Raw genomic sequence first — 60,948 nt, forward strand, 5'->3', positions numbered from 1 at the left:
AGTATTCAGTTTCTACAAACGGTACATTGATTAAAGTTTAATTCAATTAATCTAATATATTCAACTTTACCAAATCAAGATTTTCGAAATGCCTCAAAATTGACCCTTTTACCAACACTACCTAAAACCTGAAACTTCCACCCGTGGATAACTAACTAAAAATATTATTTTTCTCCAACAAATCATAAACATAAACAAGTAACTAAAAAAATATAAACTTGCACACAAATTTAAAAATAAAAAAGAGTAAAAAAATATTTACGGGAAATGCAATCAAGTCATAACAATTAAATTGAAATTTAGATAAAATTAAGATGTACACATTTAAACAATTATGTACACATTTAAACAATTAAATTGAAATTGAGATAAAATTAAGATGTAATTTGTAATGAGAGCTATGAGTTGTGCAATTTTACGTACCATTCCGATGTTGAGACAGTGAGATTGGCAAAGCAGTGGCGAAACTAGACGATGGAGAAATGTGGAACCCTGTAGCTTATACCATTGAAACAGACCACCAATCTCCGAAAGCATCTACAAAATAAACCTATAAAAAAAATACACAAAAACCCTAATTGTAAGACTCAATTTGGAAAAATACCCAAATTGAGAAACCCAATTGCAGAAGAAGAAACGATTATAAAACAAAAAGACCCGATATTAGTGAAGCTCTAAACCAATTATGTTGCGAAACAAGAAGACCCGGTTGAATCCTTCTGCAGTGAAGCCCCAAATCCTAGCTAATCTATAATTCAATTCAATTGAAAACTAAGAGATACCGAGAGAGAGATATGTTTAAACTGATAGAAACCCTAGCTCGAGTCCAATTAGCATCTGGGAGAGAGAGACAATGAGAGGGAATAAGAGGGAGATAAAAATATGTTTGAATTTTTACGGCTTCTCCAAAAATTTTGAGCCCGCCTGATTGAAAGCCCAGCTAATTTCATTTCTTTTTTTAATAAATTTTAAGTTTTAATAGTGTTTAAATTTTTTATAGATAAAAAATTATCAATTATTAATTAATACAATTTATAAATTAAAAAAAAAATTATATTATCAATCTTAACAAATATTATTATTTTTGCTTAATTATATTATAAAAATTGATTAATTTTCATGTCAAATAATTATATATATAATTTTTTATAAAATGTACTACTTTTTTTATCCATTAACACCCTATTATAACATAAATTGCTACATGTTACTCGTATGTAACACATTGAATCTATAGTAACATGTTATAAAGACTATGATAACATTAAAAATACTATGTTGCTGTAGGCTAAGATGAGCATACGTAAGGTAACATAATTTTATAACATGCATGATTAAACCATTGACATAGGCCATATATGGTGTAGTGTATCTAAATGAGGTGTCTGGGTGGTGAGCAAGGTTTCTTGAACCAGGTTACTTGAATGGGGTTGTTCTTGAGAATTAGATTCAGGTACATTGTGAGAAGAAGAAATTTGAGAGATAAGTAGAGTTTGATCATGAGTGAGTGTTGGCAGCTCCCCGGAATAAATGAGGGAGCTTCAATAGATATGCTCTTAGTGTGTGTGCCATCCTTATTTCTTCTTTCATACACTAGAATTTGATCTAGTGCAGGTGCATACTAATTATAAGATGCATTGGGGAGAATGCTTTTTTCAATAGAAACATCCTTCTGAGAGGATGTCTCCAGAATCTGTTTTGACCCCATTTGTATAACTCCATCCTTTTGGAAGGATACCGAGGTAGTTTGAGTGATCAGCTCAGTTTTCTTAGCCTTCTTTATTTTTCTGACCAAGGGTGACTCAGGTTGTATTTGATCCTCACCACTCTCATTCATTACAGTAAGGGTTATCTCCTATCTCTTCTTTTTACTCACTTCACCCTTTTAAGAGGATGAAGTGGTTGGTTTCCTGGCTAATGGTTTTAAAGAAGTAGGCTTAACATGGGTAGGTTCTTGTGGGTGTGCCTGTGTTTGTGCTTCTACAGGCTCAGAAACCATTGTTGCACTAGTTTGATTTACATTGGTTCTCATGTCAGGCATAGGGTAATGATAGGTCTTAAATCTTTCAATCATGAAAGGTGTTAACTTAAGACCAACCTGTACCTTATTTTTAGAAATAAGTGATCCAAATAGAATTTTGGACACTTGCTTACAGTTGCCTATTAGTGACCTATCTACACCTTCAAGCATATGTATGTCATTCACTTTATGATTTGAATTAGACATATTGAATCTACGAAGGAAAATTTCTTTACCTCTTGAAGTGAATGGCATGATGAGCCTGATGCTCAGTTCTTCTAGAATGTAGTGTCCAACATTAATCTGTTTGTTGTGAGCCATTGAGTAGACCAGCTTCTGGACAACACTAGAAATATTGCCAAATCCTAATTTCTTGCATGTGAAAGCTTTTATCACAGAATCAAACTAAAAAGACCACTCCCTTCTCAGATTTTTCTTGTTCAAGCTGGCCAAGTGAATCTTCTCAGAGTAGTTAATAAAGTCCAGAAATTTATAGAGCTCATCCTGATTTTGGGATCCCTACTACCTTGTCAGTTGGAATGTTCAAGGCCAGGTTCATATCAGCTTTAGTTATCTCAACCTGTTGTCCTTTGATTTAACAGTAAACAACCAGGCTTGAAGATTGGTCTTCATGCATAAGTGTCCTAGCTACAGCTGTGTTCCAAAAATCACTTAGTACATCCAGATAAAGAACTGGAATAGGAGTAAGAGCTCCAACAAAGTAAGTCTCAGATAAGAACTTTACAAAGCTCTTGAAAGTTTCAGGAGCTTGATTAGCATATAAGAATGCAAGGAAGTTGGTCTGCTTTGGGATGAAGGGCACAATAATGTTTGCTGCCATTGTTATGAGCGTGAAGATTAATGGATTAAAGAAATTAGAGAGAAATGATTCAAAAAGAGAGAAAAATTGGTTTGGAATTGAAAAATCTAGGTCACTTAGAGTTCTCGAAGGTGTAAGTATATGTGTATCGAGATGTCTGGGTATTTATTTTAAAAGCAGATGACTGACTGAGGACTCAAAAATAGGCGTTTGGAGTATACTTATCGAGAAGTCATTTTGAAAGTGAAAAACATATCGATAATTCATTTTGTTTTATTAAAATGATACCATTTGTAGCATGTTCTCTATTAAAATGGTACCTTACATCAATGTGCTTTGTCCTAGAGTGATTAACTGGATTAGCCACAATAGATATAGCACTAGTATTGTCACACATAATTGAATTTTGTGTAACACTAGGCCATAGTCCATTAGCTGATTTCTAATCCAAAACACTTGAGCACAACAACTTCCAGCATCTATGTATTCAGCTTAAGCTGTGGAAGTTGACAAAGATTGTTGTTTCTTGCTATACCAGGATACAAGTCTTTGTCCAAGAAACTGACAGCTTCCACTAGTACTCATTCTGTCAACCCTGCATCCAGCAAAATCTGTATCTGTATATCCAATAGCTTCAAAACCAGTTCCCTTAGGGTACCATAATCCCAAGTTTGGAGTCCCCTTCAAGTACCTGAAAATCCTTTTGACAGCCATCAGATGTGATTCTTTTGGATTGGCTTGAAATCTTGCACATAGACATGTTGCAAACATGAAATCCGGTCTACTTACAGGTAAGTAAAGCAATGATCCAATCATTCCTCTATAACTTGAAATATCCACACTCTTGCCCTTTTTATCTTCATCCAACTTTGTTGTTGTAGACATATGTGTAGAAGCAGGTGAGTAATCAACTATACCAAATTTTTTCAATAAATCTTTAATATACTTAGTTTGGCAGATGATGATCCCATCACTTCTTTGACTGACTTGAAGTCTAAGAAAGTAACTTAATTCCCCCATCATACTCATTTCATATTCACTCTGCATAAGCTTAGAGAATCTTTGGAAAAGTTTTTAATTTGTAGAACCAAAGATAATATCATCCACATAGATTTGAACAAGGATCATATCATCACCATACTTCTTATAGAAGAGAGTCTTATCTATGGTACCTCTAGTAAAACCATGTTTAAGTAGGATAACTGATAATGTATCATACCAAGATCTAGGTGCCTTCTTTAGTTCATATATCCTTGAGTAGCTTGTACACAAAATATGGAAATCTGGGTCTTCAAAGCCAGGTGGCTGTTGCATATAAACTTCTTATTCTAACTCACCATTTAGGAAGGCACTCTTGACATCCATTTGATACACTTTGAAATTTGAATGTGCAACAAATGCTAGAAAATCCTTATTGCTTGAAGTCTTGCAACTGGAGCAAAAGTTTCATCATAATTAATTTCTTCTTCCCTAGAATCGCCTTTTACAACCAACCTTGCCTTATTTCTGGTAACTATACCATTTTCATCCATCTTGTTCCTGAACACCCATTTTGTTCCAATTATACTTTTGTTCTTTGGTGCAGGAACTAACTCCCAAAATTTGTTTCTTTTAAAATGATTAAGTTCTTCTTACATGGAAGATATCCAATCAGGATCCATTAGAGCTTTTTCAGTTTTTTTAGACTCTACTTGGGACAAAAAGCACACATGTAGGCACACATTAGCAGTTGCACTTCTAGTCCTTACACTAGAATTAGGATCACCAATTATTGTATTTGGATTGTGACTTCTATCCCATTTTCTAGTGTGAGTTTGTTGACTGGTGCCTTCTTCTCTTTGTCATCATTTTCTTCATTATTGGTATGACTAGTAGATCCTTCTTTTCTTTCTCCCCCTGACTTTGTGCTATCAAATTCAGGTTTATGAGATGAGCTTCTATTTTCATGATTTTCCTGTTCAGTAGTCTCTTCATTCATCATCTGTTGTGCATTGACTTTAGCCTCTTCATCAGAATCACTATCAATATTGAGATTTTCCAATGCAAGAGCTTCAACTTCATTATCATCAAGGCATTTCAAGCCTGGACATTTGTCATCATCAAAAGTCATATATGTGCTCTTTATAATTTTCTTTTGATCAATTACATAGACCTTGTAGGCAGTTCTCTCCAATGAATATCCTAGAAAAATTGCTTCAAAAACCTTTGAGTCAAATTTTCCCACATATTCAGAATTGTCTTTTAAAATGTAACACTTGCTCCTAAACACATGAAGATGCTTTAAAGTAGGCTTTCTTTTAGATATGATTGAGTAAGGTGATTTGCCATAAATCTTGTTAATGAGATATCTGTTTTGAGTATAACATGCAGTATTAACAGCTTCTTCCCAAAACCTAGTTGGCAGTTTGGCATCTTGCAGCATTGTCCTTGCAACTTCTACTAATTTTCTGTTCTTTCTCCCAACTGCCCCATTTTTTGAGGTATTCTAGCAGCATAGAATTCTGGAACAATGCCTTTGTTTTTACAAAAGTCACTCAATGTTGCATTTCTGAATTATGTCCCATTATCACTTATCAATCTCTTTACGCAATTTTGATCTTCAGCCTATTTCTCTATCTTCTTTATTTGCTTAATTATGATGTGTGGAGTCTCATCTTTAGAGTGCATAAATTCTACCCCAGTATATCTTGAGAAATCATCCACCATCACAAGTGCATATTTGTTTCTTGAAATTGATAAGACATTTACTGGCCCAAACAAGTCAATGTGAATAAGTTGCAATGGAGAACTTATGGAATTCACATATTTTAACTTGTGACTTGATCTTTTCATTTTTCCTTTCTGACAGGCTTCACTTCAATTTGACCGAGCTCTAATTTTAGCATATCTCTCACCAACTCTTTCTTAACCAGAGTGTTGATTGCCTTGTAATTTAGATGTGAGAGTTTCTTATGCCACAACTTGCTTTGCTCTATGGATGCCTTGGTGTAGAAGCAACAAATTCCATCCTCATTTGTTGAGTCCAATTATGAAACAAACAAGCTTCCTTTCCTTGCTCCTTTCAGAGCAACTTCATTTGTTTTCTTGTTGATGAAGATACATTCTTCCTTGTAAAATAGAACTTTAAAACCTTTGTCTGCAAACTAGCTGACACTAAGAAGATTTACTTCAAGACTAGCTACCAATGCTACATCATTAACGACAACATTTCAAGAAACAATCTTTCCATATCCTATTATGAATCCTTTGTTGTTGTCTCCAAAGTGCCAGCCTTCTCCTTAAATTATGATAGTAGGGCCTTATCACCTGTCATATGCCTGGAGCATCCACTATCTATGATCCACATGACTTTCTTCATTTTACCCTACATACAATGAGTTTAAGTGTGTTTACAAACCCAAGCAGTGTTGGGTACTTTCTTCTTGTTAAGTGATTTAGCAGAAGTAGAGTTAGAAGTCTCAGAAAGAATAGCATCCATAGATTTTTATGCATTTTCCCTTGCAGCTGTAGATCCAATACTGACTTCTTTGAGATCTACTCTCAGCTTGTGGAAACTTTTCATTACTTTTAAGTTACAGGGAATGCAGTCAAACTTATCACAAAATGAATAGGGATCATTTGCCTCGGCTTCATTATACTTACAGGCTCCTTCAACTGGCCTGCTAACAACCTTTTTACAAAGGTAAGTTTGGTGATTCACAGAGCCACACTTTTCATATTTCTTCCTTGGAGCATCTGCAACATAAGCAAAATTGTTGCTCCTGTTTATCCTAATTTTTCCATTTCTATTCTTCTTCTTTCTTGCATCTTCAGTTTTCACTTCCTTGACAGGTGTCTTGGAATCTTGGTTGACCATGGGCTTCTTTTCATCTTTGAAAGTTGGTGTTGTTTTTACATTCTTCTTCTCATTATCTTCATCAACAATTTCTTGCTTTACGATCAATTCTTCTTCACTGAAATCCACTTCACATGCTTTGAACATAGGTGAACCAACCTTTTTAAGCATAGTTGGAACATTTTCATTTGCTTTTCCTTTTTCATCTACAACTTTCTTCTTATTGTTCAAGGGATCATAATCAAGACCAATAGCAATATTAGCACATGGCTTGTTCTTCTCATGGTATTATCCACCCAACTCAGATACATTCCTGAAAGATTTCAACATGACTTCATTCTTTTCTAGCTTCTCCCTTAACACTACTTTAATCTCATTTGCACACTTGAGCTTGTTCTTCAGATATGTATTTTCTTGTTTCACAGCTTCAAGCTCTACCAGCAACAACTCAGTTTCTTATTTCTCATTTTCAAGTTTCTCATTTATCTTTCTCAGTCGGCTAACCTCTTCATTAGTAGCAACCATACTTGTATGAATGTGAAACATTTATGTGCTCATTTTTTCAACAGTTTCCTTATATTAACTCACATTTAAATTAATGGTGGTGAGAGTTGGTACCTGTGTTTTTGATGAGGATGACTCTCCTTGCTCCAAGGCCATAAATGCATAATTTCCAACTTTCTCATCTTCATTATTATTAGAATCATTCCAACTCTCCCTATGCAATATAGGCTTTGCTTTGCTATTTCTTTAGAAGAGCTTCATACTTTGCTTTCAGTTCAAGATAAGCTTTGTCTTTCTTTGCTTTCTTGGGTTTCCTACATTCTGTAGCAAAATGGCCTAGCTCATCATAGTTATAGCATCTTATCTTTGATATATCAACATATCCGGTTTTTTAGCCATTTTTGCTATCAGGTATGTACTTCCCTTTTCCTTTCCAGCTACTGTCTTTATTGAAAGATTGTCCTTTTCCCTTGAAGAATCTTGGATTCTTTACTCTAATGTTAGAGAACTTTCTTGCCAAATAGGCCATTGACTGATCTAGCTCATCAAGTTCATTCAGGGTATAGAACTCATCTTCTTTTAATTCCAGTATGACTTGTTCTTGTGAATCATTGTTTCTTTGCTCACTAGTTGAGACACTTGGAGTCTGGTTTTTTGGCTCATCATTAAAGATCTGGCTTTCATTAACAATAAGAGTACTTGAACCATGTACAACATGCCCTTGACCAGCTCTTAATGATTTTCTTTGAATTATTTCCAATTTATATGTTTTTAAAATTCCATATAGAACTTCCAAAGTCAATCTTCTCAAGTCTCTCCCTTCTTTGATTGCTAAAATTTTCTATTCCAAATGGTCAAGGAGTGTGAGCAAAAATTTCAGGTTCACTTCTTCAACTTCATAATATTTATCATGTAGCTACAAGTCATTGATCAGCTTGTGAAAACTTTCAAACAAATCAGTAATGCTTTCCTTTGGCTTAGCCATGAAACCTTCATACTGTGAAATCAATATCCTTCTTTGATTTAACCTAACTTCCTCTAATCCTTCACAAAGTATCTCTATCTTCTCCCGGATCTGTTTAGCAGTGTCACAGTTGACAATGTTATTGTACATTATATTGTTAAGTGACTCTATCAAGATCAACTGCAAGCCACTATCCAGAGAGACTTTTTCTTTCCCAGGCTCAGTGTATTCTAAAGGATCTTCAGGAGCATAATGAGCTGGAATGACCATGTCTCCATCGGTAGATTCCTAAACTCTTACCATAGGAGTGAAAAGCCCATTCTCAAGAATCTTAATGTATAATGGATTGGTCATCCTGACAAACAACAACATTTCTTCTTCCATAGAGTGTAGTTAGTCTTATTAAAAGTAGGGATCTTGATGCTATTAATTTTCTGTGTATTTATTCTTCCAAGATCTTGAATCTGTTTACTTTTAGATTTTGCTTTGACACCACTTGTTAGGTAATAAATCACACGGGGGGGGGGGGTGAATGGGTTTTTGTTTTTTCTGCTTTTTTTGAAGTGTTTATGGTGATGAAAAAAGTAAGTTAAAACCTTGTAGTGAAATGTTTTAGTACTGAATTTAAACAGATAAAAATTGTAAACACAGATTTTTCAAAACTCACATAATTTTAAATTGAAATTTAGAATGTTTTGCTATAAAATTTCAAGTCTCTTTGTTGATTGTTAGAAAATGAATTACATACAGGGGGGTGAATGTGTTTTACTGTTTTTAAGCTTTTCTTGAATATTTTATGGTTGAACAAAGTAAATTAAATTTTTTAGTGAAAGTGTGTTCATGCAGAAATTAAACTTGCAAGAATAAAGAACACATATCTTTAGCACTCACTCAATTTTATACTAAAATTAAGAATGTTTTACTACAAAATTTCTAGGCTTTTTGTTGATAAAGAGCTTAGCTTCTTCTTTAGAGTGTTACAAGATTTTCTATCTTAATCGTTACGACTAACAAAAGACCGGTGTTAACTTTATAACTCAGTTAACTGCTGGTATACACAATATACAATAAGATAGGCTATTAGCTTTTGTAAACAGTCACTTGTCATTTCCATTTATAGAAAAGTATATCTTCTATTTCTGGCTTAGCAAATCTTTAGCATACTGTGATTATCTTGCTCTTCTTTATCAGTTAATCTTCACCATTGATCTTGCACATCCTTCAACCTGCTTTTTGTAGACTTGTCAATCCAGCTGTTTGGATTGTTTGTTGATCGTATATCTTGGATATTGAATTGATCTGCAATTTTGTACTTTGAGATTTTACCTCGAGATCTCCAGTTTGATCTATAGAGAACTTGACATCTCGATAAGTATATTGGCTTATCGAGATCTCTAGTACTCTATAGTTAATTTGGCTTTTAGAGATCTCCTAGTTCTCTATAAGAGAATTTGCCTTGTCGAGATCTCTAGTCTTCATATCTTCACTTTGACTTATCGATATCCCTGAGTTCTCTAGTGGCTTATTGACTTATCGATAACTCAGAGTTCTCTAGTCAAATTTGACTTGTCGATAACTCAGAGTTCTCTAGTGAATTATGGCTTATCGACATCTCTGAGTTCTAAAGTGGAATTTGACTTATCGATAACTCAGAGTTCTCTAGTGAATGTTGACTTGTCGATAACTCTGAGTTCTCTAGTGAAGAAATGACTTGTCGATATTTCCAATCTTCATGTCCTCAATTTCGCTTGTTAATATCTCTGAGTTCTCTATAAGCTTTCCCGAGTTCTCTATAAGTCATTCCGGAGTTCTCGAATGACTTGTCTATAACACTAAATCTGTGACTTGTAGAGATCTTGACTTAGAAATTTTTTCCTAAAACAGATTTATTCAACTCCAAGTTCTTCATAATTCTTCTGAGGCATGATCTTCTTCATCTTCTTCCAGATAAAATTCTTAGGCTTGACACTGCTTATAGAATAAGACTACAGTCCGCTCCTTTGATATTTTTACGGACTTTAAGTGTTACAAGTACAAAATACAAATTAAGATAATAATACAACTTACTTAGGGTTGATGAATTGTCTTAGTCTTGTTAAAGTACAGGCATGTCTTGCATAACAATCTCCCCCAATTTGTGAGAAGATTGCTTAACACAAATTCATGCCTATTAACAATACTAACCCCAAGTTTAAAATAATGGAAAATAAAATTAATACAAAAAGCTTGATAGAATTACAAATTTTGTACAACATAAGATTTACAAAGTTCAGTGGTTACAAGTATCAGGTAAAGACAGTTTTTGTATCTGCTTCTTCCCTAAGAACATCCTTCAAGTGATCAAAAATTTCCAGTTCTTCTATAATAGGTGTTCCGTTTAGAGCTTCTACAAGTTTTTGCCTTGCTACCTTGGGATAACCACCGTCTAGCAAATTTATTCTAAATCTTGAGAATCTACCAGTTTTGATGTTTAGAAATTTCCCATTCTTAGAGATTCTGCTCATTCCTTTTGCCTTAAGCTCTTCTGATCTTTTTATGAATATCTCAATTTCTTCATCATACCTCCTCCTTCTTTCTTTAGCTTCAACTTTATTCCTTTTTCTCGTTTCTTCCCTTTCAATGAATCACTCAACTAAAACTGATCTCCATGCCCTCACTACACCATATATGGCCTGTTGTAACAGTTTTTTCCAGTGTAACCAGCTAAAGTGTGACCATATATGCCTTAAAATTATTTTTGGCTACTTATGGTTACACTTTTTTTATTGTAACCGTTGATGTCATTTAGTATAACCATAAAGAGAATAGGGCATCTACGGTTACATCAAAATTGATGTTACCGTTGGTCTTAAAAAATGTGTCACCAAACATCGAAAATTTAGGCGATTGAAAGAAAACATTGGTGGGATTGAATTTTAATTAAAAATAGATGCGGGGGAAGATAGATGCCTTATCTTAAAAATAAAAACTAAATTAAAATCATTTATCTTACAACCTCATCTCAACAAAGTAAAACTCTCTCTGTTGCCTCTCTCTATCTCTCACTTATCTCGCACATCATTCACTCATCACTCTCAGTCAGAACTCTCAGTCGGACTATAATTAGGAAAGTCTCAATCAGAATTTAATGCAATCTGAGAGAAAGAGTTTCAATTAGGGTTGGATAAAAAGGGGGGTTCAATTAAGTTTGGGATCCAAGATTAGGGATTCGATTTAAGGGTGATGTATTATTCTCTGTATCTATTTTGTGTTATGTATGTATATCAATATCCCTATTTCTATCTCTTTGTTTATGTTCAACTCTCGTGGCCTCTCTCTTGCCCTTGTATTTACTCTTTCTTTAGTCCCTCTCTTTTTTTCTTTGATGCTATGTATACAAATAATTTTATGTACTGGTTTTGGCTGACTGTGTGCGTGGTTTTGTGTTGGCAGCAAACAAATATGGAGGGTCAAGGCGAGGTGACAAAAAATGGTGATAATATATATGAGTCTGTATCTATTTTATGTAAACACATACTGAGTGTGTATCTATTTTGTGTTATGTATGTGTATAAATTTCTCTTATCTATGTGTCTTTCTATGTTTAAAGTCATAATATAGTCTCTCAAACTCAAACTCTTTTTATCACTGTTAACTATAATACCAAGAATACTTAATCTCGTAACTCTAATTATTTATCCAGGTTCTCTCTAAAGATGAAATGGAATAGAGCACCACTGTGCCAATCATATTTCCTGCAAAACCCAAGCTGGTATTTCATTTTTACTATTTATGCCAGAACACTATTTATCTTGTATTCAATTCAAAGATCCCCTAAAGTCGTGAAGATTAATATATTAGAATTTTAGTGAAACTGTTACATACTCGGTAGTGAATATAAAATGTTTATTTTTCTAAGATGTTAATAACTCTTTTTTACTTCTTCTTTTTTACCTTACGTAAAGGACTTGTTCTTGAGACAGGATGTTCTCTACCAACATAGATTTTGGGATAAATTTTAAATTAGTATTTTTATTTAGCATATTTTTAAGTAAATTGATTAATATGCTCAAAGGATTACTAGATTTAACTCCACTATTTTGTGGTAGGTCTATCGTGCTTGTAATTTTGTATATTCGATTTATTACTTTTCAGTATACTGATGAGCCTTTAGCATGACAACGGAGAACGTTTCTAATTTGGATGATGTTGTTGCCTCAGAGGAAGGTTAAAGTAACCTAACATAATTGTTGTTCACTGGGGTTATTCCTCGTGCTCTTGGTAAGCTCTCAAACCTCTACTAGTTAGACCTGTTAGATAATCAGTTAAGTGGATCTATCCCTACATCAACAATTGCTTCCAAAGGCTTAAACTCTCTCAAAAAGGCAAAGAATTTGTAAGTCTATTCTACACACTCTCCTACTAAGTGTAAACCATATATTTTGTTATCATGAACAACATGTCATTATTTCTAAAATTTGTGTTGTCCAATGTACAAAATTCTTATAGCCATTTCAACAAAAATCAGCTTACAGGTTGATTACCTTAAGAACTTTTCATCGCAGACATGGTACTTATACACGTGTAAGTTAAGACACAATTGAGGATCACTATTTTTGTTACTTTGTTAATTATTACACTAGTGCTTCTTGTGTAACAATGCAGGCTATTTGATGAAAACTGGTTAAGTGGTAACATTCATAATTCAATTACAGAAATTCAGACACTGGAAGTTCTGTATGTTATCTTCGCTACAAAAAATCACCTAATTTTGTTAAAGATACACATCCACTTTTCTCTAGATACAATCCTTAATTCCTTAGCATGACACATAATTTCATCTGAAACAGTCAGCTTGATAAGAATGGGTTTGAAGGCAAGTTCCTAGCAAACCTCCACAATCTTATGAATGTGGTTAAACTATGAGTAATTTTTTCAAGAAATTTAGAGGTAAATTTTCTTCGTAGTTCATGTTCGAATCAAAAGTGTTATCTCACTCTCTGACATGTTAATTTTGACTTAGGCCAGCATGGAAAGTGGAAGACGTGAAAAAATCTCACATTGCATCAGATGTAAGATGCTACATCATTCGAATAATACTCCCTGTGATGTGAAATATCCTTTTAATATAACTAAATAGGATCTTTCACATCACCAGGGTCTATAAGTTTTATTCGAATGAAGTAGCATTTTACATTTGATATATTATTAGATTTTTTCACCTAATACTGTTGGAAGATCAACCAAGGCATTTCGACAAAAGGAGGTGTTGCTCTGACAACCGTCATGGGCTCCAGAAAACTCTGTAAACTGATGGTGTTGACACTGCCAATGAGTTAGTTCACGGCGCCAAGGAACACCACCCATGTTACCTAATTGGATGAGTCTGAGTAAAAGTTGTCATGATTACCCTTTAAATTTTATGAACTAGTACGTTGTTAAGTTGGAAATGGTACTTAAATTTGGTCAGGGTACTTAGCTATATATTATCGGTATTAGATGGTATTAAGTTATTTTGCTTGCCTTGGATTATTGGTAGTAGTTTATTTGGATTGCCTTGGATATATTGTTGGTAGTAGTTATATTTTGGCTTCTTATTTATTGGATTGTCATTGTGGATTTTGGATTGAAATGATTGTTGGTTATGTAATGGGAAGTGGTATTTTCAAACACTATATTGTCCTTTTCTTTAATAAAGTGTTAGCATAGCCTTTTAATGTGTAGTCACTGTGATGTAAATGGTCACAATTTGATGTTAGTAATACTTTAAAAGTATAGGTAAAGCCAACAAAAACTGTTAGTAAAGCTAAATAATATATATTAAAAACACGTTACCATATATAAAAAGTGTTACCAATGAAAATAGAGTTTTTCAAAAAAGACGTTTTGGTAACAACAATTTGATGTAACAAAAAAAAATACTGGTGTGACTATAAGTCTATGGTTGCAGTACTCAAAATTTTACTATAAATGTGAAAGTATAGGCGTATACCATCTATGGGCACAATTTTGTCAATGTAACCTAAACTGAAAAGTGTAACCATAGACCCCTAAGGTAGGGGCCACATTGGTTACAAACTATTTTTTCACAAAAGTGTAACCATAGCCCTTTTTTAACTTACAGCCACACTTTTTTGCCTTCAACAACACTTTTTTTACTGTTACAATAGGCCACTTATGGTGTAGTGCCTTGTGGCAATATCCTTGTCCTTTAACAAACTTATTATTCTCTTAATTTATGCGGGAGAGAGAGAATCCATTAGATCACTGCCAAGAAATGTGAAAGAACCATATTCACAGAAAATTCTGACTTCCCTTAGAGATACGGCCCAGACCCTGACTATTTCCGCAGCAAGTTGTTAAAAATGATCTTCATTTGAGATACACCAATTTGAAGGTAGGAAGTCATATTGCTTGAAATAGTTCAAGATGGCCCTTTGAGTGCTTCAACTTTTTCAGAAGACTTGACTTTCTTAGTTTTTCTTCCAATAGATTTAAGATTGACTTCTGGTGAAGGCTAGGCTAAAGGTAGGGTTGAGATTTTCTTAAGACTTGTTTGGCTTGTGGTGATTTGAATTTTTAGGAAAGAATTGGCTGTTTGTTTGTACAAAATTTTTGGCTTTGAGGTTTGAGATGGTTTGATGTTTGAGATAGTTGATATTATAGGTTGAGCAGAGGTTTGAGCTAGTTGTGTTAAATTTTTAGGGTTTGGTGTGGTTCTGAACTATCATGATTCTTTTTGCTCCTCCTCTCACTTCTTCTCTTCTTCTTTTTATCTCTCTTATCATCCTCCTTCCTTTTCTCTCCACCCTTGTTGCCAGATGGCTTACTGGATTGACTTGGATTTGAGCCAGAAGGATTTTGATCATCTTTCTTCTGCTCATCATCATCCAAGTTATCCTTGTTGATTTGAGTTTTGGGCAAGTTGGCTTCTGTATTATTCAAAAATCTCCCCAACAGCTTTATCATTTCCATGTCATAAAAGTTCTCGTTCTTCTTGGTTTTGAAGCTAGTTTCTAGGATCATGATAAGATTCTTGTTGCTCAGACACACTGCTTAGGGATCTGAAAATGCTTGAAGTTTTTGATATTTGGACAGATGTATGCAATACCCTTGCTTGGCTGTAGATATGCTTCAGGAAAAGCAGCCACTTGAGCATTTCTCAATTCAGTTAATAGCAAGGTATCTTCATGAGTTATAACTTTAACTTTGTTGATGAAGATATCCAACTCAGATGCCCTCCTTGAGACAAGGTAATTGAGGGACACCTGCATACATCTGTCTGTCCCTAAGTCATTTGCATTGATCACTATCTTCTTTTATAAAAGGTTGTCCTGATGGACCATGATCACTTTTATGAAATTAATTATCTTGTCCAGGGCCTTTATGTATGTGAAGTGATTATTATTGAGAGACTCTTTTAGGGCTTTGAGTAGTTTACCAAATTCTCTGCTCAGACTAGGTCCTTCAGCAACCCTAATAAGTCTCTCCATGTCCAGATCTACTTCTTTATTTAATTTCTTTTCAGCACCCTGGACCTGTTGAGATGATCTTGATTGTGCCGACCTAACCTCTATCTCCCCCTTAGTCTTGTTGGTAGACATGAGGAAGGGAGTAGGGATTTCAGGCCTAACCTGTTCAGGTAGAGAAGGTAGTGGTATGTTGAGTTTTCCAATGATGGCTCCCAAAGATATAGAATTATGCATTTGAAGATGCTTATGAGAGTCCACAAGGGTTGGGATGTCTATTTGTTGGCTCTTGACAAGAGATGTGAAGGCTTGAACTTGTGCAGTGAGAGAAGAGTTGGAGTCTTACAGTGCTGAGACTTGGCCTTGTAGAGATTGAATTTGTTGGTTTGTGGAGATGGAGCCAGGCTGAAAAGAGCTAGTAGATGTGACAAATGTTTCATCTATAGCCTGTTTGATACCTTCCATAAGTAAAGCCGAGGGCTCATATCTGCTCTGGTAAAGTGGGTCCAGCTTGACCTTAGTGTCATTTGAGTGAGTGATTTGTTGCTGGATAAGTGTATGGAGATTGATGAAAGATTGTTTGAGATTTTTGACTTCTTTCTCAATAGATGCAAGATCCATCCTTGACATTTGCTCAGCAAAGTGCTTGAATTTGGTAGTGATCTGTTCTTGAGAGGGTATAATCTTATCCATCTTCTGATTTACCAATTTTCTGATTTTATCTTAATAACCAGTTAGCTTGACTTCCAGATAAATTTACCAAAAAGATGAAATGCTTTGAGCTGAGCTTTGTATACATCTGTAATGGCATCATATACAGCCTGTGGAGTCAAGTCCTTTACATTGCTGCCCAGAATAGTGATGTATTATTCCCTAAATCTGGCCAATACTTGATCAATTTCCAAGACATAGTCATCAAAGAGCCATGCATCCACATTTCCATCTTGCTCTTCATCATTGATAATTTTCTCTTTTGGATTCTCAACTTTTTCATTGTGTGTAAGCATGATAGCTTGATAATCTTGATTGCTCATGTTGGAAGTCAAAAGATGCTGTGAGATATTTGCTAGTCCAGAAATCTGCTCTACTAGTAGATCATCTGCAGAAGTTGGTTGAGAGCTAGATTCTTGCAGCCACTAAGAGAGAATGTGAGGTTGTTGAGGTTGTGAGGTAGATGGTTCAGAAACACCTGGGACTGAAGTCACAGTTTAACTCACATATTGCTCTGTGGTTATGGCTAGTTGTTGTTCCTCAAAAGGTGTGGGAACCTCCAGTTGAATTGGAGGGGATTTGACTGGGTTACTACCATGTGCACTAGTCTCAAACCCTTGTGTGTCTTACAACACACTGACACTTGAATGTGCTATACTTGCCTCCCCTATGATAGGATCATTGGCAATTATATTCCTAGAATCAACTTCCAAGGAAATTTCTGCTAGGGTTTTGAGGGGAGTTGTTCCCACATGAGGAACCTTCAATTGAATTGGAGAGGATTTAGATAACACCCCCTCAGGAGTACTACCCTCAAACTTTTCAGTCCATGAAGACTATTTTGCATATGAAGGTGCATTAGAGATATCCATGGGGTCTTTAGTAGAAACTAATGAATCCCCTATGGTTTTGATGGTATCATCAAGGTCTACCCCATTATATAGCCTCTCAGCATCTAAATCGAGTGTCTGGGTGGTGAGCAAAACTTTTTGAGCTGAGTCACTTGAGTGAGCTTGCACTTGAGAATTGAATTCAAGTGGAGTTGGTGAGGATGAAATTTGAGATTTGAGAGAGTGTTGCTCAGAAAAGAGTGTTGGCAGCTCCCCCTGAATAGATGAGGGACCTTCAAGAGATGTGCTCTCACAGTGTGTGCCATCCTTATTTCGCCTAACATACACTTGAATTGCTTCAGGTGCAGGCTGTGCAGACTCAATACTAGGTGCTTTTACAACTGCATCCTGTTGGGAGGATACAGAGGTGACTTGAGTGGTTAGCTCAGGTTTCTTACTCCTTTTAGATCTCTTAACCAAGGGTGACTCGGCTTCAGCTATATCCTCACCACTCTCAGGTATAACTGGTAAGGTTACCCCCTTTCTTTTCTTTTTACTCACCTCATCCTTTTGAGAAGATGAGATGGTTGGTTTCCTAGCTTCTAGAGGTTTTGAAAGAATGGTTGCAGCTTGGGAAGATCTATGTGGGTGTTCCTGTGTTTGTGCTTCCACAGGTTCAGGGATCATAGCTGTGCTAGATTGTATATTTGATCTCATGTCAGGCATAGGGTAATGGTAAGTCCTAAACCTCTCTAACATGAATGGAGTGATTTTTAGACTTACATTTACCTTATTCTTTGTAATAAGTGAACCAAATATTATCTTGGATACTTGCTTATAATTACCTATTTTTGTACTATCTATACCATTCAATAAGTGTATGTCTGCTACTTTATTATTTAAAGTGGGCATAATAAATCTAGGAAAGAAAATTTCCTTACCTCTAGCTATCAGGGGCATTGTTAGCCTAGTTGTAAGTTCTTCCAGGATCAACAAACCAACATTCAAGTGTCTGTTGTGGGCAATTGAATACACCAACTTTTGTACCACACTTGAAATGTTGTCATATCCTGTCTTCCTGCCTGTGAAGGCTCTCACCACAGAATCAAAGATGAATGACCACTCATTCCTTAGATTTGTTCTATTCAGGCTTGATAAGTTGGTTCTTCCACCATAATTGATGAAGTCCAGAAACTCAGTCAGCTCATCAGGAGTTGGCATCTCCACCAGATTTACAGTGGGTAAACCCAAAGCTAGGTACACATCTTGCTCATTAAACACAATTTATCGTCCTCCAACTGAGCAAGTCACCACCATAGATATAGACTTGTCATTCATCACAGTCCTTACCACAACTTTAGTCCAAAACTCATGCAACACATCCATGTACAACACTGAATTAGTAGTCAAGGCTCTTGCAATGTAAGATTCAGAGAGAAATTTCACAAACCCCTTGAAACTACCAGGAGCTTGGTTAGTAAAGCCAAATAGTTTGTTCCTTTCTCTGGGATAGTTGCTCTAACATTGTTTTGTTCCATTATAGTTTAGTGAGTGAGATTGGGTAAGAAGAATTTTTGAGAAAGGAGTAAAAATGTGAGAGAAATCGGTTTTTTTTTGCTTGAAAGGCTAGGTCACTTGAGATCTTGAAAATTGTAAGTATGTATATGTATCGAGAAGTCTGGGTATTTATAGTAAAAGTAAATGACTTGTCGAGAACTCAAAAATAGACGTTTGGAATTTGTCTATTGAGAAGTCATTTTAGGAAATGAGAGACATATCGAGAAGTCATTTTAAATTACTCTTATAGAGAACCAAAAATTAACTTATCGAGATGTCAAATAAATACCCAGTTTGTCCAAAAATGGACTGAATTAATTCCTACTTTTATTTGAATAAATATAAAATAAAATTAGAATAAATTTTCCAAAAGTATTTTACCAAAATAATTTATTAAATTAAATTATTTCAGTTCTGAGTTATTGATAAGTAAAAATTGTACTTGTAGAGAACTCTGTGAATGAACACTACTAGAGAACTCTACAAGGACTTATCGATAAGTCATATTTAAGTCTGTCGAGAAGTCACTCGAGAAGTCAGTAAATTCACTTGTCGAGAACTCACTCGAGAAGTCCTAAAATGACTTGTCGAAGAGTCAATTAGACTTATCGAGAACTCAGTTCTCTATATACTTTTGACCATTTTAATTCTGCCTTGTGTTAATTTTATATATTAAGGATGTAAATTAATAGTTGAGCAGTTTACTTAGAATTTGAAAAATTCCAAGTTGAATTTTGAATTTTGAAAAATAAATATGTAGAGATTTCTGAAATATTTATAATTCATATTTCAGTTAATTTCCAATTTAAATCAAATAAAGATTGATTTATTAGAAATTAATCTACTGCAAAACATTAGCTGAGTTCTTGCCTTAGGATGAAGAATTAACCATTCCAATTTCACCTACAAGTCTAGTGAAAGTTGCTTCATCCAAAGGTTTAGTAAAAATGTCAGCTAATTGTTTTTCTGTTGGAACAAAAATGAGCCCAATGGTACCATTTATAGCATGTTCTCTAATAAAATGGTACCTAACATCAATGTGCTTTATTTTAGAATGATTAACTGGATTAGCTACTATTGATATAACACTAGTATGTCACACATGATAGGAATTTTGTGTAACACTAGGCCATAATCCATTAGCTGATTTGTAATCCAAAGAACTTGAGCACAATAACTTCCTGCAACTATGTATTCAGCCTCAGCTGTAGAAGTTGATACAAATTGTTGTTTCTTGCTATACCAGGATACAAGTCTTTGTCCAATAAATTAACAATTTCCACTAGTACTCTTCCTGTCAACCCTGCATCCAGCAAAATCTGCATCTGTGTAACCAACAGCTTCAAAACCAATTCCATTAGGATACCATAATCCCAAGTTTGGAGTTCCCTTCAAATATATGAAAATCCTCTTTATAGCCAAGAAATGTGATTCTTTTGGATTGGCTTGAAAACTTGCACATAGACATGTAGCAAACATGATGTCTGGTCTGCTTGCAGTTAAGTAAAGCAATGATCCAACCATCCCTCCATAGCTTGAAATATCTACACTCTTTCCCTTTTATCTTTATCCAACTTTGTTGCAGTAGACATAAGTGTAGATGCAGGTGAACAATCAACCATACCAAACTTTTCAACAAATCTTTGACATATTTAGTTTGGCTGATGAAGATCCCATCACTTCTTTGACTAACTTGAAGTTCAAGAAAGTAACTTAGTTCCCTCATCATACTCATTTCATATTCACTTTGCATAAGCTTAGAGAATCTTTGGCAAAGCTTCTCATTTGTAGAACCAAAGATGATATCATTCACATAGATCTGAACTAGGATCATATCCTCACCATGTTTCTTATAGAAGAGAGTCTTGTCTATGGTACCTCTAGTAAAACCATCCTTCAGTAGGAATTCTGACAGCGTGTCATACCAAGCTCTAGGTGCCTGTTTTAGTCCATATAGAGCCTTGAGTAACTTGTACACAAAATTTGGAAATTCTAGATCTTTAAAGCTAGGTGGTTATTGCACATAAACTTCTTCTTCTAGCTTACCATTCATGAAGACACTCTTGACATCCATTTGATACACTTTAAAATTTGAGTGTGCAGCAAATGCTAGAAAAATCCTTATTGCTTCAAGTCTTGCAACTGAAGCAAAAGTTTCATCATAATCAATTCCTTCATCTTGTGAGTAGCCTTTTTCAACCAACTTTGCTTTGTTTCTTGTAACTATACCATTTTCATCCATCTTGTTCTTGAACACCCATTTTGTTCCAATAATGCTTCTATTCTTTGGTGCAGGAACCAATTCCCAAACTTTGTTTCTTTTAAACTGATTCAGCTCTTCCTACATGGAAGATATCTAATCAGGATCTAGTAGAGCTTCATCAATTTTCTTAGGCTCTACTTGAGACAGAAAACATGCATATAGGCACTCATTAGCAGTTGAACTTCTAGTCCTCACACCAACAGTAAGATCACCAATTATTACTTCTCTAGTGTGACTTCTATCCCACTTTCTTGTATGAGTTTGTTGACTTGCGCCTTCATCACTTTCTTCATTATTGGTATGACTGATAGATCCTTCTTCTCTTTCTCCCCCTAAGTTTATGCTATCAAATTCAGGTATTTGAGATGAGCTTCCATTTCCATGATTTTCTTTTTCAGTAGACTCTTCATTTCTCTTCTATTGTGCATCAACTTCATCTTTCCCATCAGAATCACTATCAAATTTGAGGTTTTCAAATATAAGGGCTTCAGCTTCATTATCATCAAGGCATTCCAAGCCTGGATACTTATCATCATCAAAAGTCACATCTATGCTTTCTATAATCTTCTTTTGGTCAATCACATAAACTTTGTAGGCTGTTCTTTCCAATGAATATCCCAAAAAAATTGCTTCAAAGACTTTTGAGTCAAATTTTCCTACATATTCAGAGTTGTCTTTCAAAATGTAACACTTGCTTCCAAACACATGAAGATGCTTTACAGTAGGCTTTCTTTTAGACATGATTGAGTAAGGTGATTTTCCATGTGCTTTGTTAATAATATATCTGTTCTGAGTGTAACATGCAGTGTTAACAGCCTCTTCCCAGAAACTTATTGGTAACTTGGCATCTTATAGCATTGTTTTAGCAGCTTCAACTAATGTTCTGTTCTTTCTTTCAACTACTCCATTTTGTTGCGGTGTTCTAGAAGCTGAGAATTCCTGAATAATGCCTTTACTTTTGCAGAATTCACTCAATGTTGCATTTCTGAATTCTGTTCCATTATCATTTCTCAATCTTTTTACACAATTATGATCTTCATCCTTTTTTTCTATCTTTTTGATGTGTTCAATTATGATGTGTGTAGTTTCATCCTTAGAGTGCATTAACTCTACCCAAGTGTATCTTGAGAAATCATCCACCATCACAAGTGCATATTTTTTCCTTGAAATTGATAAGACATTTACTGGGCCAAAGAAGTCCATATGAATAAGCTGCAATGGTGCACTTTTAGAGTTCACAGTTTTTGACTTGTGACTTGATCTTTTCATTTTCCCTTTCTGACAAGCTTCACAGACTTCAACTTGATCCAATCCCAGTTTAGGCAGGTCTCTTACTAACTCCTTTTTGATCAATGTGTTAATTTCCTTGAAATTCAAGTGAGACAGATTCTTATGCCATAGCTTGCTTTGTTCTTCTTATGCCTTGGTGTAGAAGGAAAACATTCTATCCTTATTTGTTGAGTCTAAGTCTGCAACAAATAAGCTTCCTTTCCTTGCTCCTTTCAGAGCAACTTCACCAGTTTTCTTGCTGATAAAAGTGCATTCTTCTTTATTGAATAAAACTTCAAAGCCTTTGTCAGCAAATTGGCTAACACTGAGAAGATTCACTTCAAGACTAGCTACCAAGTGCTACATTATCAATGACAACATTTCAGAAACAATTTTTCCATATCCCACTATTTCAGAAAAATAGTAGGGCTTTATCACCTGTCATATGCCTAGAACATCCACTATCTATGATCCAGATGACTTTCTTCACTTTTCCCTGCACACAATGAGTTTTAAATGTGTTTAGCAAGCCAAGCAGTGTTGGGTACTTTCTTCTTGTTAACTGATTTATAAGAAGTAGAATGAGTAGTTTCAGATAAAATAGAGTTTATTGAGTATTGAGCATTTTCCCTTTCTGCTGTAGACCCAATTTTTGTTTCTTTGAGGTCTACTCTCAGTTTGTGAGAACTTTTCATCACTTTCAAGTTGTAAGGAATGCAATCAAAATTGTCACATAAGGAGTAGGGATCATTTTGCATTTGCTTCATTGTATTTACAAGCTCCTTCAATTGGCTTGCTAACTGCCTTTTTACATAGGTGAGTTAGCTGATTCACAGAGCCACATTTTTCAGATTTCTTTCCTGGAGCATTTGCAACATAAGCAAAATTATTACTTTTGTTTATCCCTAATTTCCCATTTCTATTTTTCTTTTTCTTTCATGCATCTTCAGTTTTGGTTTCTTTAACAGGTGTCTTAGGACTTTGTTTGTCCATGAGCTTCTCCTCAGTATTGGAAGACTGAGTAGATTCTGCAGTTTTCTTCTATTTGTCCTCATCAGTAATTTCTTGCTTGTTAATCAATTCTTCTTCACTGAATTTGACTTCACATGCCTTGAACGTAGGTGATATAACCTTTTTTAGCATAGCTGGAACATTTTCATAAACTATTACTTTTCCTTTGTCACCTATCTCTCTCTCTTCTTGTTGTTCAAGGCATCATAGTCAAGACCAATAGCAATATTTGCACATGGTTTATTTTTCTCATGGTATTATCCAACTAACTCAAATGCATTTCTGAATGAATTCAACTTCACCTCATTCTTTTCCAGCTTCTCCCATAGCATTGCTTTAATTTCATTTCACACTTGAGCTTGTTCTTGAGATAAGCATTCTCTTGTTTTACAGTTTCAAGCTTCACCAACAATAATTCAGTTTCGTGCTTCTCACTCTCAAGCTTCTCATTTATCTTTGTCAGTCTGCTCACTTCTTCATTAGCAACAACCATACATGTATGTATGTGAAACATTTCTGTGCTCATCTTCTCTACAGTTTCCTTATATTGACTCACATTTAAATCCATGGTGGTAAGAGTTGGTACCTGTAATTTAGATGAGGATGATTCTCCTTGCTCCAAGGCCATGAGTGCATAATTTCCAAATTCTTCATCTTCATCATTTTCAGAGTCATCCCAACTTTTTCCCTTTGCAATATAAGCTTTGCTTTGTTTTTTCTTCAGAAGAGCCTCATACTTTGCTTCTAATTCAAGATAAGCTTTATCTTTCTTTGCTTTCTTGGGTTTCCTGCATTCTGTAGCAAAATGGCCTAGTTCATTACAGTTGAAGCACCTTATCTTAGATCTGTCAACAGATACAGTTTTGTAACCATTCTTGCTGTCAGAAGTGTACTTCCCTTTTCCTTTCCAGCTAGTGTCTTTGTTGAAAAAATGTCCTTTACCCTTGAAGTATCTTGGTTTCTTTACTCTAATATTGGAGAATTTTCTAGCCAAATGGGCCATTGACTGATCTAGCTCATCCAGTTCATCAAGAGTGTAGAACTCATCTTCTTCCAATTCCAGAATGACTTGTTCCTGTGAATCATTTGTTCTTTGCTCACTTGTTGAGGCAACTGGAGTTTGAGATCTTGGCTCATCATTTGATGTTTGTCTTTCATTGACAAATAAAGCACTTGAGCCATCTACAACATGTCCTTGACTAGATCTCAATGATTTCCTTTGAATCATTTCTAATTCATATGTTTTAAGAATTCTTTATATAACTTCCAGTGTTATTCTACTCAAGTCTCTCCCTTCCCTGATTGCTGAGATTTTTTGTTCTAAATGATCAGGGAGAGTAAGAAAGAACCTCTAGTTGACCTCTTGAGCTTCATAGTATTTGTCATGGTGCTGCAAGTCATTTATCAGCTTGTTAAACCTTTCAAACACATCTGTTATACTTTCTTTTGGCTTGGCCATGAAACCCTCATACTGTGAAATCAGTATCCTTCTTTGATTTGATCTAACTTCCTCAGTTCCCTCACATAGTATTTTAATCTTTTTCCATATTTTCTTGGCAGTGTCATAGTTGACAATGTTGTTGTATATCACATTGTCAAGTGACTCAATCAATATTCAATTCCAAGCCACTATCCAGCGAAACTTTCTCCTTTTCAGGCTCAGAATACTCAGAAGGATCTTTTGGAGCATAATGAGCTGGAATGACCATATCACCATATGTTGATTCTTCAACTCTAACCATAGAAGTAGAGGGCCCATTTTTGAGAGTCTGAATATAGAGTGGATTGGCCATCCAGATAAACAACAACATTTTCTTTTTCTAAAGAGTGTAGTTAGCTTTGTCACAGGCAGGAATTTTAATGCTACTGATTTTCCGTGTATTCATTCTTCCAAGGTCTTGAATCTGTTTACTTTTATATTTTGCTCTAATACCACTTATTAGGAAATGAATAAAAAACAGGGGGGGTGAATGTGTTTTACTATTTTTAAGCTTTTCATAAATATTTTATGGTTGAACAAAGTAAATTAAATCTTGTAGTGAAAGTGTGTTCGTGCAGAAATTAAATTTGCAAGAATAAAGAACACAGATCTTCAAAACTAATTTAATTTTATATTAAACTTAAGAATTTTTTCTACAAAATTTCTAGGCTCTTTGTTGATAAAAGCTTAGCTTCTTCTATAGAGTTTTACAATATTTTTTATCTTAATCGTTACGACTAACACAAGACCAGTGTTAACTTTATAACTCAGTTAACTGCTAGTTTACACAGTGTACAATAAGACATGCTATTAGCTTTTGTAAACAGTCACTTGTCATTTCTATTTATAGAAAAGTATATCTTCTATTTCTGGCTTAGCATATCTCCAGCAGCCTGTGATTATCTTGATCTTCCTTTGTCAGTTTATCTTCACCATTGATCTTGCACATCCTTCAAGCTGCTTTTTGTAGACTTGTCAATCAAGATGGTTGGATTATTTGTTGATTGTATATCTTGGATATTAAACTGATCTTTAATTTTGTACTTTGAGATTTTACCTCGAGATCTCCAGTTTGATCTATAGAGAACTTGACATCTCGATAAGTATATTGGCTTATCGAGATCTCTAGTACTCTATAGTTAATTTGGCTTGTAGAGATCTCCCAGTTCTCTACAAGAGAATTTGACTTGTCGAGATCTCTAGTCTTCATATCTTCACTTTGACTTATCGATATCTCTCAGTTCTCTAGTGGCTTATTGACTTATCGATAACTCAGAGTTCTCTAGTCAAATTTGACTTGTCGATAACTAAGAGTTCTCTAGTGAATTTTGGCTTATCGATATCTCTGAATTCTCTAGTGGAATTTGACTTATCGATAACTTAGAGTTCTCTAGTGAATGTTGACTTGTCGATAACTCTGAGTTCTCTAGTGAAGAAATGACTTGTCGATATCTCCAATATTCATGTCCTCAATTTGGCTTGTCGATATCTCTGAGTTCTCTATAAGCTTTCCCGAGTTCTCTATAAGTCATTCTTGAGTTCTCGAATGACTTCTCTATAACACTAAATCTTTGACTTGTAGAGATCTTGACTAAGAATATATTTCCTAAAACAGATATATTCAACTCCAAGCTTCTTCATAATTATTCTGAGGCATGATCTTCTTGATCTTCTTCCAGATAGAATTCTTAGGCCTGATACTGTTTATAGAAAAGGACTCCAGTATACTCCTTTGACATTTTTACAGACTTTAAGTGTTACAAGTACAAAATATAAATTAAGATGAAAGTACAACTTACTTAGGGTTGACAAATTGTCTTAGTCTTGTTAAAGTACAGGCATGTCTTGCACAATATTGATAAAGATTTTAGCTTCTTTCTTGAGAGAATACAAGATTTTTTATCTGATTTGTTACATCTAAAACAAGCATCTAATGTTTACTTTATAGAACAGTATACACTGGTTATTACACAGTATGCAGTAGCATGTACTAAACCCTATTTTTGGATAACCAAATCTTTCTATTTCTGGATTAGTGTATCTTTTCTAATCTTGCACGCCTGTGACTTTACTTTTCTAGTTAATCTTGGCACTTGATCTTGTACTCTTCAAGCTGCTTTTGTAGACTTGTCAATCTAACTGATTGGATTGTTTGTTAAATGATAATCTTGGATATGTAACTGGTCTGCACTTTGTACTTTGAGTTTTACCTCGAGATCTCTAGTTTGGTATACAGAGAACTTGACATCTCGATAAGTATATTGTCTTATCAAGATCTCTCATCACTCTATAGTTGTTTTGACTTACGAAGTCTCCGAGTTCTCCATAAGAGAATTTTTGGCTTGTCGAGATCTCTTATCTTCATGTCTTCACTTTGGCTTATCGATATCTCTAAGTTCTCTAGTGACAAATAGACATATCGATATCTCAGAGATCTCTAGTGATATTTTGACTTATCGATATCTCAGAGATCTCACGATATTTTGACTTATCGATATCTATAGAGTTCTCTAGTGAAGAAAATGACTTGTCGATATCTCCAATCTTCATGTCTTCAATTTGGCTTGTCTATATCTCTGAGTTCTCTAGTAGCTTTTCTTGACTTCTCGATAAGTCATTATGGAGTTCTCGAATGACTTCTCTATAACACAAAATCTGTGACTTGTAGACTTCTTGACTTAGAATGCTTTTCACAAAACAGGTTTATTCAACTCCAAGCTTCTTCATACTTTCTCTGAGGCATGATCTTCACGATCTTCTTCAGAGTTTATTCTTAGGCTTGAGACCGTTTACTTAAAAAATACTCCAGTCTAGTATATTTACAGTTTTACAGACTTAAGTGTTACAATACACAATGCAAACATAGATTACCATACAACTGACACAGGGTTGTCAATCTCACTTAGTCTTGGTATAGTACAGGCATGTCTTGCACAACACTCAACAAGTTGTGCTTCAGTCCATCAACCAGAGCTACATTTGAGATGATGACATTTCCAATGATTTAACCGCCATATCCCAGTATTTTTCCTACATTTCCATCACCATAGGAAACCATTGGGCCAACTTTCTCCTCATATTATGATAACATGGATTTAGTTCCAGTCATATGTGCTGAACAATCATTATTAAAGATAAGCACATTCTTCTTATTTACCTGTAATCAGGAAATATTGAACTCAGTCAGAATATTTAAGAACCCACACTTGTTGGGTCCTTTTAAATATCTTATGTGTTTTTGCATTAGTAGACTTCTTGTCAGGATTTGATCCATTAGGAACTACTCCATCAAGATTTATCTTCAAATTTTTGACTCTATAAGATGTATGCACATTCAGTTTAGCACTTCTATTTAAAACATTAATTTTATTAAATTTTGGTAAATGATCATAGTTATTGTGATACAAACTATTATAATCTTTAGAAGTGTAAATAGAATGCCAACCGCTACCACAATGAGAACAAGGATTTTGTGGTTTGTATAGTACTGATCTACCACTAATATCAGAATCAGAAATCTTGGACACTTTCTTTTTAGGCTTCCTGCAATCAATAGCAATATGATTAGTATTATCACAGTTAAAACAAGCTTTCCTAGGAGCATCAGGAATGTACTTATAGTAGCTTGCCTTATTTATCCCTTGTTTTCCATTTCTACCTCTCTTAGTCCTAGATTTGGAAGTCCTATTAGTTAACTCATAAATTTTCTTGTCTGACTAACTTTTAGAAAGAAGTTCTATATTTTTACTTTTATTTTCTTGTGTTTAAGGCTCTTCTTTCCATTTATTAGATACTCTAGGTTCATCTTTCTTCTCATCAAAATTATTAGAGGTAGAACCAACTTCATAGACAGACTTCACTCCATTTTCATCAATTCTGACAAACTTAACATGAGTAGTGTTATTAATAGCCTTATTGATATTTCTATCAGTAAATTTATTATAACATATACATTGTTTCTAATTTTTCTCACTGATGAAACTATGAACTTTCTTTCTTAAAGTCATCCATATTTTAAATACCTCTCTTTCATTCTCCAGAACTTTCTCTAGTCTGGCATACTTGATGTTTATCTGAGGTTCATTATGTTGCGCCATCTTACATGCTTTTTCAATATCATGCATACAAACTAACTCAACTTCGAAATTATCATTCTTTCTCTAAGCCTCTTATTATCAGCAATCAAATTATCACATTCAACAGTCTTACTTTTAAAAGTAACATGCAAAAAGTATAAAAAGGTTTTCAGTTTAGATAAATTATTAGTATCAATAGAAAATATAACTGAAGGTACCTTATCAGCACCCGAGGCATCCTCTCCATGAGTTTCCATGACTGTATAGCATTCATCATCATTGTCAGTTCCTAATGAGTCCATCCAGTCTCTGTTGGAGTTTGTAGTGACCAAAGCCTTTTCAGTTGTCTTGGGGAACTCAGTAGCCATATGTCCCCTTTCATTTTAGTTGTACAATGTCACCTTGATGTTGTCAAACTTCCTTACCTTGGTGTACTGACCATCACTCTTTCTGAACCTGCCTTTTCCATCACCAGAGAACCTTCTCTTAACAACACATTTTCTCTGTGGTTTTGCAAACCTTATCCTTGTGAAGCCTTTCACAAGCATTGAAGCCATTTTATTAACTTGAGGATCATTTAGATAAATCTGAAAATCCTCATCAGTATCTGTGATAGGATCTGATACATCACCAGTATCTGACTCTTCCATAATGTTCCTTCTCATTGACCATTCACTCATCTTTTCCTTACCCTTATGAGTCTCAGCATTAAGAGCCACAACTTCATCTTCTGACCCTATCTATTTTTCCTTTGCTGGATCTCCAAGTCATGAGTTTTCTGCATCCCATATACTTCATCCAGAGTCAAAGAATCAAGATTATATTGATGCCTGATTATTAAGTCCTGAGTATCCCAATCTTCCGAAAGAGCACTCAGAAACCTGGTGATTGAGTCTTCTGTTTCATATTCTTTTCCAACCAATGATAGATCATTCAACAGTGTCAAAAATATATCATATATATCATTAATTGACTTACCAGCCTTGGCATTAAATTGTTCATATTCTTTCACAAGAACAACTCTTCTGTTCTTCTTTATTGCTATTGTACCTTGGCACTGTGTCTCTTAGGCATCCCATATCTCCTTTACAGTCTTACAGGAAATCACTCTATTTGACATCACATTGTTCAAACTATTGTGCAAAATATTCCTGACTTTAGCATCCATAAGCATTGCAGCTTTTTCAGGATCTGACCACTTTGATCTTTCCTTGCTGACATAGTGTTCAGGAGCATATACAGTCATAGCAACAGTTTCTATAAGGTAAGAGGTCCTATTTTGATGATATCAACATATGCATCATCAATAAATTCAAGGAACATCAACATCATTACTCTCCATGTAGAGTAATCAGCTTTCTTCAGGATGGGAATTTTTATGTTTTTATACTTACTTCCAGACATCTTGACCTTTGCAAATTAAAAGTTTAATTTGACCACTCTGATACCACCTTTTGCCCAATAAAGTAATTGTTGGGGGGGGGGGGTTGGATACAATTACTAAACAAATTACTGTATTATGAAAGTAAAGTAATAACAGGTGAATCAAATAAAAATTTATATTGATCATTAATAAACTGTTAAAAAACTCTCTCAAGAACAATATTCTTAAGAGCTTCTAGGTTATGCGAATACTCGAGTTAAGCACCACACATAAAGTGTTGACCTATTCTGTGTTTATATACTACACAATTACAATCAATCCTCTATCAATTATAAGATATGTTATAATATAATTCTAACACTTTCTATACATATCTAAATCAACTACGATCCTATAAATCAGTCTGATTTATCTCACAGTCCTGACTTATCATCCAAGTCATTCTCAACGGATAGCCTGATCAATGGATATATGATGTAGCGTCAACATTTAATCATTTTTATATATCAACGGATGACTAAAGATTGTCACCGAATGATAATGAAGCTCTCAACGGATTATCATATCACAACAGTTGATCATATCCTGATTGTTAGACAGATCCTGATTCTCAACTTAGCCAATTCTCAATAGCTCTAAAACTTTTAAAATTATTAAAATTCCCGTCTTTGTTCTTCAAAAAATACACCCACATACCTATGCTAAAATTATCCACCAGCAGTAAGAAATATCTTTTTCCGCCTATAGTTGTTGGAGTAATTGGTCCACACAAGTCATCATAAATGAAATCTAGCATGCTTCGCACTAAACTAAGTTTGTGAAGGAAAAGGCCGTCTAGTTTGCTTCGACATCATACATCCAGCAGACACATTCTTTGGCTAAACTACTTTCGAAAAACCATACACCATGCTATTTTTTAACATTAATCCCAATGCTTGATAATATATTGACCCAATCGTGTAACCATAATTTAGATATATCATCAGACTTAGAAAGAAAAAAAAGGGTTTACTTGTTTCAGTAATGAGTATATATAGCCGATTTGAAGAGCATTTCACTTTCATGAGAAATTTTTCTTGATCATAGAACACCCACAAAAATTTAACCTTTAAAATCACTCTATTTATGTTCTGTGACAATTGGCCAATACTTATTCTAGTGCTACATAATGATGGAATATTGTAAAGCTCATGCAACGTACACTCCTCTCCATTTCTGCACTTGAACATAATCAATGCTTTACCCTCGATTTTTAATTTCAAACCATCTCCGAATCTTACTTGACCAATCAGGCCTTTATCCAACTCCACTAATTTGGATTTGGACCGTTCATGTGATTACTTGCTCTATTATCCAAATACCACAAATTAGACTTTCCTTGCTTTTCTTCTCTGACATTCATCAACTTTGGCACTAAGGTTCATTCATTCAACATCATTTTTTTGACATCTTCCATTTCAAGGTTAGCTAGTAATAAAGCTGGCTCTTCATCCTCAACTTGTGCAATATTTGCTTCCTGGTTTTGGTCCCTGAACCTTTGAGACTTTCGATAATCTACTACAATATGTCCAAAAGTATTGCAGTTATAACACATGATCCCGCTTTTTTCATGCCCTCGTCCATTATAATTTGATGAGCCTTCAGCTATCTTAATATTTTGCTTCATCCATTCTTCTATCATATACAACAACTTTCCTTCACTTGGTTCATACTTTTTCCGCTCCTCTTCTGTGAGTAATAATTATCCGCTCTATTTTTCCTCTTGCCCTTTTACTCGTTCTTCATGTGCCTTAAATGAACCTACAACTTCCTCTACTGTCATAGTTTCAAGATCTCTAAATTATTTCAATATTAATGTAACTTGATAGAACTTAGCAGGCACCGCATGAAGCAATTTCTTAACTACATAGGCTTCTTCCATAGACTCTTCAAGAGCTTGAATGTTTGTATCGAGCCCATTCAACTTTATACTAAAGTCGTCCAATACCTTATTGTCTTTCATGACTAAGGATTTGAACTCTATCTTTAAGGTATGAACTTGTGCTTTCTTGATTTTGTCAGCCCCCTAACATAAGGTTTTTATAACATCCCATGCTTCTTTGGTCATCTTGTTCTCAACAAGAGTCAACAATATATCCTATGGAATCCCTTGGTAACACTACTAGAAATAATAGATACGACATCAGTGTTTAGACATCAGCATGTAATGCACCCGATGTTAAAATGCAGTTTAACATCGGTTTTGTAAAAAGCGATATTAAATACAAATACTGACATCGGTTTCACTTAGTAGCCGTTGTCTATGTTCAGAAATTTAAAAGGCCACAAATATGCTTTTAACTTTGACATCAGTCGATTTTGTTAACCGTTGTCTATGGCCTTTTAAAAAAAATAAAAATTACTTATCTTTTTTCCCCCGGTTTCAATATACTTTCCCCCCTTTAATTTTAACAAAAAATTCACTAACCTTATTCCCCCCTTTCTAAAATAACTCCTACGACCCTCATCTCTCCCCCGACCCTCCTCTCTCTCGTATCTCTCGTCTCTTTCACCTCTCTCTCTCCCCCCCTCTTTGTCCGTCCGTCCCTCCCCCCTCTCTCTCCCTCTCTGCTATACACACACTGTATGTGAACACACACTTACTTCTTTATTATATACACATCTCTTCACTCCCCTCTCTCCACTTTCTTACACATATGGGCACCCTTATTTTAGGGTTTTTTTAATTGATTAAATATTTCTCTCTTTCTCATGGCTGATTTCAAAAGTAGGACCTGTTTCAAGTTTGGGGCTTCATTTGAGTTCAATTTGGGCCTTTAGGGTTTGAATCGAGTTTAAGGTAATTCTATTTCTTATGTTACATATGTTAATTTCTATATGTTATTAAATGTGGAATTTGATATGTTGGCTGATTTTGTGTTGAATTGTCTTTTTTGTTCATATGTATGGATGTTTGTGTTATCTATATTAGTGATCTGAAGTTCTTCGTATTGTTCCGATTGATTGATTTTTCATCTAAACGTTGTTGATTTAGTTGAATACTATAAATTTATTGAACTATTGTTTATCTGAAAGTGTCGATCTTGAGATACTTCTACTTAATTGATATTGCACAACAACTATTTGTGAAAATTACTGGGAATTTTCTTATCAAAATGTCGTCTACTTCTTCTGTCATCTACTTCTGCTGATGTTACTGGACTATTTATTAGTGACCGGTAATATGCCCATCTTGAAAGTGATACTGATATTTTTCTTGTTTTGTTCTTCTGTTACTTCATTTAGTTTGTGTATCTACCCAAGTTTCGATTTTTTATATTCTTGTTTGCGGAAAATTCATGATTGGTATATATAATTTTTACCCGGTATTCTGCGTTTTCTTTATAATGTATCTGATGCACATTTTAAATTAATAGGTGATGGTTTTTTTGTCATGTACTTTTGATTCCGTAAGTTAGCTTGTTAAGATGGCAAATATGGATTGATTGAATTGAAGAAGTGAGTACTTGAAATTTATTGGGAAAAATAGAAAATTGCAGTAGTAGCGTTGAGTGTCTGAAAATACAGCATAAACATGATCCAACTGCTCATCAGTGCTCTTCTTCTGTTACCAAACACATCAAAGCTCCTATTGATATTGTAACTTTCTTTATCATCCCTCTCCTCTCTTTATATGTATGTATTGTTTATGCAACTGTAATCTACACGATAACACATGGAATTGAAAGATCAAATCACCTACCAAATTATTTGATTATGTTTGCAATTTTATTTTTGTATCCAGTTTTGGGATTTCATGAATGTATTTTTATTAGATTATTAAGATGCTTTATTTGGTAATATTGACAGCTGGTTGATTTGGAATTTGACTGGTGGGATTGACGGGGGGCTGCATGTCACTAATGTGTCGAATGCGGCTAGGACTATGTTGATGAATCTTAAGACTCTTGAGTGGGATAAGTCGACCTTGAAAGAATTGGGAATTCCTAGTGAAATTCTTCCAAAAATTGTTATTAATTCTGAGATTATTGGGATTGTGACAAAGGGATGGCCAATTACAGGAATCCCAATTGCTGGTTGTCTTGGTGATCAGCATGCAGCTATGGTTGGCCAGGCTTGTAGAAAGGGAGAAGCGAAAAGTACTTATGGTACTGGTGCTTTCATTCTTCTAAACACTGGTGATCAGATGATCAATTCAACTCATGGACTATTAAGTACTGTGGCATTCAAACTTGGAGCTAATGCTCCAACTAATTATGCTCTGGAGGGATCAATTGCTATTACTGGAGCTGCAGTTCAGTGGCTCAGAGATGGTCTTGGCCTAATTGGTAGCGCAAGTGAGACTGAGAAATTGGCATCAGAAGTTGAATCCACTGGCGGGGTTTACTTTGTACCAGCATTCAATAGACTGTTCACTCCCTGGTGGCATGATGATGCTCGTGGAGTTTGCATTGGAATTACAAGGTTTACAAATAAGGCTCACATTGCTTGTGTTGTTCTGGAAAGCATGTGTTTCCAGGTAAAGGATGTATTGGATTCTATGCATAAGGATGCAAGGGAAGTGGAAAGTAAAGAAAAGTTTTTGCTTAGGGTGGATGGCGGTGCTACTGTTAACAGCCTCCTAATGCAGATTCATGTACTCTTTCACACTATATAGTATATATTTGGTTGCACATTAAATGTTTCTCACTTTCATCCATTCAAAGATTGTTGTTGTATCTCTTAAGCTCCTACATGAGTTTTCACTTGTCTACTTTAAGTTCAACAAAGAAAAAGATAAATTACACAGTGTCTTATTTATTCATTTAGTAAACTTGGAAGTTAGATTAGAAGTGTCTTCCTATTGGATTCTTGATTAATATACATCTGATGATAGAATCAAATCACCTTGTCTTTGCAAAGGTATATCCAAAGTGGATGCCAAATGGATTCTTGATTAATGTTTATCTGATAATTGAATCAAATCAACTTTCACTGACCTACAAAACTTGTATATTGTAAAAATTAAAAAAAATCATACCCTGTTTCTTCTATTGCTAATTTTTCAATGGATTATTTAATATATTTGTTAACACTTCAAAGTGGCAGATTAAAGGCATGCCAGTTATATAAAGTTAAGAAATAATAACTATGCTAAAAACAAGACTACATAGGGGTTATTGTAATGAACCTGTTACTTTTTATGGTCATCTTGCATTTTTCGTGAATATTACTATTATTAATTAATTACTAGTTTCCATAAAATTTAGTGAGCGGATAATCAAGCTACTATTTTGTTACGAATTTCAGGCAGATATATTGGGTAACCCAGTTGTTAGGCCAGCTGACATTGAAACAACGGCTCTTAGAGCTGCATATGCCGCGGGTTTAGCTGTTGGAGTCTGGAAAGAAGAGGAGATATTCTCTTCTCGAGAGAGGATGAAAAGACTCCAGATTCTCTCATTAAGCTTCTGCCAGATCACTTCCCTACAGGTGCTGATATTGCTTCAGAACTTCATAAGCTGCATCACTCTCCAAAATTAGTGGCCCTTCAGCAAATATTGGAAGAGTGCAGGATTGGTCTAGAAGCATCAAATTCTGAAGGCTCTCCGAATATTTGACAACACAGAGTTTTGATATTTGCTCAGCACAAGGTAAAATATGTCTACAAGTTCCTGCCACTGAATCACTCAATTAGTGTGCAATTTCCTAATTTTTTATGTATTGCTGATAATTTACAGGCCTTTCTGGACATCATAAAAAAGGACTTGTTTCATGCCCATATGAAGATGTGAGTTCACTAATACTTCCAAGTGGTTTGTATGTCAATGTGTTATGCTGTGTAGTAAATGGATTTTTTTAATTGTATTATATAAAAACTTGATAGAGTCAGCTAATTGTAGTTGATGTAGTTGTAAGTTGTATCTATACTATGTCCAGAAAGTACCTAAATGTCTATTTTAGTTTTTTTGGAATCTGGGCAACTACATTTGCTAAACCTTGTTAGTCCTGCAAAAAAAATGATATATTGTTCAATGTTCTCAATTTGAGCAGGTGATAAGAACATATTTAAATTTTCTGTGTGTACCCCTTTCGTGCACATAGATACCTTTAGCACAAATCTTCTCAGACCTATTAAAACAGACAGTTTCATCACATTTGTCATGCATTACTTCATATACTTATTTATAAAACATTCTTGTTCCTTAAAGATAATTCACAAATTTAGTGACCAACTTTATTATTGCATCAAGAAAACTTACCAGTTTCTTGAAATAATAGAAGAGGAGATGTAGTTTTGTCTCCTGTAAGTTAGCCTCATCACTCAAAACTCAAGTTACAGCTGATCTTATGCCTAATTTTTGTAATAGGAAATTACCATATAAATGTAGTTAACTCAATTTTTAAAAGTCTACTTATTATATGTACAGGGTTTTCGTGCATCTTTAATGGGAAGGGGAATTTCCAGTGGGTACAGTGGAATGGAGGGAAAGCCAAACACAAAATTGAAAATAGAAGTCAAGTATACGGCTCTGTTGTGTAAGCAACACTTAACGACTTGTATTGAAAAAATATATGGACTAATCTGTGATAGCTTGAAGAAAGAGATTAGCCCATTCCTGAACTTGTATATTCAAGTATGCGTTTTACTTTAATTTTTTTGGTCTTGTATAAACTCTTGACAAGTCCTTAGTTAAAAGAGTCTGGATAACTAAGTTATTTTATTTTTATTGGTTGGGATGTTTATTTTAGACTTGGAATGTATGTCCGAATTGGTTGTTGGAACATTGTATGTTAGGAAATTTTGTATCAATGTAGTTTTATGTTTCTGTTGGATGTTTTTGGTTGGATGTTGCATTGTTTGGTATTTTTTTGGTTGTGTAAATGTAATTGGTTCATGTGGCTGTAAAACAGGACCAAGATGGCATGTAATTTACACCACATTAACATCAAAATGGTAAATATAAACTGATGTAAAAAATGTACAAAAGACATCATGTAAAATAATATTAAACAAAAAAAGAACTAAAAACCGATGTGAAATAGTCATTTGACATCGGTTCTGAAAAGAAACTCAATGTATTTTAAGTCAAATAACATCGGTTAGAGAAATTGGCTGATGTTAAACAAAAAGATTTAACATCAGTTTCGTGAAAAACACCCATGTCTTATCCATCATTTCATATCGGGGGATAATTTAACAGATGTCTGATCAAACATTTCACATCAGACAACCAATCTAACCGATGTCTGATCTAACATTTCACATTGGTTTGTTCGGAAGAATTTTAATAAATGGCTTTTAGAACTTGTAGGTTTCATGTTTTAATGGATAAATACCTCACAATATACTCATATTCACCTAAAAATACTATAATATAAGCTGAAATTTGTTACAAAGACATCACATTTAATCTTAAAACCGATGTATAGCACTGTAATAGACATCGGCTGATGACATTTAACATCTCACGTAAAACATCGGTTCAGATTTTTTTTAACATCGGTTCTAAACCAATGTCTGATCCCATATTTCTAGCAGTGTAAATCATGGCAAGTGCTATTTTGTTCTTTCTTTCTTGAAGAGTAGCATTTGGGTCTTTAGTTTCCACGGCTTCCCATAACTCATGAGCTTGCGTAAAGACCTTCATCTTCAATGACCAAGTAGTATAATTTCTCATATCTAACATTGGGTAACTCAGCCCAACAACACCACTGTTGCTCTTGTTTCCCTCCATTGAAGTCATCTTCGACACGTAACCGTGTGTTCACAGGAACAAAATTGCTCGCTTTGATACCAGAATACTGTATCAAATATATATGTTTATTTGAAAGTGAGAAAAACAAGAACATAATACATACATGCGCCCAACGCTTGATTTTTATTATACTGCATAAAACAAAAAAATAGAAACTACAAAAACTACTGAACCTACAAATCAGGAACTACTATCCTCCGAATACTCTGTTACTCTCTTTATTTTCCACGATCCAAAAATTGCTCCTACAGGTTCATAAACCAAGTCCAACTACTAAATAACTACTTCAGACAAAATAAATAAAAACAAAAAATTATTTTAACACGTTTTGGGTTAATTTCCCAACATTTCCCCCCATAATCCAAGACTTGTTTCTCCAGGTCTTTCACTCCAACCAGCTTGTGTATCCCTTCGAACTTAATAGTGGACAGAGGCTTTGTCAATGATTCTGCATGTTGATTCTATTACTTTTATGCTTCAAGATTATTTCCCCATGCTGAACAAACTCTCTAATAAAATAATAGCATATACCAACATTCTTGGTATGCCCATGGAAAACCGATTTTTTAGCGAGATCAATAGTAGTTTTGTTGTCAATAAAGAGGACCACAGGACCAATGCACTCACTTGTGACTTGATTAAGGACATTATGAAGCCAGATTCCTTGGCATGCCGCTGCTGTAGCAGCCATAAATTCTGCCTCACACGAGGACAAATCCACGCATCACTGTGTTTGAGATACCCAAGCAAGGCGATTTTTGTTCAAATAGAACACCATTCCGCTTGTACTGCACCGATCATTCAAACGACCAGCTAAATCACTATCAGTGAAGCCAAAATTTTCTAACCCAAAGTTTTCAGTACCCTTCATGGAGCTTAATATTTGCTTACCAGCATCCTCGATGCATCTGCGTTGGTTTCTCTCTGAAGCGGCTCAGAATACCCACATCATATGTAATATCGGGCCTGGTATGTACCAAGTATCGAAGCCCTCCAATTGAATACCTTCATCTTTCGTAATTTTCACCTTGGGATCAATTATATACTTCACAAAATTACACTCATTACCGTCTTTTCAAGGATCTTTCTTGCATACCCTATGATATATCTAACTCCTTGCTCCACTTCAATTCCTAGATAATATGTTAGCATGTCAAAGTTGCTCATCTCAAACTTGTAATTCATCTCTCTTTTAAAATCCTCTATCACAGTACAATCCATGCCAACTAATGGTGAGACTACATAGTTGTATAAACAGTTACGTGATAACTCAACATTAAAACAACAGTAGAATGGGACAAGTTAATAATACTACGACTACACAAGAAATCAGGAAGAAATGAAGACAAGGAAAATACAAAGAATCAAATGATTAGAAGAAATCTTGAAGTCGGTTTACAGGTCACTAAAAGAAGCTTATTAATATTTTCATGCCTCAGTGAAGAATAAAGGTTAAAGACTCTCAAGGTTTGAGAAATGATAAAGATTCAGTGTTTACGTGCTACCAGAAGATTTCAGTGTATTAGCATTGATTGAAGATAGACACTGTTCAATGTATGGAAATCTGAAGGATTGAAGATAGGGTATAGGCAGAGGTTTAAGAAGACAACTGCAGTCTTGAAGTTATACTCATTGACAAGAGTTGGATTGAACATTTAACTGTTAAAGTACGGGAAGAGGTGCGCGTGGTATACAACTAAACTGCTCGAGGGATTGGCGAAGCTCAAAGTTTAATTGTTAAATTAAATAAATTTATTTAATGGATCTAATATAATTTATTTAATAGACTTAAAATGGTATATTTTATAAACTTTAAATAAGTTTATTTTATAAATCTAAATTAGTTTATTTGTATAAGTTATATTTAATTTATTTTATAAATTAATTTAGTTATAATTTAAATTAAATAAAAAAACATAGGAAAGAAAAAAAAAGAAAAGAAAATAAAAAAACAAAAAGAAAAAACAAGAAAAAGAAAACAAAAAAAAGAGAAAAAAAGAGAAAAAGAAAAACAAGAAAAAGAATAAAAGAAACTATAATAAACATATAAATGAAACCAGACAATCAAGATTGTATATAGTTGCATGTTGCAAAAGCACTGGTCATAAGTTAGACTTAGTAAAATAAATCAAGTGACAAACGAATACTAGGTGATGTGGTCGCAAGTAAGAATTGGAAGGAATAATTCTAAGTGCTATACTCTTTGGTCGCAAGTTACAAGAAAATGTACCTGGTCACAAGTTACTCCTCAGCCACAAGTTTATTGTACTGTCAATTAATTTGTGTCGTTCATTTTTAGCCATACATTTTGAATTGATACAAGTCTACACAACAACAGAAGCATTCAGTAATTTAGATTGAATTTGTTATGTTCATCTTTTATCCCTGAAGAGGTGAAGAACTGAAGCAAAGAGATACATAGGAGATATACACACAAATCCATATCAGTTATTCTTCTCACCGGATTAATGTTATAATGCTCGATTTAACTCTTGTATATTCATATGAGCATTTTAACGTTACCCGATAATTAAATCCTTAGACAAAAAAAGCTAGAACATTGTATAAGATTTAATTTGTTGGTCTTTGTAAAAGCTAGAAACTTTGTTGTTCTTAGATTGTAGCATGTTAATTTATTTACCGGAGTGTAGCAACACCCCTCACGGATTTATATATGAATATATATTTCCCGAACACGGAACCACTAACTGAGCACTAAATTTTATAACTGCAAAAGATTCGATTTTTTTTAATTTAGTGATTATCGTATTCAACCCCCCTTCTACGATAATTCGGGACCTAACACCAGTGACGAACAAATCAACTACGTAAACACCTACAATCAGAAAATCCTTGCCTTCTTTCTTCATATATAGAGCATATTCATAAGGGAATCTTATAAATCCAAGACCTTCCAGATATTTTTTGAGTTTAGAATACCACGCTCTAGGTGCTTGTTGAAGCCCATACAAAGCTTTAGACAATTTATACAACATATGCTCCCAACCCTTCTTTTTATATTTTTTCGACTGGGCAACATAAACATTCTCATCAATTTTACCATTCAAGAAAGCTGCTTTTATATCAAGGTGATGCACTTATCCGTTAAACTTCACTGCCAAATCTAACAATAACTGTACGGTTTCAAGACGAGTAACGTGAGAAAAATTTCATCAAAATATATCCCTTGTTCCAGAGCATACCCCTTTACAACCAACCGAGCCTATTTAATTTATTCACCACTTTCTCCTCTCATCAAAAGTTGAGTGTTTGGAACTTTCATGTACACTGTGCATCCAAACACCCTCACATGACCAATGTTTGGTTTTGATCCCGACCATGCCTCATATGGAGTCAGAGTTTTTTGAGATAGTGAATGATTTCGAAGTCTATTAAGCACATAAAAGAATTCCTAAATGCTTCGCCCAAAAATCAAAATTCTTCCACTTCATTTCTTCCAAATAATTCCGGTCCATTTTAACTACAGTTCGATTCCTCCTTTTAACTACTCCATTCTATTGTGGCATGTAAGGTGCTCTAAAATGTCTCTCGATCCTAGCCTTCTCACAATAATCAACAACTCTTTTAACATAAATTCTCCTCCTCTATCGGTTCGGAGAATCCTCACCCTTCTTTCATCATCACTCTCAATCTTGGCTCAAAAACTTTTAAAAGAATTAAAAGCCTCGTCTTAATTCTTCAAAAAATACACCCACGTACCTCTGTTAAAATTATTTTACCAGAAGCAAGAAATTTCTTTTTCTGCCTGTAGTTGTTGGAATAATTGGTCTACACAAGTCAGCATAAACGAAATCTAGCACATGCTTTGTACTAAACTGTGTTTGTGAAGGAAAAGCCTGTCTAATTTGCTTATTAATCATACATCCATCACACACATTATTTGGATGAACAATTTTTGGAAAACCATACACCATACTGTTCACAAAAATTAATCCCAATGCTTGATAATTAACATGACGAAATCGTATATGCCATAATTTAGATATATCATCAGACTTAGAAAGCAAAAAAATAAGTTTTCTTGTTCCAATGATATTGTATAGCCAATTTAAAGAGAGTTACACTTTAATCAAAAAAATTTCTTGGTTATAGAATACCCAAAAAAATTCACCCTTTAGGACCATTCTATTTCCCATCTCTGGCAGTTGGCCAATGCTTATAAACCTCATACAATGCACTCTCCTCTCCATTTCCACACTTAAAATAATAGATGCTTTACCCTCATTTTTTAATGTCGAACCATCTCCGAATCTTACTTGCCCAATGACGCCTTTATCCAACTCTATAAATTTGGATTTCGAATCTTCATGTGACTACTTTCTCTATTATCCAAATACTACAAATTAGACTCTCCTTGCTTTTCTTCTGTGACATTCATCAACTTTGGAACGAAGGACCATTAATTCAGCAACATTTTTTTCCATCTTCCATTTCAAGTTTAGCCAATAACAAAGCTGGCTCTTCACTCTTAATATTTTGCTTTAACCATTCTTCTCTCGTATATAACGACTTTCCATCATTTGGTTAACGCTTTCCCGCTCCTCTTCTGTGAGTAATTATTGTCGGATCGGTTTTTCATCTAGCCCTTTCACCCATTCTTCATGTGCCTTCAATGAACCTCCAATTTCCTCTAATGTCATAGTTTCGGTATCTCCCAATTGTTCCAATATTAACGTAACTTGATAGAACTTAGCAGGCACCACACAAAGCAATTTCTTCACTAAATAGGCTTCTTCCATATACTCTCTAAGGGCTCAAATGTTTGTAACGATCCCATTCAACTTCATACTAAAGTCATCCAACACCCCATTGTCTTTCATGACTAAGAATTCGAACTCTGCCTTCAAGGTTTGAACTCGTGCTTTCTTGAGCTTGAGTAAAGACCTTCATCTTCAATGACCAAATAGTATAATTACTCATGTCTAATATTGGGTAAATCAGCCCAATACCGCCACTCTTGCTCTTATTTCCCTCCATTCAAGTCATCTTCGACACGTGACTGTGTGTTCACAGTTACAAAATTGCTCGCTCTGATACGAGAATACTGTATCAAATTTGTAGACCTGATGTGCTAATTATAAATATATGTGTTTATTTGAATCTGTGAAAAATAAAAACATAATACATGCACGTACCGAACAGTTGCTTTTTATTATACTGCAGAAAAAAAATTAACAAAAACTGCAAAAAATACTTGTAAAAAGAAATCACCTGATACTCACTTAATTAGTATAAGCTCTGAATGGAAGAAAAAATAAAACGGAAGTTCTTGTTATTAAACTAGAAGCATACAAGGGATTTTAAAAACAAGAAAGAAAAAAGTAGTTACTACTAATCAGGAACCACTACACTACCAAACTCCTACATAACCTCTACTACTGTTTATTTAGATCCTAAACTCACGATATACCAGAAGACTAGGTCCCTGGATACACATGACAACACCTATACTTGAGAAACTAATAATAAAAAATAAATAGGTAAATATGTTTAGATTAAATCCAACACATTCCCTCCTAATCTAAACACGCTTCCAGCTCACCCTGTTACTTAAACTGCAGACAAGTCCTCGACCCCAATAACTTTTCTCATTTCTTCAAACTTTACTCTTCCTAATGATTTAGTTAAAATGTCCGCCGGCTGCTCCTGTGTAGTCACGTACTCAACTACTAACTTTCCCCGTTCGATGCACTCACGAATAAAGTGGAAACGAACATCGATATGCTTGCTTCGACCATGGTTGACTGGGTTTTTCATTAACTCAATGGCTGACTTATTATCCACATGAAGTACCACAGGTCCAACTCGCTTTCCACTAATTTCTTCGAGTAAACCTTGAAGCCATATGCTCTGGCATGCTGCTATAGTTGCTGCCATATATTCTGCCTCGCACGATGATAGTGCCACTACTCTTTGCTTCTGTGATGCCCAGGAGATTAAATTATTATTCAGGTAAAAGCACATCCCACTAGTGCTTCGTCTGTCACCAACATCCCCTGCAAGATCACTATCTGTAAACCCAGATAACGTCTCCTCTTTCTTTTCCTTCATGTACACTAAGCCATAGTCCACAGTGCCTCTAACATATCTCAAAATGTGTTTTACTGCCTGTTGGTGCTTCGTCGTGGGTTTCTCCATAAAACGACTTACAACCCCCACGGAAAAAGAAATGTCTGGACGCGTATGAGTTAAGTATCGAAGGCTCCCGACAATACGTCTGTACTCAGTGGCATCAACTGTTTGACCTCCTTCATCCTTATCGAGCTGTAGTCTATGTTCCATAGGAAATTTGGATGAATTATAATTCATCATTCCAGCTTTTTCAAGTAGTTTCTTTGCATAAGCAGCTTGTTTTAGTGTTGTAAACAAACCTCGTTGATTTACCTCTATACCCAAGTAATATGACAAGAGACCCAAGTTAATCATTTCAAAACGCTTATTAATCTGCAATTTAAATTCCTCCACCTGCTTAATATTCGAGCCTATTACGAGTAAATCATCAACATAGACACCCACAACCACAATGTCCTTTCCAGTGATTTTTGTGTATACTGCCTGTTCGTGCAGACACCTGGTAAACCCCAACTCCTTCATACACTTGTCTAGCTTCGCATTCCATGCTCTAGGAGCCTGTCGCAATCTGTATAAGGCCTTTGAGAGCTTATAAACTTTACTTTCTTGTCCTACCTTTACAAATCCTTCTGGTTGAGTAACGTACACCTCTTCATTGAGCTCACCATTCAAGAATGCAGCTTTAACATCTAGATGGTGAACCTCCCAACCTTCTTTAGCCGATAAAGCCAATAGTAACCGTACTGTGTCCAAGCGAGCTACTGGGGCAAATACTTCATCATAGTCTATTCCCTTTCTTTGCACGTATCCCTTTGCTACGAGACGTGCTTTATGTTTCACCATATTTCCTTCAGGGTCCTTCTTCTCTTTATAGACCAATTTCAAACCTATCGGTTTGTGTCCAGGTGGCAGGTCTGTCAACATCCAGGTTTCATTTTTCTCAATGGTGTCAAATTCTACTTGCATTGCATCTTGCCACTCATTCTCCTTAACTGCTTCACCAAACGATGTTGGCCCCTCGATTTTTAAAAGCATCAAATCGTTAATCATATCTATGACTTCTGTTTCATTGTAAATATCTTCAAGTGACCTGAATCGCCTTGGTTCACTGGTTTGTGTTGAGGACATGCCACTAGTTCCTTCTGGTGTAGCAGCTGTTGTGGGTGTCTTTGAAAATACAGAAGACGACTGTGTAGATGGTGTTTGCAATGAAATTGGTGACACAGAGGGCGACTGCGTAGGTGGGGTCTATAACGGCATTGGTGACTGAGTTTCTGCATCATCTGCTTCAATCACATTCTCATGTTCTCCCATTTCAATATACTGCCCAGGAAACGAAACCTCATCTCCCCTATTTTGATCCCATACCCAGGTGTCACCTTCTTGTACCACAACATCTCTGCTAACATGTAAGTTTCCAGTCTTGGGATCGTATAGTCTGCTACCTTTTGTTCCAGGTTCCTTCCCAAGATATATTACAATCTTTCCCCTATCATCCAATTTCTTGACGTGAACTGATGGAACCTTCATAAATGCAACACTCCCAAACTTCTTAACATGAGACAGATCTGGTTTCTTTCCATACCATGCTTCGAATGGAGTCCTTCCGCTTAGGACACGGGTTGGCAATCGATTAAGAATATAAATTGAATGCCTCACTACTTCACCCCACAAAAATGCAGGAAGTTTAGCTCCCTTCATAAAACTTCTTGTCATTGCTGCAACCGTACGATTTCTACGCTCCACCACACCATTTTGTTGTGGGGTGTATGGAGCCGTATAGTGTCTTTGAATCCCAGCGCTTTCACAATACATGGTAAATTCTTTCGAGCAAAATTCACCACCCCGATCAGTTCTCAAAATTCTTATTCTTTTCTCAATACCATCCTCAACCAACACCTTAAATTTCTTGAACATCTCAAAAGCATTACTCTTTTCTTTCAACATATATACCCACATTTTTTTACTATAATCATCAACAAATAACAGAAAATAGCGGTTACCTCCCGGAGTCACAGGCGAGATAGGTTCACAAATATCCGCGTGCACCAGCTCGAGTGGCTTCCTTGACTCAAGAGTGGATTGAGATGGAAATGGTTTCCTGGCTTGTTTTGACATTAGGCATCCTTCGCATTTCTTGAGTGGTTGTACTAGTTTTGGCAATCCGTATGCCATGCCTTCTCTTGACATGAGTTCCAAGGCCTGGAAATTGACATGCCCGAGTCTACTGTGCCACACCCAAGCGTCCTCTTCTGCCTTAGACATGAAACAAGTGGCTTTACTTTCTTCGAGGCTTATTTTATATAGCCGATTTTCAGTCCGTTTCACTTTCATCAATAGCTTGCCACTGTCTTCGTATACCCACAGATACTCACCATCCAATATGACTCTGTTCCCTGCTTCAGATAGTTGTCCCAAACTTATGATATTATTACATAAGTTAGGAATGTAATACACATCTGTCAGGATTCTTTCTTCGCCGTTTTTGCATTGAAATCCAATTCTTCCTTTCCCCATTATATTTACTGTGGACCCATCACCGAAACGTACCTTTCCTGTCACTCGTTCATCAAGATCTTTGAACTTTCCCCGTGCTCCAGTCATATGATTGCTGGCGCCATTATCCAAGTACCAAACTTGTGATTCTCTTCATTCCTCTATACTCGTACGCAATTTTGGCACTACTGAATCCTCCTTCAATAGCATGGATACGATCTCCGTTTGTCCAACTTCAGCTATTAACAAAGCTGGCTCATCCTCTTGAATGAGAGTGAGGTTTGCTTCCTTCTGCACTTCTCGATCTCTGCGGGGTTTGCGACATTCTGACGCGAAGTGCCCATATGTTTGACAGTTAAAACAACGTACTTTGCTCCTGTCACCTCTCACTCTCATGCCGTTGTTTTGTCCTCTCTCTTTACTGGTTCTCCTCAACCATTCATCTCGGGTTAACAGTAGCTGTCCTTCACTGTTTTCTTTCTTCCTCCACTCTTCCTCTGTCAAGAGTAGTTGTCCTTGGCTTGTCTATGTTACGCCCTTCACCCGTTCCTCATGGGCCTTGAGAGAACCAACAACTTCCTCTACCGACATCTCCTCCAGGTTGCCAAATTGTTCGATAGCGGACGCAATTTGCAGGAACCTAGTGGGAACAGCTCTGAGTAGCTTCTTAACAACATAAACTTCCTCCATTTTCTCTCCCAAAGCCCTGATATTAGTGACTAGATTATTGAGTTTCAGATAAAAATCGTCAAACTGATCGGTGTCCTTCATGCTCATCGTTTCGAATTCACATTTGAGAGTTTGTGCCTTTGCCATTCGCACCTTGTCTGCCCCTAATGACATTGTTTTGACTGCGTCCCAAGCTTGCTTGGACGTCTTCCTTTCTGATAACGACAGCAACACATCTTCAGGGACACCTTGGTATATTACAGCTAATGCCCGTTTATCGATTTTATCCTCCACTGTGCCCTTAGGATCCTTGGGTTCTATGGCTTCCCACACCCCATGAGCTTGCATAAAAACTTTCATTTTCATTGCCCATGCAGTGTAATTTGTTTTCGTTAGCAATGGGTAACTGAGGCCAAATGAACTTTCTTTGGGTTTACTAGTAGTCTCCATTCACTCTGACTTTTCCCTAAGCTCTGATACCAAGTGTAAAAAGAAATCACCTGATACTCACTTAATTAGTATAAGCTCTGAATGGAAGAAAAAATAAAACAGAAGTTCTTGTTATTAAACTAGAAGCATACAAGGGATTTTAAAAACAAGAAAGAAAAAAGTAGTTACTACTAATCAGGAACCACTACACTACCAAACTCCTACATAACCTCTACTACTGTTTATTTAGATCCTAAACTCACGATATACCAGAAGACTAGGTCCCTGGATACACATGACAACACCTATACTTGAGAAACTAATAATCAAAAATAAATAGGTAAATATGTTTAGATTAAATCCAACAATATTAAACCTACAAATCGGGAACTACTATCCTTCGAATACTCTTTTACTCTATTTATTTTCCTCGATCCTAAAACTGCTTCTACGGGTGCATAGACCAAGTCCAACTACTAAATAACTACTTCATACAAAATAAAAAAAACAAATAAATATTTAAAATACATTTTGGATTAATTTCTCAACCTTTTCCCCTTAATCCAAGACTTGTTTATCTGGGTTTTTCACTCCAAGCAGCTTGCGCATCCCTTCAAACTTAACTTCGGAAAAAGGCTTTGTCAGAGAGTCTGAACGTTGATTCTCATTACTTATGTGCTGTAAAATTATTTCCCCATGTTCAACACACTCTCTAATAAAATGATAGCGTATATCAACATGCTTGCTATGCCCATGAAAAACAAATTTTTTGGCGAGATCAGTCGCAGATTTTTTGTCAATAAAAAGGACCACTGGACCAATACTCTCACTTGTGACTTGATTAAGAACATTTCGAAGCCATGCTCCTTAGCATTCCGTTATTGTAGAAGCCATAAATCTTGCCTCACACAAGGAGAAAGCTACACATCGCTATTTTTGAGATACCCGGGAAATGAGATTCTTGTTCAAATAGAACACCATTCCCCATGTACTGCATCAATAATTCAAATGACTTGCTAAATCTCTTAACTACATTCTTGATACATCTGCGTTGGTTTCTCCATGAAGCGGCTAAAAATACCCACATCATTCGTAATATCGGGCTTGATATGTACCAAGATCGAAGCCCTCCAATATAGCTCTTATATTGAGTTGCATCCACTAGTTCACCCCTTCATATTTCGTAATTTGCACCTTGGGATCCATTAGATACTTCATAAAATTACACTCATTCCCGTCTTTTAAGGATCTTTCATGCATACCCTGACTGGTTTAACTCGATATATCTAGCTCCTTGCTCTACTTTAATTCCTAGATAATATGCTAGCATGCCAAGGTTGCTCATCTCAAATTTCTATCCCATCTCCCTTTTAATATTCTCTATCACAGTACGACCAATGCCAGTGACCAACAAATCATCTATGTAAACACCTACGATCAGAAAATCCTTGCCTTCTTTCTTCGTATATAAAGCATGTTCATAAGGGCATCTTATGGAAATTAGAGCGGTGGTAGGAAATTAGGCCACTTGGTAGGAATTATACTAGAAGGCCATGTAAACACCATTTCATACCGATCATTTCCTACCATCCTAGGTAGAAAATAACTTGTTGAAGACGGTAGGAAATAGCTTGAAGATGGTTGGAAATAGCTTGAATGCGGTAGGAAGTGCTGGTTATGTTTTAAAAACATTCATTGATTTAATACATAGCATATTCCCAACAACATCAATGTCTAAATGTTAGATATTCAACAAAAATAAAAAATCATACATCATAAAATATAATTAATCTTACCACTATCATTTTATTTAAAATTATATACCATACAAAAGTACTAAAATTACAAATATTATCCGAACCCAAAAATTTTCTAAAACTTCGAAATCAATCACCCCTAAAGTGGGTCATCATCGTTTAATCCTTCATCAAGGCTCCACATCGCTTTCTCAATTTCTTTACCTTCAATCCATAAATTTCGGTTTTCTTGTATTGAGTCCTATCAATTTATATAAGAAGTAAACATATAACAATTAGTATCAAAAAATTTAAAATTCGTACATAAATATAGTATTAAAAACAAAAATACATTAGTTTTGAATAAATTTAATGGCTTTAAAAAAATTAAAAAAAAATTGAAATTGATGAAAAATGATAAATTAAAACTATTTCTAATTACACTGAATTATTTAAAAAACACTTCACTATGAAGTTAATGTGGCTATTTTAGGCAACATACATATTATTATGCTATTTCTAAATAATTGGGTCAAAAGAGAGGTCAGAGCTCCAAATTTGGTTCTTCACTTCTAATTTGATCCTGAGGAGACTGCACTTTGATGTGGGATGCATCAGTCCTAGCTTTCTTTTTTCTATGTCCAGCACATGGTTCTTCCTGTTTATTAGAATAAAGAAATTGATCAAATGATTAAAAGTATGTATGCATGTACCACTTAATTGGTAGTAGCAAAAATCCAAGCACACAAAAAGACCTAGAAGATGGTGGATATATATGCCAAAAGTACTATTGAGGCATTTGAAAACTTAACTTGCTTTGTATCAATCCATAAGGATGACATAAGTTTGTGTCAGGAATGTCTAGAATTACTTGTGGCCAACTTCTATGAGCAATAATAATTACCTTCAGGTAAATCTGCTTGGAGGATGGTTGTACTGAACCCACCAGAGATGATAAATAGGATAGGTCATTTATCCTAGGACCGTCCTTCAAAAACACCAAAAACCATTTAAAGATGATATACTTAGAAACAGAGGTATATAAAATGAAACAAAAGAGAGGAAGATTCATACATCCAACAGCTGGTACCCATGGACATTGTGTAGGTTGTTAGGAAGAATTTGACTCCTAAATCTTCTCCAAAATTCATCTCGACTTCTCCACTTTCTTATTGAGCCACTTCCTCTATTTCCTTCTCCAAATTTAGCTTCCCCAACAAAGTTTATGCCGTCCATGATTACTCTTTGGTAGATGAAAAATTTACTTTCCTGAAAATGAGAGGATGTGAGTTTTATGATGGATAAGAAATTTTGATGTGCAGAGTATTAGTATTGAGCTGTGTATATATAGCCTCCTTTGAATTTATGTGCATAATTGGAAATATTGTGCACAATTAGAATATTTGATTTCATATATTAATTTGATAACACAATAATAAATCTCCATTTTTGTTATAAGCTAGCAAAATTGTGCAGAATTGGAATATTTGCTTGAATATATTAAGTTATCTTAAAGAATATTATTGAATTTTATAGGGATATTCTACTTTTGCATTAGCTGGCTTATATATATTTTATGAGATTTTCACGAAAAAATGATTCTTTATAAAATGAAATAGTAATAAGATTTTTTATAAAGTTGCAAAACGAGGAATATATTTCTTTTAATGTAATTGGTCAAAGATTTATTAGTACTTGATGTTTGATTAAAAAAAGATACCAGTAGTATATTATATTCTAAGATGTTACATTTTGTACAATTATCTTAGCTTTTGTATTGTATTCGATTATCTCAATAGATTTTATTAGAATGTAAAATGTAAAAAAATTTCTTTTCCAAACTTTTGCATAAAATGCTATAATCACGAACAAATCCTCAACAAACTTTTTGTAATTTTGGGTCGATTAAAATATTTCAAATTTTTGGTATATATTTTGTAAGTTTCAAAACATATTAGCTAGGTTTTTATAGTATTTTTGAAATATCTTTTTTTTATTTAATTACCAAAAGATATTATTTTACTATTAAAAAATATAATATAAACACTAAATTTTCTCTTGGGAAGTGAAATTCAAGTGTTGAATTGAAGTCATGCACTAGCTCACTACATTCTCACTTTTATACACTATGCCTTTAGTGTAATTATAAATTTTTAGACCTAGCTAGATGGAAGGAGTAATAGACAATCTAAAAACATCTGTTATGTATGTAGTTTAGATTGCCACTTCTCATAATTTTTGCAACATGAATCATTTTTAATTTTTGAATTTTATTAACTATAAGAACTTGAAAACAAAAAAGCATAAATAACACATATATGGCCAATTATGTATGTTCATAACGTACCTTAGTTAATTATCACTTAAAAACCTATACATAAAATTGATAGTTGGAGAGATAAAAGGTAATAAGGTTGTTTTACGGTGCTACCCTCATAAAAACAAAAAATGTATAATTCTAACTGATTACTAAAAATATTATTAATATATACATGCAGTTGGATAGCATTCAACATGTACATATATGGGATTATGTCACCAACAACCCAGTCACTTGAAGTAGGGTTTGGAGCCATTCCCACAATTTGACTATCAATCCTTCTCCTATCTCTAATTTTATCTTCGACAAACACATGTTATAACACTACAAAAAAACGTTTAAATACAACCGCCCAACAAAAAATGGTTGTATTTAGTTAATTACAACCGTTTTCGGTTGTATTTAACTAAATACAACTGGTATTTGGGCCGGTTGAAATTGCTCAAGTCATATTTAGTAAAACGGTTGTATTTAGCTGCTTCAATGTGTCCGGCTAAATACAACCGCGTAAATACAACCATTTAAATACAACTGCATTTAGTTGAATTTAAGTTTAAAATTCCTGCCAATAATTTTGAATTCAAATTTTCGTTCAAATTTGAAAAAACCCGCCAAAAATGCTAAATTCAACTATATATGCTTGTTTATCAAATTCGACCACTTTTAGTGAAAAATTAAATTCTACTGTTTTCAGTAGATTTTTAATTTCAACTGTTTTTGGTTGATTATTATTTTCAACTGATTTCGGTCGAATTTACATAACAAAATCCCAAAAAAATAATCATGTTTTGAACTGCCCCTAAAGAAAAAGCCATTTATTTTCTTTGATGCACCAGACAACATGAAATAATAGACGAAAACATATAAAACCAACACTTGCTTCAAAATCATTAAACTGGTTAGCTATAGTTATGCCCAGTTAGTTTGGTCATCGATATTTAGTACTAGAAAGTTTGATGACCATTGGTTACACGCCCTATATAATTTAACAAAAGAGCTATACATAGATTTACAAAATAGGAGCAGAATTCTAAAACCTAGCAAGTCTTTCGGTTCATAAAAAGCTAAGTAGATATTACCAGGCGAATAAGGCGAATATGACAAAGCCTACTACATTAGCGAATAGTTGTGTGCATCTAGGTCTTCATCTTCATTTCTGCCTGGTTCCTCATCTCCGCTGTTGTCGCTATTATTCACAACCCGCTCAGCCATCACAGTTTCCTTCATATTTCAACTTATTAATAACTGCAATTTCACCATATTATCGACAATCGTGTCCGACAACTAATAAGGCTTTCTGCATGAACATATAACATAACACATTTTAGTGTTCACAGAACAAGACCCAACCCCCTAATAAAATTCATGACAACAAATAAAGTAATATCGTTATAAGAAATCTACCAACTATATCTCAATTTCACCAATGTAGAACAACCAATGGATTTACCGACGAAAACATAAATTTACTGATGAAACATGAATTCACTGATACTATAATGTACACTAAATATACTTTTACCAGAATGGAAACAAATAGAACATTAGTAAAATAAAACCGCGATAATGTTATCAGAAGCAGACCAGGACAAGGTAAGTTACCTTCACCAAATGTAAATTACCTTCACCAATGGACAAATGTAAATTCAAGTAGTTCACTGAATGTAAATTCAAGTAGTTCTTGTCAGATTATCATTTTAAACTACTTATAAGATATACAATATCAACTGATCAGCTACATACTTTGGAAGAAGGTCACGACAAAGGATAGGCAACAATTTTTGCATGAAGACATGACCATCATGTGATTTCATACCACGAATGCAATTTTTTACCCAATTGACACACCTAGATATATTTGAGGCATAACCATCTGGAAGTTTCAACGAGACAATCCACTTGAATAACTTATGAACTTGTTCTTTTGAAAGTGTATATGATGCATGTGGTTCGGTGCCATCACCTCGAATCCATAACTCACGGTGTTCACCTAATTCTTGACAATTTTTCTTGACTTTGTGTTGTCTTTGGTCTTCTTTGCATCACCAAGAATTGTGTAGAAAATATTATCAAAGACATTCTTTTCTGTGTGCATAATGTCAATATTATGATGAAGGCTAAGTGTCTCCCAATATGGAAGCTCAAAAAATGGAGAAAAATGAGTCCAATTATGTTTCACCCCATAATCTCTTGGTTTTTTCTTATGTGACTTTCCCGGAGGGGAAACTATATTTGCTCACACATCACCTTTGCACGCCCCCCCTGAATGTCGAGCACAAACTGATCGCCTCTTTACACTTCCAAATTTAGTACTCCTTCTTAGAGGATCATCTGCCTCTAAAAAATATCGAGCAGTGCCATAAAAACTTATTTTCCCACCATATTTTAGTTGTTTACCTTTTACTTCTCCCATACAAACTGGACACGATAACTTACCTTTGGTCGACAATCCGCTAAGCATGGCAAGTCCAGGGAAGTCATTAATAGTCCACAAAAGGGCCGCCTTCATGATAAAATTTGTACATGAGAACATGTCATATGTTTCAACTCCGGTATTCCATAACACTTTCAATTCATCAATCAATGGCCTAAGATAAACATGCAAGTCTTTGGTTGGATCTGTCGGCCCAGGAATAAGAAGAGGCATGAACATATATGGAGCCTTTGTACACATAGAGAGAGGAAGGTTGTACACAAAAACTACCACGGGCCATATCGTATACTCCTTCGCGTGCTTGTCGCGAAAAGGGTCAAATCCATCTGTAGAGAGCCCGAGTCTTACATTTCGAATCTCTTTTGAAAATCTTTGAAATCTCTGATCAAATTGTTTCCATTCATCTCCATCCGATGGGTGACTTAATTCACCTTCAATTACAATTTTATCATGGTGCCATCTCATACATTTTGCAGTAGTCTCGGCCATAAATAGACGCTGCAATCTCATGGTAATAGGAAAGTAACGCAAGATTTTTCATGGAATCTTATGTTTTTTAGGATCTTTCTACTTCTGGTATCTGTCTCCATTGCATATATCACACTTTGTCTTGTCACCATGTTCCTTGTAAAATAACATGCAATCATTCTCGCAAGCATCAATCTTCTCATATTGCATATGCAATCCTTTAATCATCTTTCACATGGTGTAGTACTTTTGGGGCAATTTATGATCATCAGGCAATATTAATCCAATAAGATGAAGCAAATCATCAAAGCCATTATTACTATAATTATGCTTATTTTTCCACTCAAGTAACTTTATTGAGAACTCCAATAATGTAAAATTGACATTGTTTGGATAAATTTGTTCAGAAGCAATATTCACCATCCTGTAAAATGATTTTGCTATTTCATTTGGCTCTTCTGCAGAATTCTCGCAATCCTTAAAATCGTTATCTTCATGTGCATCATACATGTCGTCGTCTCTGTATCTAGAACTCGTTCCAACCTCGACATGTGATGTATCTTTCTCCCCGTGACAATCCCATATAGTATACCATTGCATGATACCATGTCGATACAAATCAATTTTCACGGTATTAGGCAACTTAAAATACCTATTTCGACAATCTTGGCACGGACATCTTATAAGACCATTATCTTCTTCTTCACCATGTTCTATAGCAAATTTAATGAACCAATCCACTCTGGCTTTATATTCTTCCGTTATATATTTTGCCTCATTAAATCGATTCCGACCAATCCAACTACGATCAGATGCCATCTACAAATGAGGACATATACGTAATTATTTACCACTAACAATATCAATATATTGTTTGTCAAACAAAATAATATCAACATATTACACTATGTATCATCATCCTATCAATAAAGTTAAAAAACAACAATTATTTGATATTTATGAACAAATTCAAATTAATCAAATCATTTCTACATATCACTACAAGAAATTTGCAATCAGACAACACCCATGAAACAACGGTTGACAAAAAAACTGTTGCCCCAAATTCGTAGACAACTGTGAATTTCCTTTCCTCGAAAAACTGTTGTTGGAGTACATGTAGAACAACGGTTATAGCTGTTTTTTGAAAGACTTGTCTCTGTGGCATCCTCTTACCGAGATAGACAACAGTTCGGATTCTGCACTGTTGTCATAAATCTTTCACATAACAGTCAAAAACCGTTGTTAATAAGCTAACTTATGGTAGTGTGAGACCACAGTTTTTGGCCTTATGTTGTGTAATTTAGACAAGTGTTTATTATAACACTTATCTTATTGAACATCAAACAATGGTTTTTACATACCATTATTAAAAGGAAAGCTCACAAACAATGGTTATTAGTAGTGTTGGGTAAATGAGGTTCAAACAACCGGTCTTGTGTCTTGTTGTCTGAACACCTTATTCAGATGATTGTTTTACACATTGTGACAGTAACCGTTGTCTGTTGAGGAATGGTAAAAAAAAATTGACTTGCATATATGCAAGTCCCCACAAAACAGATCCAAAAACATTTAACCAAGAAATTTCCAAACCATGAATCATTCGACCAACAAACTAACAATCAAAAAATCATGAACCAAATCAAAAACCAAAAATACTACCTCAAATGGACGAGTTCAACTATTAAACTAAAAGTTTGGCGATAAATACATACAAATCAAAGTGTACTCTCTTTATAGTAATACAAAGCTGTAAAATGCAATCTCCATTTCATGGAGACCGCATTTTGCAGCTCTTACATTACTATAAAAAGAGTAAACCTGGACACGTATACATTCATCAATAAACTAAATATTTTTACAAATTTACAAGTTCATCTATGAATTGAAAAATACACAAATTAATCACAATGCCATAATACTACAAGTCCAGTGAAGAGCCTCCGGTAATTGGTTTGAGGTAATTATCATCATCACTGGTAACAAAAACTCTGGTTTACCAAATAAATGCTATAACAGAAACTTAACATTCCAATAACCTGGGAAGAAGCTATAGGAGCAGTCTCCCTCATATTGATTGCCTTTGTTCGTGAAGTTGCTGATGACCGAACAACCATAAAACCTCCACCACCAATCCCACTAGCCATTGCATTAAAAACACCTAGGCATAAAGCAGTTGCTACTGCAACATCAACAGCATGTCCACCCTGTCCAAAAATCGACACTCCAGTTTTTGAACACCGCGCATCATCAGCAGCAACAACTGCTTTATCCGATTCAACAACTTCACCATTTCCAAATGACAAGAAGCTATAGGAGCAGTCTCCCTCATATTGATTGCCTCTGTTCGTGAAGTTGCTGAAGACCGAACAACCATAAAACCTCCACCACCAATCCCACTAGACATTGCATTAACAACACCTAGGCACAAAGCAGTTGCTACTGCAGCATCAACAGCATGTCCACCCTGTCCAAGAATCGACACTCCAGTTTTTGAACACCGCGCATCATCAGCAGCAACAACTGCTTTATCCGATTCAACAACTTCACCATTTCCAAATGACAGACCCTCATTACCATACTTTCCGCCTCCCTTAGTTATTCCAAATTCCAAGTAGCCAGTTAAAGTGAGGCCGACAACTACATTAAATAGAATGATTAGTCCTTCCAACTACATCAAGATTCCAACTATGCTAGTGCCAGATAGTTCAAATCTTTTCATCTTATGTTTTTCTTAATATGATCAATGATTGACTATCTAAAATTGGAACATAACAAATGAACTAAACAAGTCTAATCTAAGCAGTTCTTGAAACCTGAAGACTTCAATTTTTGTCTTGAAGAAGGACTAATACACATAACAATTTACAAAACTGAAAAAAATAAGTTGCACATCCATCGAACAAATTTATATAAGATCCTACATTGAAAAATATAATAAATTAGCAACAGGATAGAGCCGAAAAGCTAAGATAAGATATGCTAAATAACTTACTTATGAACGGTATCTTTGAATTTCTCCTCGTCCAAGAATTGCTGTATCAGGAAAACTAGTTCCCGACTCAAAGACGACATGGTACCTGCTCCCGGGATCCGGAGATACTCTAGCAGAATGTAAGACTAAATTGTAGTGTCAGGTGTATTTATCTCGCATTTCAAATACAACCTTTATATTTTGTTAAATAGGAATATGGGCTGACTACTCTCATAGCATAGCATAGAAATTGTCGAGTGTCGATGTAAGTCAAGGTGTTTTGTACAATCACTTTACTGAACTATATTTATTTGAAAAAGCAAGTGTCACTTGGTCACTAGATCTAGTCTTGTTGGGAATCTGATATTCAATAGTATCACTTATCCAGAATCATGCAGATAGCCTTGACCAGTTGTGACATGTTACTTGACTGCATATTTAGACAAACATAGATCAGATTGAAAGTGAGATAAACAAAGTAGTAGTTTGCATGTCAAGAAAATCTTAAACCAAATTGAGAGTGAGATAAACAAAATCATTGTTTAACCAACTAGAAAACTGTAATGCCACTTGCCAGGATACCTTAATAACAAATACAGGCAGCTTTTGAAATTTAGCTACAATGCGGATCCAAGGATTCTGTTTCAGTTCAGAACTAGTTGCTAGAAAGCATCTTCCAGGCCAATGTCCTCTGTGATTTATATTTCATCCTCTAGTCCCATCACTGCTGCTACCTGTTGTAGCTCAGCTTCCAGGATCTAAAAAACAAATACGAAATTTAGTCACTTTTTCATATGATTCATATTTAAGTAGAAAACAACAGACTCCGGTATTCGACCTTTAGTCTTACTTATAACAACTACTAGCTTATAGCCTGCTCCAAACTATCACTAAACTCCAACAATTAATCTCATCGTAACAAACAAATAAACAATACCAACTAACCACAATCAGAATCTACCTTACCAAGAAGAAAGACACAAACTTTCCTACAAAATGAGCCTGTAAGCAACCCAAGATTTATCAAAAAAGCATTAAACAGAAAAACAAACAAAACCCATTAACACTAACTAAAATGGGTCATCAAAGAATCAATCTTTATCTCATTTCCACATACCAACAAAAAAAAATTATTTGCTCTAAATTAGCAAGAAACAATAAAAGCCCATTTCAGATCCACACTCAATAATTCAAATTGCATGTAAAATAAAGATAAGGATTTGAAAAAAGAAGCTTACCTAGGAGCACCAAAAGTAACAGAGCTGGGGTCTTTACTTTCTAAAGCACTTGTTTCTTTTTATTTAATAGGAGCCCCAAATCGGAGCCATAGACATGTCCAGTGGAGAGAAAGAATTTCGGAGTCCTGAAACACCAAAAATTCATGCTTTCATAGAGAGAGTGGGAGAGAGGGAAAGAGAGCATCGATAGAGAAAAGACAGCGGCAGAGAGAGAAGTATTATTGAGGAGTTTTTTGTTTTGGGGGGAAAATGACCGCCCAACAATTCACTATAGAAGCCCATCACTATGTTATAATTGAAGATGAGGACTGAGATTGAAAGTAAAAGGGGGATACATTTTATTAGATTTAGAAGTAAAGGGGGGAAAAATTTTGTGAAGGGGGAAATGATTGAGTGACCAAGGGAAAGAATTAAATGAAAGTGAGTATAATATTTTTTATTTTTTTATTTATTTTTATAATGATTAGTGTCAAAATATTTTAATATTTCTATTTATATCATGCAAGATGAATTTTAATTTTTTTAACAATTTTTTTATATGACTAAAATCGATATATCTTAACATCGGTATGATTGGATCATTGAGAAAATTATTTTAAAAAATTAATTTAAAATGATTTTTAAAATGATTTTTTCGACGATCCGACCGTACGGATGTTAAGATATATCAATTTTAGTCATATGAAAAAATTATTAAAAAATTTAAAATTCATCTTGCACGACCAGGATTAGAAAAATCCGGTAAAAGCACAACTCCCTAAAACAAGATTCGTTGCTGATTAACGAAATGATTTTTTGAAATGATTTTTTGGACGATCCAACCGTACGGATATTAAAATATATTGATTTTAGCCATGTAAAAAAATAATTAAAAATTTCAAAATTTATCTTGCTTGACTTTATAAGAAAAATGAGGTAAAGGTACAACTCCGTGAAACAAGATTCATTGCTGATTGACAACATAGTTTTTTAAAATAATTTTTTGGACGATCCAACCGTACGGATGTTAAAATATATTTATTTTATCCATTTAAAAAAATAATAAAAAATAATTAATAAATTTAAAATTTATCTTGCATGTCAGGATTAGAAAATTCTAATAAAAGTACCACTCTCAACAACGAGACTCGTTCCGGATTCACAAGATTAATTTTTAAAATATTTTTTTCAACCATCCAACCATACGGATGTTAAGATATATCAATTTTAGTCTTATGAAAAAATTATTAACAAATTTAAAATTTATCTTGCATGTCAGGATTAGAAAATTCTAGTAAAACTTACACTTCCGACAACGAGACTCGTTCCCGATTCACAAGATTATTTTTTAAATTGGTTTTTTCGAAGATCCAACCGTACGGATGTTAAGATATATCAATTTTAGTCAAAAGAAAAAATTATTAACAAATTTGAAATTAATCTTGCATGTCAGTATTAGAAAAATCCAGTAAAACTACGATAAATATAATTAAAATACGACAAATATAATTAAACTACGACAAATATAATTAAGTATAATACGATAAATATATAATACGATAAATTTAATTAAAATATTAAAAAAAATTATAAATTAAAATATTTATTAAATTATTTTCCCATTATCACCCAATTTTTCCATTCCCTCCAATGAAATTTCATTTCCCCCTTCCTCCAAATTTCATTTCCCCCCTTATCTCTCCCTTTTTTCCTTTAATTCATTTTTTGTGTGATCCCCCAATTTCCCTTTCCCTTTCCCATCTTATCTCTGACCGCCTTCATCTCCCTCATTGTTCCTCTGCCACTCTTCTATCTCCGGTTTCTTACCTTTTTATTTTCAAAATCACATCGATTAAGCCCAGCCCATTCCCTACTCTCACCAACCTGACCCGAAATCCCTTCTCAGTCTCCTCCATTTCACCCCAACTCGAAACCCTTGAAACCGCCGCAATCGCCGTCATTGGAACCAGCTCCGTCGCCTCCGTCGCCTCCGTCGCCGCCATTGTCGTCATTGGAACCAGCCCCGAGTTTGAGAGTCGTGGTTAGGATTTTGGGGATTTTGTTAGGGTTTTGTGATTTGGAGGAGTGGAAGGATGTTAAATTAGGGTTCAAGATGCTCATTAAATTCTTCATTGATAGACGTCCCAAGGTATTTATATCTTCACAATTTGCAATTTGTATTTTTTTAATTTGCTCTGTTA

At 34.8% G+C, this 60,948-nt stretch overlaps 2 protein-coding genes across 2 annotated transcripts; one reads left to right on the forward strand and one right to left on the reverse strand.

Annotated features, from left to right (window-relative positions):
* The first annotated feature begins 32,679 nt into the window (after window positions 1-32,679).
* On the forward strand, window positions 32,680-36,758 carry LOC141678550 (glycerol kinase-like). The gene is made up of 5 exons (XM_074484895.1): window positions 32,680-33,011; window positions 34,022-34,808; window positions 35,462-35,805; window positions 35,893-35,942; window positions 36,583-36,758. The coding sequence occupies exons 2-3, from the start codon at window positions 34,098-34,100 to the stop codon at window positions 35,693-35,695; spliced, it is 945 nt and encodes a 314-aa protein (XP_074340996.1). The 5' UTR covers window positions 32,680-33,011; window positions 34,022-34,097; the 3' UTR covers window positions 35,696-35,805; window positions 35,893-35,942; window positions 36,583-36,758.
* A 10,267-nt stretch (window positions 36,759-47,025) lies between these two features.
* On the reverse strand, window positions 47,026-47,619 carry LOC141679283 (uncharacterized). Its single transcript, XM_074485786.1, has one exon. The coding sequence runs from the start codon at window positions 47,617-47,619 to the stop codon at window positions 47,026-47,028; it is 594 nt and encodes a 197-aa protein (XP_074341887.1).
* Between the last annotated feature and the right edge of the window lie 13,329 nt (window positions 47,620-60,948).

The sequence above is a fragment of the Apium graveolens genome, chromosome 8 (genome assembly GCF_009905375.1).
Source record: "Apium graveolens cultivar Ventura chromosome 8, ASM990537v1, whole genome shotgun sequence".
In the NCBI taxonomy this organism is placed as follows: domain Eukaryota; kingdom Viridiplantae; phylum Streptophyta; class Magnoliopsida; order Apiales; family Apiaceae; genus Apium; species Apium graveolens.

Coding starts and splice junctions, on each gene's coding strand:
- LOC141679283 (XM_074485786.1), bottom strand. CDS start 47,619: ATGGAGACTACTAGTAAACCCAAAGAAAGTTCATTTGGCCTCAGTTAC.
- LOC141678550 (XM_074484895.1), top strand. CDS start 34,098: ATGTTGATGAATCTTAAGACTCTTGAGTGGGATAAGTCGACCTTGAAA. Junction 34,809..35,461: donor GCCTCCTAATGCAGATTCAT/GTACTCTTTCAC, acceptor TACGAATTTCAG/GCAGATATATTGGGTAACCC.